At 37.4% G+C, this 72,089-nt stretch overlaps 2 protein-coding genes across 5 annotated transcripts; one reads left to right on the plus strand and one right to left on the minus strand.

Moving 5' to 3' along the window:
- The first annotated feature begins 8,072 nt into the window (after positions 1–8,072).
- Positions 8,073–18,675, plus strand: SELENOP (selenoprotein P). Of its 2 annotated transcripts, none has more exons than XM_049648707.1 (5): positions 8,073–8,160; positions 11,425–11,640; positions 11,894–12,106; positions 13,396–13,513; positions 17,374–18,675. In XM_049648707.1, the coding sequence occupies exons 2-5, from the start codon at positions 11,438–11,440 to the stop codon at positions 18,022–18,024; spliced, it is 1,185 nt and encodes a 394-aa protein (XP_049504664.1). In that variant the 5' UTR covers positions 8,073–8,160; positions 11,425–11,437; the 3' UTR covers positions 18,025–18,675. The 2 variants fall into 2 exon arrangements, with proteins under 2 accessions (XP_049504664.1, XP_049504663.1); XM_049648706.1 differs by having other exon boundaries at positions 8,098–8,160; positions 17,374–18,006.
- On the minus strand, positions 18,652–50,015 carry CCDC152 (coiled-coil domain containing 152). 3 transcript variants are annotated; one of them, XM_049648716.1, is made up of 8 exons: positions 49,954–50,015; positions 47,815–47,908; positions 45,535–45,640; positions 38,879–38,947; positions 26,182–26,246; positions 24,212–24,314; positions 22,083–22,210; positions 18,652–19,959 (listed from the first exon to the last, which is right to left on the minus strand). In XM_049648716.1, exons 2-8 carry the CDS (start codon positions 47,899–47,901, stop codon positions 19,834–19,836), a joined length of 684 nt encoding a protein of 227 aa, XP_049504673.1. In that variant the 5' UTR covers positions 47,902–47,908; positions 49,954–50,015; the 3' UTR covers positions 18,652–19,833. The 3 variants fall into 3 exon arrangements, with proteins under 3 accessions (XP_049504673.1, XP_049504672.1, XP_049504671.1); XM_049648715.1 differs by lacking the exon at positions 49,954–50,015 and adding an exon at positions 49,841–49,936 and having other exon boundaries at positions 47,815–47,903; XM_049648714.1 differs by lacking the exon at positions 49,954–50,015 and adding an exon at positions 49,841–49,936.
- Positions 50,016–72,089: the final 22,074 nt, after the last annotated feature.

Here is a 72,089-nt window from a genome sequence, read left to right on the forward strand (position 1 = left end):
TTAGTTACATAACCACAGAGTATCTTAGGACTGAAATGGATGTCTACTTACACGACCTGTTTCAAAAGGGAAATAGAGTATATTAGGTGCTTTAGTTGTAAATTACTGATAAATTGCCAATAGTGTTTCAAATAGCTAACAGGTCCCTTTATCCATCTGATCTGCTCCTGCCTTCCTCCCCTTCCTTCCCAATGTAGAGAAGTCATTTTATTTAACATGGGTCTCTGCTCACTTATTTGTTGGTTAAGCGCCTGACTTCAGGTCATGATCTCGTGGTTCATGAGTTCAAACCCCACATCAGGCTCTGTGCTGACAGCTGGGAGCCCGGAGCCTGCTTCAGATTCTGTGTCTCCCTCTCTCTCTGCCCCTTCCCCACTCATGCTCTGTCTCTCTCTCTCTCTCTCTCAGAAATAAACATAAATTTTTTTTAAAAAGCATACTGTTTACAAGTTAGAAAACTGAAGCACAGGGTGATAAATTTCCAGTTTCCAGGAAGAACTGGAGTGGTGTATCCTTATTTATTTCCTGTTTTCCAGAAGGAATATTCTCTACCTAATTTCTTCCCTTCTTCACATGAGGATTTCTGCAGGCTCAGGGACCATGTGTCTCATTGGTGAACAATATCACCCAGTAAGTACATGAGAAACAATGGGTGATGATGACAATGTGACTATTTATGTTCTCTACAGTTCTAAGCTCTAAGTTGCATTATCAGACCCTCCTGGCCTCATTTCCTTAAGCCCGTGGCCTTGTTGCAGCACTGAGTTACTGTGCTAACGGTAGCCTTCTTTCTCAACTAACCATTTGCTATATCCCAGCGCTTTCTGGAGTCAAGGACAATGCTCCTAGGAGGACTTAAGGTACAGAGGAAGTAGTTTTGTGCCTCTCAACTAAACCATATAGATGATTATTTACCTGCCTAAAAAGATAGCTGCTTCCACAGGCTGCTGTTTTATTTCTTTTTAGAAGGACGATTTTCATGACTGCTTGCACCAACTACTGGAAGGGTTAATAAGAAGAAAATAGCAGAGGAGAGCCTAGAGCTAAATTTGGGTGCTGGCTCTACATATTTTGTTGCTAAGATGTCTCCATGCTACCAGCATTACACTGAAACTGTGTTATAGCAAACCCTAGTCTTAAAACTCCAAGAAAAACTGGGGTGCCGGGCTTCTATTTGGTATTTTCAGGGCATAAGAAGAGTAAAATCCCTTCTGCACCTAGACTTATACTGTTAATAAGCCAGAATTTAAAAGATACACTTACATAAGTTGATACATAAACCAGCAAAGAAAAGCACGAAGTGGAAGTATAATTTCCTCAATATACAAATAATCTTGGTAATAAATTTAAAAAGGTGACCCGATGAATAGTAAAATAGCCAGCTGGCATGTACTGGCATTTCACAGACGAGGACCTACAGATGGTTAATACTATGGTCTGAATTGTATTCTCCCAAATTCATATGTTGGAATCCTCATTCCTAGCACCTCAGAATGGGACTATATATGGACACAGGGCCTTTGAAGAAGTAGTTAAGGTAAAATGATGTCATTCAGATGGGCACTAATTCATCATGACCGGTGTCCTCTCAAGAAGAGATTAGGACGTAGGTGCACAAGGAGGAAGACTGTACGAAGACAGAGAGAAAATAGCCATACAAACCAAGGAGAGAGGCCTCCGAATGAAATCAACTCTGCTGACGCCCTGATTTCGGACTCCTGGTTTCCAGAATTGTGAGGAAATAAATTTCTATCGTCTGAGCCACCCAACGTATGGTACTTTGTTACGGCAGCTCTGGCAAACTAATCGTTGGTAAACTTACAAATGATGAAATAAGCTCAAATTACACAACAATTTGATGGTGGAAACAAGTACTACCGTGTACTTTTAGGTGGGAGTATAATTTGAGACACTTTGCGGTGCAATTTGGTAATAACGATCAAATTTGAAAGATGCACTCCTTTGATCAACAATTTTACTTCAGGCAGAAATTATACGTCATGCACAAGTGCATATATTGTGTAAATATGGTCATTCGTTCGTAGAATGAAATTTTGTGCATTTTTCTTTTAAAAGAATGAGGTAACGCTATACACATTGACATAGAAAGATGTCTATGGTTTGAAAAGATGTCCATGATAAATTATTAAATTAAAAATAGTTGTGGGGGTGCTTGGGTGGCTCAGTCTGCGAGATATCCAACTCTCGATTTTGCCTCAGGTCATGATATCACAGTCGTGGGATCAAGGCCTGTGTGGGGCTCTGTGCTAAGCATGGAGCCTGCTCGGGATTCTCTCTCTCCCTCTCAGTTTCTGCCTTTCTTTCTCTCAAAATAAATTAATAGACTTTGAAAAAAAATAGCTGTGAAACAGTAAGTAGAAAATGCCTATGTTTATTTATACCCAGTATATACTTTTTCACCTTTTTAGGATATAAATTAAGACCGCATTTCCTTTTTTGAAAAGTTGAAGTATTTTTAATGAACACTATATAAACCCACCTGGTCTGATATTATTATACTCAGTCAGTTATTCTGTCAGAAAATTCATGAGATCTGCCTTAAAATTTTATCAGAAACTCTTTAGATTTGAGAAATCATCAAACACAAGTCCTAGAAGACTTTTTGGTAGTACATACATATGTAAAATGGAAAGTGGCAAATTAAGACCACCATAAATTAATGTATGTTGTCTTGAAATATCCATTTAACTGAGATGAGAGGTGTGGTTTTCCTATATGAACCTGGCTTCTTTGCAAACTGGATAGCATGTTAGACATGCAATAGACAGCTCTCCAAGTTTTTTTTTTTAAGTTGATTTTTATTTATTTTGAGAGAGAGATAAAGAGCAAATGGGGTAAGGGAAGAATCCCAAGAAGGCTCTGTGCTGTCAGTGCAGAGCCTGATGTGGGGCTCAAACCCATGAACTGTGAGATGATGACCTGAGCCAAAACGAAGAGTTGGACGCTTAACTGACTGACCCACCCAGGTGCCCCAAAAGCTCTCCAGGTTTTAAGGAAAGTGGGCATAAATGGTTTTTGATAGTCAGTCTAAGGCATTGTTAGTTTTGGAAAGGAATTCATCAGATACAACTATGTTTTGGGTTTTTCTTTTTAATCTGGGATATGAAAAATGAATATTCACTTCAGTTTTACTGGGAATACTGCAGCTCTGATCATGGCAAATATTCTGGATAAGAATGAAGGAAATGATTTACTTCATTATGTTTGAATGTTCTTTGGGCTACAAAGGATTTCACAGGGATTTCAATGGAATCTCATAGTTCCAGAATTCAGACTTAGTTCATACGTCTCAGGGAAAAATTCACCATTAATTTACACATCCCTTCAGCAAATATTTATTGTGGATCAGTAATTTATCAAGCTGCCCAGTGAATCTCTACTCTTGTGATTCAGAAGCCCCAAGGGCCATGAGAAAATGTGGCATGTTCCTAGTGCTTGTCTGGGACACCCGTCTCTGGTCCTTGTCATATTGCCTTATCAAGTATGTAAGAGCCAAGTACTGTCAACATTGCCTGTACAGGTGTCTGTCCAGCCATGGCTTCCAGATTACTCTTTTGATTCCAAACTCCCTGATTTTTTTTCTCTCTGCTCCTTTTTCCTAGTTCCATACCTGATTTTTTGAGCACTGACACTAGCTCCCCTTAGTCTGTTGACCTATTAGAGCCCTTACAAACCTCAGCTTCTGACTCAAGATTTTATCTTTATACGCTCCTTCGACTTTAGTGTTTCCTGAAGCTTTGAGTTGAAGATAGTCCAGTCAGCCCTACGTTCAAGAACTCTCATCTTCTGGGCTAGTGGGAAAATTATAAAGGTTAAGCGTCAATTATGAGAAAATATAAGAATAAGACCCAGAGTTGCATTTAATTTCAGATTTTGGGAAAACTAGATTGCACACTTAGGAAGAAATTCCATAAAATTTACTCCAGACACCAATCTAGACAATGGTATAAGGGCTGATCAATATTATTTTTTTTAAGATTTTTTATTTTTAAGTAATCTCTACATGCAACGTAGGGCTCGAACTCACAACCCTAAGATCAAGCGTCACATGTTCCACTGAATGAGCCAGCTGGGTGCCCTGGTCAATATTATTATAATGAAAAGTAATTGCCAGATTTGCAAGAATATTCTTGGCAAGAATATTCTTTTTATAAAAACAGTTTTCTAAAAGTTAATAGACTCACAGAAGGAGTCCTTGATCAAAGCCACACATTTAGTTGGAGTGCTGGTTAACTACGATATCAGTGTGCTTTTTCTTCCCTGAGGACTGGGGGCATACCTACCTATAGTACAGGGCAGATGGTGTGAATCAGAACACCACTTTCCCACATGATCTCTGTCTAGTGTGGCTGCAGTTGACTCAAGAATCTCCTTAGTGCTTCTCTAAGCTCAACAGCTGTGTGTGTTAGAGCCCCAGTGCAGCTATAGTTAGGTGGACACCTCTCTAAAAACACAAAAATACTTCTTCAAGGCTTAAAAAAAACCTAATGAGAAACACTACTGATATTTTTAAAGATAAGCTAAAGTAAGTGAATAGAACATTGATTTTTCAGAGTATGTGATTCTTAATAGGTCACAATAATGTTAAAATTCCATGTTAAATACTTTAAAAAATTAGCTAATATGTTATTCCCTATTTTTCAAACAATGAATGTTTTAAAAATCATGAATACTAACCTCATTGTTCCCCCCAACCCCCCCAACAACTATGCTTTTAAAAAAACTAAAAATTCTTCTACCAATTAGCAAATGCGTTAATAATACTTAAATACATAGCTGGTTTTTCATTGGTCAAAACACAAACGTCATACTCTATGAATGTGGTGTTTCCTTAATTCAGGGGATTATGTCACTTGGGGGCCATCTGATGCCCCTACATGCTTCTTGCATGTTTGTGCCAATACCGTGTCCCGTGAGGAGCTGTGGGCACCAGCTCTGGCTTTGACAAGTTTGTTTATTTTAATTAATAGCATCCTATTTCAAGCAAAATTTGTCTCTTGTTTGTTACCTTTGGATGTGCTCAGTCCCACGTGAAATTTGTCACCATATAGTTACCTCCTTACCTGCATTTATGTTTGATACAGCAAACAGTTCTCAGATCTGTAAACTTGTGAGCTTGAAGAAAAGCTCCCTTCAAAGCAGATCTCAGTCTCATATGAATCGTGAAGGATCAAATTAGTCCTTATCTAATCAAAGCTGCTGTTCCCATTCCTTCCTCTGACTACTGTTCTTATTTATCTTCTTTACTTTGAAAACATCTTGCGTTTTCCTAGGCATCCCTTCCATATCAGTGGCTTATCTTTCAACATGGATGCTCAAACAATATTAGACTTGGAACAATGCGTAGGGTGAAGTCTAAAGCACCTTCTAGTACATGCAAGGGAAAGGACCTTTTAGTAAATACAAGGGAAAGGAAGAATCATACAGGTCAATTGGTGCTATTTCCCAAGATATTTCCCTTTGCATGTAAAACCCCCACCTAACACTCAAGCTAAGGGGGTTAATACTTTACATAGGCTCTTCATGTAGCAATAATACTTTCACTTTCTCATATATTGAGACATCAGTGTTTTACAAATGCTAATGGATCAATGCTGTATTATCACCTGCTGTAGCTAATAAACTCATTTATAGAGTCACAGCTCATAGCTCTTCTCTCTTTTAAGTGTATATTGGACTCAGATTTGTAGGGTTCTATTCTCCATGGAAATTACCTACTACCTATAAAAGGGTGAGCATGCTTATTCAAACTTGGACCTAAATAAGTGCATCAACATTCTGGGGCCAAATAATAAGGATGGGGAAGAATGAGATAGTATGCAGAGAGATCATTAGGATAAAGTTGAACTTGACAGAATGCAGTCGATGAACTTAATGTTCGATTGTGTGCTGGTGGCTGGAGCAAATGGTCAGATTTTAATCATTCATACAAATTGGAACAAAAAAACTTTCTAGATGGTGCTGTGGCCAGGTCTGCTGGGTGCTCTGAAGTAGAGGGTAAAATAAAAAGGGCCTGTTGAACTTGCTTGAAGTGCACTAATCTAGCATGCTGGCCTATCTGTAGGCTGGGTTTAATGCTGCTTTTTTCATTTCCAGCTTTCCAACAGAACCTTGCGCATGCAGCCATTAGGACATTGTCACACTTTACGGTTTTGTTTTGTTTTTGTTTTTTTCTGTTTGCTTGTATGTCTACCCTATTAGATTTTGAGATCCTTGAGAATAAGAGAATTTAGGAGCATTGTAAGGGAACTTAGCATTGTGCCTGGCGTAAGCACCTAATTAAATGTTTAATTTCATTTGATTTAATGTAATTTAACATCACAGAAAGGTGTGTTTGAAAATTCTGTTTTCTTTTTCTTTATAAAGTTTGTTTATTTTGAGAGAGAGTTTGAGAGAGAGGATCCCAAGCAGGCTCTGCACTGTCAGTGCAGAGCCCACGCAGGGCTTGATGAGATCATGACCTGAGTTGATACGAAGAGTTGGACACTTAACTGACAGCCACCCATGCGTCCCCAAAATTCTGTTCTCTTAACAATGCTGACTGGTCCCAGTTTGCTTGGCACAGAAGAGGCTGAGGCTATTAAGGATGGATTGGTTCCCTGCAAACATCCCCGCCCCCCACCCCCAGTCTTCTCCTTTTGCCATCTGGGGTTTTAGACACACGCTGACCTGCACTCACAATCCTGGGTACTTCGCTGTGTAGCTAGAGGCACATCTGGAGGGAATCCTTTTGGGGCAGGAGGCAGCTGCTAAGCCACTTGTAAAGGAGGGAGGGGCTGGTAAAATTTCCTGCTGCAGACAGACCCAAGATGACTACTCAAATAATCTGTCAGGGAAATGAGGTACAGGGGGGACAATCGGCTTTAAACAAAGATTTTTGACAAAAGTCTTTCAAAAAAATGAGTCTGTATATTTGCTTTTTTATTCCCTGGAAAAACCAGGCATTTCTCAAAGGGATCTGGGACCCAAAATAGTACTACTGCTTAGTTTGAGTAAACAGTTTGGCTTTCAAAATCAAGCTTCTAATTTGATAAATTTCTTTGTGGGAAGGCTGACATCTGAGCCTCTTTGTATTCACCCCTGTGTGGTACAATAGTACTCAGTACACAACAATCAATAGGGGTTTGTTTGGGAAAAATACATTAATAGTATAAGCAAGGCTTACTTGAAAACCAGGGCTACCCAGGGATGACATTTGACGTTGCTCCTTACCTTATACCCCATGGTGTGCTCACATGTAGCAGTTATTGGGAAGCGTTTACCCCCTTCTGAAAGAGTAAGAACTTTCCATTTAATTTGTGAAAAATGTGAAATTTCTATATCCTTTTCCATGCTCAACTTCTACCACTAAAATTTTTTATCTGTATGGTACTTATATTTGTAAATATTTCCCATTCAATTCTTAAATGCTTCTGTGGGATCCACAGGTCTTACAGGGAGTACAACATCTGTTATAATAAACTGAGGCTTGGTTTGCCTCTGCTAGGAGGTTTAGTTTCTTGTTCCTTTCCTTAAATGAAAAAGAAGAGAGCAGAGATCCTGTGAGATCCCACACAGATCCAAGTTTTAAACATAGTAAAATAATCCAAGCAACTCTGTAACAGCAGGAGAAGGAAAGATTTGAAACAGCAGGTGACTTTTGTAACAAAGCTCACACAGTCTAGGTTAGGCTAACCTGGCCACAACAGAGCAGAAGGAAAAATCAGATTTTTTTTTTTTTTTTTTTTTTAAAGCAGCAGCTTAACTTGCTGGCTCAGCAAATGTTTTTCCCTATTATAGTTTGAAAAAGAACATGACTTGGAGGCCCTTTTACCCTTAGTCCTTCCTCCCGCCCCCGACTGTACCATTAAATCCTAGATACTGGGGTGACTAAAAAGGATAAGGAATAAATCAATAATCACAAAAAAGTTTCCCCCCATTTTATGCCTGGCAGCACTTGCTGCTTTCTTTAAGTTGATTGTAACAACCAGTTCAGGGGTTTGCTCTGCTTGCAAGGTCACAGCCAGAGGGGGGCAGTGAACTTTGGACTACAGCCGGGGAGAGAGGTAAACAACAGGACTATAAATATCAGGGCTTCTGGCTGTGGCGCTGCGGAGCTGAGCAAAGAGAAAGGAAGCAGGCTGATCTCGAAGGGGTTGTGTAAGTAGGAACTTTGTGTTCTCCAGTATTTCTTTTAGAGTCTGGTAAATAATTTGATTTTGAGTCTGATAAAATGTTTCTGTCCTTACAATAGATTTTTTAAAAACAGAGATAGGTAAAGTGATAAAAATAATACAAAAGAAAGAACAAAAGGGTCTGGACTTGGGTGTGGTGGGTGGAGGTCAGCAGCCCTTTACTGATTTCTGCCCTGTCTTGTGCTTCCCGAGGATAGAAGATGGGAGCAGAGGAGGCTGGAAAAATCAGTTACTCTGCAAAGAGTTGTGATGTTATAGAGACAGTTTTGCTTGTTTAAGCTTAAATGTCTCCCACTGCAATGCAGAGTGAGAACTCTAAGGAGAAATCAGCCTGTGGGTTTGAAGAGCAGAGACTGAAATAAGGCCATTCTACAGTGCTGTAGAAACGTCCAGGGATACTGTGAGGAGTTTCAGGAAACAAAAAAAAAAAAAAAAAAAAGAAAATCCCTGGCGGCAGGGAAAGCAGGTTGGGTCCACTGGGCAGAAATTGTTGCCTTTAAAAGAGTTCAAACCCATGTCAAATCAGGTGGCCTGTGATTAAGTGCAAAGTTTTGCAGTTTACAAGGTGAGTGGGTACTTTCAGGTGAATGAGGAAGGACCTTCAGATGCCAGTTTGAAGTTAAGGGAGAAAGTTTCTGCATATTCTGCCTTTTAATGGGGGAGTTTTAAACAAATGTCAGTCTGTATGTGGCCAGAAATCTAGTTCTGTGATTGAAAAGTGGTGAGATTAGTGAAATTTACAAATACTTTCAACAGCTTCTAATAAATCCTATTTAGTTATTTATACATAGATATAACTATAACCAAATGTTTATTATGCAAAAAAATGATCTTAAGACAAAGTTGAACGGCCTATTGAATATAACAGAAGAGGAAAATTTGCGAGTGTGAACACTGTAACCCACTACCCTTTGTCTTTTTTCATCAAAAAAACTAAATGAAGGGAATAAGGGAAAAAGCCTTTTCATTTATATTTGCTACTTAGCCACTAGAAAGGGTATGCCAAAGTGAAAGGGTATGGCAGAGTGAGGAAACCAAGTGCTGAATTTATGCTGAACCTTCTATAGTTACTGAAATTCTATTCTAGAAAGTAGGGGAAATCTCTCCATCCTAGTAAAAAACCAAACAGATTGAATTGAATTATTTTGATGTTCTCCTTGCCATCCCAGGGCATAAACAAACAAAACCCTGGCTACTATAGTTATTAAAGGTGATCTACCTCATAGCTAAGAGGTCATGTTTTGGATTTAGCAGAACTGGTTTGAATCTAGTTTCTTTGGTGACTTAATATCTGTGTGGACTTGGGCAAGATGCCTAAACTCTCTTGGCCATGTTTCTTCAGCTGCAAAAGGGGGGTAATGGTCATATAGTTGTAAGGATTAACTGACATGATAAAAAAAAAAAAAAAAAAACTGCTTAGCACCACCTGCATAGAGTTCTGTAAATGCTCAATGAGCAGTAGCCATAATAAGGATAATTGTGTCACCAGTATAAATACGATCCTAAAGAAATTTGCTAGATTTAGTCCAGATATATCCTCTCTTTTTTTAAATATTAGAATTTTAAAAAACATTAGAATAGTTGGGATGGCCTTAATCATTTGATTTATCTGTCTCTCTTTAAGTTAGGCTCTTGGATTTTGTGATATTAAATGATATGAAAGATAGTCAAGTTTTAAAAATTCTATACTTATCAGTGCACCAGATCTCAAATCAATCTGATTCTAACCTTTCTACTCCCATCTTAATTCTGGGCTCACTTTAACTTATCATTAGCTGCCTACTAGCAGCTATCATTAGCTCCCTCCTCCCATCGCTCCCCCCCCCCCCAAAGTACTTTTACTTTCTTATCCCAGATCAGTGCCTGAAAATGTGTCAACTTCCTAGTTCTGGAAAGTTGCCCTGATCTCTCTCCACAGATTCTTCCATCAGAATAAGCCTGTTCCTGGGTTTTTCTTTTTCTGCTCTTCTCTGCTGAATGTGTTCCTTGTTTTCACTACCTGTCTATAGTTCACCTGTTTCATGTGTACCTCTCTGCTGAGAGTTAGCCCTAGTCTGGGGAATATTTCTAGTCAGATATTTAACTTTTCTACTCAGAGGTACTTACCCAAGAACGTGCCATCTAGTCACAGAAATTTCTTGAAAGTAATGGTAGCCAATAAATAGACTGAGTGTGAATTGTAGTGGGTCTTAAATGGTTGAAGGGGTCGTGATTTGTGACATTTCTCCTTGGTCAGTCAGGCTTTTTCTTTTGGTTCCTATCTATCTTGGATGTGGTAGTAACATTTTGGCAGGCAGTTTTATACCTGAAAAGATTCAAATCCTTTAATATTCACATACAGCTAGACTGTAAAGAATAAGAAGAACAAAAGGGAACCGGACCCAAGAGACTTATAAATACAGAAGGCTTGAACATGAAGAACTAAGGGCCCCATATGGGCACCTTCATGTTGGTAAACTGCCCTTACAGCCTCCTCTTTCTTCCGGGGTTCTCTTTCCATGCTGGCTCTTTTCATTTCTGTGCAGAATCCTCTACTTACCCTTTCCTTTCTTAGATTGGTGGAGGACAGAAAGCAGCAATCAGAACTTGGTGCATTTTAAATATTTTTTTTTTTTTTAACGTTTATTTATTTTTGAGACAGAGAGAGGCAGAGCATGAACGGGGGAGGGTCAGAGAGAGAGGGAGACACAGAATCGGAAGCAGGCTCCAGGCTCTGGGCCATCATCAGCCCAGAGCCCGACGCGGGGCTCGAACTCACGGACCGTGAGATCGTGACCTGAGCTGAAGTCGGACGCTTAACTGACTGAGCCACCCAGGCGCCCCAGAACTTGGTGCATTTTAAATAAAAACAAAATCACGTCTGCAGAATGTTATTGGGTTATAGAGGGCATAGTCTCAAAATTTTTCTAAACATGTATATTCTCCTAGAGAAATACTGGGCTGCCTGTTCAGGCAGATTTCCATAGCATGCTTACTAAAGTATCTTGTCAGGTCAGATAGTTAAGAGGTGCTTTGACAACTCCCTTGCCTCTGGCTGATTTTTTACTCCTTTTGGGAAGATTTGATGCAGGAAGGCCCAACATGATGAATGAGCCCAGCAACACTGGGATAGAATCCATGGGCTAGATAGTGATAGAAAGGGGGACTGTACTGGCTGTATTTCTAGAAATTCCTGGCTATGACTGTGAAGTCACCTGTGAAGATGACAGCAAGGTTTCCTCTTTTACAGGACAACCCCAGCAATGTGGAAAAGCCTGGGGCTTGCCCTGGCTCTCTGTCTTCTCCCATGGGGAAGAACAGAGAGCCAGGGACAAAGCTCTTTTTGTAAGCAGCCTCCAGCCTGGAGCATAAGGGATCAAAATCCAATGCTAAACTCAAGTGGTTCCGTGACCGTGGTTGCTCTTCTTCAAGCCAGCTGATACCTGTGCATCCTGCAGGCATCCAGGTGAGCTGGTTTCAGTGGTCTAGGATTTCTCAAGGGGAAAGCTATTAAATACATGATACATACGTACATAAAATAAAATAGAAATGGAAAAGATGTATTTATTAAATCACATTTTATAAAGAAGAGATATGAGTAAGTAAAAAAAAAGTCGTAAGAGAGTTTCATGTAAAAAAAGAGTGAGGAGAGAGAAGTCACTAATGAATTCAATGAGATTTTTTCTTTTTTTTTTTTGTATTTTTCCCAAATATTCTAGATTGGAAGACCTGAGAGTAAAACTGGAGCAAGCAGGATATTTGAACATCTCTTATGTTGTTGTTAATCATCAAGGACTCTCTTCTCGATTAAAATATATGCATCTTAAAAATAAGGTTTCAGAACATATTCCTGTTTATCAACAAGAAGAAAACGAAACAGATGTCTGGACTCTCTTAAATGGGAAAAAAGATGACTTCTTCGTATATGACAGGTGTGTATACACACACACACATGCACACACACACCCCAAATTAAAAGATGCCTTCTTAGCATTTAATTTAATAGTGATTTAAAATAAGACATCTTCTTTTGTTTTATTACCAAGTACTCAGAGTGAGCTATTAAAATGGTTTTAATGTTTTATCTCACAAACTGACTTTCTTTTGTGCAAAAGAATTCACCATTCTAGTAGGGAAATACAGAAAATTGACTATAATCCCCCCCCCCCCCACAATAAATTAGCATTCTGCCTGAATAAAAGGATCAATTTGTGTATCAAGTACAATTCAAACCTGAGAATTTGCAGAATAACTACACTTTGCAGACCACTTTTTTATCTTTAATCTGATTAATAATTTAAAGGTTACACACCTGAATTTCTGAACTATAAAGTGTTAATCATTTAGATCTAATCTGCATGAATCTGCTTTTGATTTCATGAATAAATAAAACATTTGTATCTTAAGGGAACCTCCATGTTTACATTATTTGATATTACCAACATTTTTAGTTGGTGCTGTTTTCTTTTGACTCTTCAGAAATGGTGAGGCATACTCTGGTTAGACCTAAGCCCTACTTCATCTTACTCTAAATATTTTTAATATTACATACTCTTTTAGGACTGCAAACTTCTAATTTAGACAGTTGCAAAGTGTAGCTCTTTGATAGTCACATAATATTATATATCCTGGGAAAAATGTGGGAAAGAAGGACATTTCAACTCCACTATTTCTGAGAATGCGGAGTATTATAATTCCATTTCTTTCATTATGCTGAAATTTTTGTTGCATCAGACATATTTTTAAATAAATGGGCTATTGGCCAAGACTTGAGGATACTGTAATTTTTTGTTGTGTGGAATTTGTGCTGCCATAGCAGTTATGAAAACCTCATGTGATTTGCAGAGCCTGATTTATGGTAAGGTAGTGGTTTGTGCATTCACAGAATTTATAAGTCTATACCAAATTGTATTTGACCAAGTCACAATGACTTATGTATTTTGATGTAATTTATAGTGGCATATCTAGAAGATTTCAAAACGCTGGTATGAGACTCCCGGTAGTCTTGCTGTGACCTAACCTGATATGTGGTGCCAGGGAGCTCACTTGAGACCCCATTCAAGGAAGTTTATTGGAGGTGTGAATGGGTCTTAGTTATAAGACCATTAAACCAATAGCACCTATCCCAAACTGCTTGAGTATGATCATGATACAGAAAATACTGTAATGATATGTAATGATATGTAATGATAAATGTAATGTTTGCCCTTTTTTTTTTTAGATGTGGCCGTCTTGTATACCATCTTGGTTTGCCTTACTCCTTCCTAACTTTCCCATATGTAGAAGAAGCCATTAAGATCGCTTACTGTGAAAAGAAATGTGGAAACTGCTCTCTCATGGTATTTTATTTTTCTCAATTATTTCTCCTGGGAGAAAAGAGAAAGTCTTTTAAGAGTTATCTAAATAAGTTAATATTTCATGATCAATTAGCTAAGCAATGTTTCTGTTGGTATACTAAAAATAAATAACAGTCATTTTTATAATTACTTCCTATTATGTAACATACACCGTAAGACATTTTTTTCAAGATCCGTATTGCTGCTTTTATCTAGAAGGAGTTTATAAAACAAAAACCAACATAGATGGCATATTTCAAATACCACCAAATGATGTTGGGTGTGTTCAAAATGCCTAAAGAATTCAGCCAACATAAAATATTATTGTAGTACCCTGAATGTGTTCACACGAGAGCATAGTGATGGCAAAGCTTATTCATGGCATTACCTGAAATGGAATTGAGGCCCAGATAGTTACTTACTATATCAAAGATCTAAGACTGCAGCTTTCCCATGAAGCCCTTACACTGTCTGCCCACTCTGCAGTCAGAATTACTGCATTTATTTCACAGTGGAATAAGTTTTCTACTTGTTATTGATATTTTTCTCCCAACAACCATGAGAATATTTACTCCTTTTTATGAGAAGCTCTACATTTAAGTATTGCTTATAAAAAGATACTCAAGGAATTGATTTTAATTTATATTAACTAGACTCCCCCCTTCCCATATTGAAAAGGAAAACAATTCCAAACAATGTTTCCTTAATAGGGAAAATTGGCAAAATTTGAACTCAGGTTTAAAAATAGTTCTGAATTTTATTTGAGAGCTATACATCCTTTAGATTTTTCCAGTTGTAAAGAAGCCATCTCGATTTGTAATGAATTATTTAATTAATTAATTTAGTTGTTGTGGAGCACAACAGGTTAATTACTCTAGTTATATAATTTTTCACATTTTAATCTTCATTATAGTCCTATGAAGCTTAGTCTACTCTTTCTAAAGATGGGGAGACTGAAGTAATGCAAATAAAGTATTAACTCAATGTCTGACTTCTACTAAGTATGTAATAAATGCTAGTTATATTGATTCCTCATATTCTGGGACTATTTTGCATTTTTGCAAATGCCTAATAGTTATAAATATACCCCGTTATATTGAAACAAAGGCAGAAACAGTCCCATAACATGCTTAAAATTTATGAACCTCTTGTAAATAGGATATACCATATATATCTGATGTGCCAAATCAAATTGGAGTTTTCCTTTTTCATTGTATCCTAGATGCCATCAATTGTAGGACACATTATTTTATGTACTATTTTAAAAATGCTGTCAGCTAAGGTAGGACACTGTTACAACACCATCAATAATAGGATGCATTCTGATTTTAAAGCTATTAAAATGTGAAAAAAATACATTGCAGGATCAATAAAACCTAGTAATCCGTTTCAGAAACTAATTAGACCGCTACTGTCAACTTTTGAACATTTAGAACATTACATAGTATATTTTAAAAATTTATCAAGTTGTTTATAAGCTTTTAATCAAATAACATTAAATACTCAAAAGGAAACAAGCGACAAAACTAAAAGGCATCCTGTGGAATGGGAGAAAATAGTTGCAAACGACATATCCGATAAAGGGTTAGTATTCAAAATATATAAAGGACGTCTAAAACTCATCACCAAAAAAAAAAAAAGAATAATTCAATTAAAAAATTGGCAGAAGACATGAATAGACACTTTTCCAAAGAAGACATACAGATAGTCAACGGACACATGAAAAGATGCTCAACATCACTCATCATCAGGGACACACAAACCAAAACTACAATGAGATGTCACCTCACACCTGTCAGAAGGGCTAAAATCAACAACACAAGAAATAACAGGTCTTGGTGAAGATGTGAACAAAGGGGAACCGTCTTACACTGTTGGCGGGAAGGCAAACTGGTGCGGCCACTCTGGAAAACAGTATGGAGGTTCCTCAGAAAGTTAAAGATAGAACTACCCTATGACCCAGCAATTGTGCTACTAGGTAGTACTAGTATTAGTACTAATTCAAGAGGATACGTGCACCCTGATGTTTATAGCAGCATTGTCCGCAATAGCCAAATTATGGGAACGGCCCTAGTGTCCACTGATTGGTGAATGGATGAAGATGTGGTGCATACACAATGGAATATTACTCAGCCATAAAAAAAAAATGAGATCTTGCCATTTGCTAAGGATGTGGATAGAGCTAAAGAGTATGAGGCTAAGTGAAATAAGTCCGAGAAAGACAAATGCCATATGATTTCACTCCTATGTGAAATTTAAGAAAAAAACAAATGAACTCACAGGGATAAAAAAGAGAGGCAAACCAAAAAACAGATTCTTAATTACAGACAACAAACTGAGGGTTGCGGGAGGGGAGGCGGGCAAGGGGAATAAGGTAAATAGGTGATGGGGATTGAGGAGTGCACTTGTCATGAGCATCAGATGATGTGCAGAAGTGTTGAATCACTATAATGTACACCTGAAACTAATATTACACTGTATGTTAATTAATAGGAATTTGAAGAAAAGCTTAAAAAATAGCATGAAATTCTCAAAAGTAATTCAGAAATAACCAAAAACTGTACCACTTAATAGTTGTACGCAAAAATCCGTGGAATTTTTAACCTTTCAAAACACGGAACCATACCACTTAGAAAATCAGTTTGAGAGATGAAAAAGACTCACTAAATTTATTTATAAATCACTTTAGGGTAAAGGTTTCATATGATATTGCGATATCTATAAGCTTTGAGCTTATATTCGTAGGCACACAAGACAATAAAGACTTGGCAGCAAATTAACTAGATTGAGGCAGAATGGGATTGTATGCCCAGTGGAAGATGGGCAGTAATTTGCTACTTGCAGCTGCCAGCTCAACAGTAGGGACACAGTAACAAGACTGGTGAATGGTGAAGTTCAAAACGTTTCCTGGCATAAGCTGAGGCGTGAAAAACTGATTTTCAGCAGAGTTTATTGGCATTTTTGAATTAGCAGAAATTAGTTTGCTTCAGAATAGAACATTAAGTATGAATATAATATTAGAAGTATCCATGTAGTTCAGCTGCTTTTAGGATTTGATATTTGTTTGACTTTACTGCAATCGATGTAAGTTCTTTTAACCAGTTTATTTAGTTTTGCTTCTGCAGATATAAATATAGTGGTTTGGCTTTCTTTTTAAGCCTTCTGTATTTCTTAAATTCTTCTTCAGGGTTCTTAAAAATCGGGGAAACGCTCTTGATAAGAAAAGGAAGATTTGAATTCTGCTATTGATTTAACCAGTATAGAAGCTTAGGCGAACTGCTGAATTTTATTTATTTATTTATTTATTTATAAAAATTTTTTTTAACATTCTTATTTATTTTTGAGACAGGGAGAGACAGAGCATGAACAGGGGAGGGTCAGAGAGAGGAAGATACAGAATCTGAAACAGGCTTCAGGCTCTGAGCTGTCAGCACAGAGCCCGACGCGGGGCTCGAACTCACAGACTGTGAGATCATGACCTGAGTCGGAGTCGGCCGCTTAACCGACTGAGCCACCCAGGCGCCCCTGAACTGCTGAATTTTAATTGTCTTGTGCTTTGTTTTATCTATTTGCAAAACATTAATGTTAATTCCTTTGGAAGATGCTTGAGGATTCTCTGATTAAATGCAAACTTTGCACAAGAAGAACTTTATAATTATGTATGACTGGAACCAAATTTTAATAAAAAGTCTGGGTGTTGAAACACATCAAAATTTTATCTCATTAACATGATGTTAGAAAAACAAAGCCAGTTTAATCCTAATTACTTTGAATTTTATATATGTTAGCTTTACAAAGAATTTTTTGTGCACAGCTCCTAAATCTACAAATTTGTTGAAAAATGATTCATAAATTTGTTCTAGACACCGGAAGGTGAGGACTTCTGTAAAATTGTATCTTCAGCTACCGTGGGAAATACAACTGAGGCTCCACAGCCACATCACCACCACGACCATCACCACCATCACCACCATCATCACCATCATAATCATGAGCATGGGCATCAGCATCATGGGAATGGTGAACTTGCAGAGAACCAGCAACCAGAAACACCAGATGCCCCTGGGCACCCCCCTTCTCAAGTCCCTCATAACCACCACAAGCACAAGGACCACCAAAGACAGGGCCATCCAGAGGACTGAGATATGCCAGCAGGCAGTGAAAGTTTACAACTTTCTGTCCCACCAAAGAAGCTCTGACGAAAGGGATGTATAAATCAATTACACTGCAAATTGCCCAAAGATTCAGAGTTGGCTCCTAGCAGCTGATGCTGACACTGACGACATCTGGTATTTGAAAAAACAGGGTCTGCAATCACCTGACAATGTAAAGAAAACCTCCCCTCTTTATGTAGCTGACAGGGACTCTGGGCAGAGGAGAACGTCATTGAATCTTGACAGTGACGTTTGCCTCCAGCTGCCTGACACGCAATTCAGCAGCCCAAGCCCACAGATGCCAGCACCAACTGAAGCTGAGAAAATAAGGCCAAAATGTGAAAATGACCTTCATACTAAATATTTTAAATAGGATTTTACTCCCCAAGTCAGTCTAGACAATTTCGTTTCCAGCATTTTTATATGCTACCTAATTAACAATGATCTAAAACTAAGAATTGGATTTGTACAAAACACGGGGAAATCTATTATATTGGCTCCCAAATTTTAAAATTTAAGTCAAAGAAATTTTGACCTAAACCAAATTTTTATTATTTTATTATAAAGGTGATTGCAGCACTTGGTTAATATGTTTTTCTTTTTCTTTTTCCAGCATTCTACTTGTATTAATGAGAACAGAGACATAAACTATGACCTAGGGGTTTCTGTTGGATAGTTAGCAATTTAGAATGGAGAAAGAACAACAAAGACATGTTTTCCATTTTTTTCTTTACTTATTTCTCAAAAAATACTTGTCTTTTTAATCTTACATTTTTAACTGATTAAATCTTATAAAGAACTGCCTTTATAATTCTTTCAGGTTCCAGAAATACTGACACATGAATATTTTGCTGTGACTACATTTTAAATATCCATTTATACTTTGTATGTCTAAGAGTCATAGTCTTGATTTTTACTATCACATATGAATGAAACTCTTATGTCTTATTTTCTTTATCTAGCATTATTATATCATACTGTTTAAAATTTGAGATAGTCTGTCTTGAAAGATGTAATGGAGAAGGTAAATGAATGTTGTCTGTCTCTTGATTGCTTAGAAAGTATTTCCATAGTCAATGATGGTTCAATAGGTAAACTACGTGCTATAAACCTGAACTCCTCTATGGTTAATACTATTAAGCAAGAATGTGGTACACACAGTTGGCCAAATGTGGATTTGTTTAATAAACTCAATTTAAAATGTTTAAAGCAATCTTTTTTTCATTGTTATTATTTAGGTAGTATGTTATATTAATGACAGAAGTGGCATTTTCAGCTGCTTTTAAAGAAATTAAGTAGCAACTAATGAATTTACTGTCATACTCAAAACCGTCTACGCTTAGGGCAAGATCCTTTGTCAAAAGGTTTAAGTTGAGAATCTTTGTCAACAGAGAGACGTTGCTCTAAATTGCGAATGGTATTACGAAGAACTGCAATCTCCTTGTTTTTTTCTTCTTGAAGATGTTGAAGCTTCTAAATAAAGAAGCAAAAAATTTGTTACTGCAATTCAGAAATAGTAAGATTAAATACAAGAAGCAATAAAACAACAAAAACTACATTTCTGGTTTAAGTAGATTAAAAAAGCTTGTTTTGAAAGGTTTATGATTTTATTTTTATGAGGCTTATGGGGTACAACTGGAATAAGGATATTAAAACACATTTTAGCACCATTTGTTTTAGTTTATTCTCTTTTTTTGTATATAGCTTGAAGTTATGAATCATAAAGTAGGAGTTGAACAATAAAAAAAATATATTACCTAAGTGCCTAAATAACTTCAGAATAGTAGGTCAGCCTTAGTTCAGAACAGATCATGGAATTCCTTACATGACCAAAGATCAGAGGACTTCTCTAACGTTTTAATTTACTGCTAAGCTTTACTATGTCTTTAAATTTTTTAAAGTTTTATTTATTTTTGAGAGAGAGAGGGAGAGAGGGGGAGAGAGAGGCTCAAACTCGTGAACCACGAGATCATGACCTGAGCTGAAGTTGGACACTTAACTGACTGAGCCACCCGGGCACCCCTAAGATTTACTATTTTAAATTGAAAGTGACTTTTAAATATTACTCAAAACCTAGTATCTTTCTGGTTGTGTGATATATTTTAAGAAAGACTGTTAAGTATATTGTTAGTAAATACTAGATAGCTTTTATAGAAGCACACAGAACATTTATTTTCTTATACAATGGCTATGGAAAAAAATCTCACATACCCTTCTGTAGATACTCTGTGGCAAAATAGTAGAATCTGCATAGGATTTTGATTTAGTTTGAACTCTTGCTAGTTTGGCATCAAACTGAATCAAGTTTAAAAAGAAAGTCATTGAGAACATTCTAGTTAAACAACTGCTTCTATAAATATAAGTATAATCCATTATATCTTTTAACATGTAATCTCTAATTTAAGTATATTCTCTGTACAATACAATATAGAGAAGTTTTTCTTTAAGAAACAGTTTTTAAGAAAGAGCAAGGAACACCCAAACAAGATTAACCTTGCTCCATGTTAAAATTTCCTGGGGAGCTTTTTAAAAGTACCAAATACCTGGGCACTACCTTAGAGATTCTGGGATGGAGTCAGCATTATCTTTTTAAGACATTAAAAAGATAGATGATAGATGATTCTATCATGCAAGGCAAAGAATCTAGATAACTAGGGTTGAGAATCTAGTTAAAGATGGATAAAAATATTTTCACGTTACTGTGAGTATCCTTTTGTAAAGAAATGTAGTATAGTCAACAGTCGTGGGATAAAAACTCATATACTCTACTGTAAAAACTTTGAGACTAAGTGGTAGAATCTGGATATAATTTTGTTGATTCAGTCTGAACTCTTACTATTTTGACATTAAACTGAATCAGGTTTAAAAAATTCTCATAAGTCATTCTTACAGGTCATGTATACATATATTTTTTGCAAAATCTTTCATTATAATTCTTCCCTTTGGGTTGAGTTCAGTGTAGCCTCTCTGTGGTCTAAAAACAAACTCTGTGAGATTGTGTTCTGGTTTGAGGAGGAAAATGGATAGCTACACTGAAGACGAGGAACAAAAACAGTTGTGTGCATCAGTGTAAACCACAGATTTGGGCTCCACCAGAGACAGGGCACAGATGGCAAACAAAATGCACATTTGCAATCAATGGATTAGAAGTTGATGGTAGAACCTGAAACATGGCTTATTGCTTCTCAGTTGGCTATCCAGACCTCTCTGTGGGTTGTGGGCACACTTGACCAGAGACAGTAGCAGCAGCAAAATGCCTCTCAAGTCAACATCAGTTCCCTTTTGCTCAAAGATTATACAGATTTCAACACTGAACCTCACCAAACACCCCAGAGATACCAAACTTCCATGAACGTGAATAGTAAGTTATCTTTAATAACTAAACTGGGGAATTCTGACAACATAAAGTCAGGTGGGAGTCAGACTGGGGAAAAGCAATGGAAGAATGATGGAAATGGAGATGGGTAGAATCTAGAAAAAAAATTTTAAAGAACAAATATATTGTCAAAACATCAATGTCTCTGAGATTCTGACATCTGGTTAAACAACCTACTGAAAAGGCTTTAGAGCCTAGAACTAGAACTGCAGCCTTTGAGATGCCCTATGTAAGGTCCCTTTAACATTTATTTATTTTTTAAATTTATTTTTATTATTATTATTTTTTAAATACAATTTATTGTCAAATTGGTTTCCATACAACACCTTTAACATTTTTTTAAACATCTAGTTTGTCTGCCCTTCTGATATGTATTGTCCACACATTTATTAGGGAGCAACCTGCCTCTTTTTTTTTTTTTTTTTTTTAATTTTTTTTTTTAACGTTTTTTATTTATTTTTGGGACAGAGAGAGACAGAGCATGAACGGGGGAGGGGCAGAGAGAGAGGGAGACACAGAATCGGAAACAGGCTCCAGGCTCCGAGCCATCAGCCCAGAGCCTGACGCGGGGCTCGAACTCACGGACCGCGAGATCGTGACCTGAACCTGCCTCTTTTTAATAAAAGTTGAAGGAATTTCTATTGGTTTACCAGGGTTCCACAATTTCTGCTGAGGAGAGAAAAATGTTAACGATTAGATACACTCTCCCCACTGCTGGAATGGTAGTCCTATGAAGCTTGCATAGACTCAGCTACAAAGTGTGGGTAATCCTTGAATTATCGATCTCCAGTCTCAGAGTAAACAATACCCTCTCTGGAAACCAGGACCTTTTGAACGACTGAAGAATCCCACCTTCCAGCCAAATGCTGCAAGGTAGCGTAGCTAGCATGGTCTGGTGTTTGAGAACTGCACGTGACGGAGAATGAGTGTGTCGGGGTTGTTTCTATACCTGAAATTTATCTCACTGTGATGAAAAATAACCAAAATTCAATCTAGACTTAAGGGATGCATCTTCAAATTTAGCAGACCCTTAAACACTTACCTCGAGCTGTAATTTGATTATTTCACTTTGTTTTTCCTTTTCTTGAGTTTTTAACTTTGCATTTAACTCTGAAATTTCCACCTCCTTTTTCTCTATCAGTTCTTTATGCTTTTCTTCATTTGACTCAACTGAAGAAAACGAAAATAAATAAATAACTAATCAGTTAATTCATCTTAACATTTCAAACATTTTATAAGCTTATATTTCATTAGCATTTTAAACAATCCATAAGCAAGTACATTTTGGTAATAAGTACACATATTTTAGAAACTGTTTATATGCAGGGTAGGTTTTATATATTTTGAATAAGCCCCTACAAAATGCTTGAAACACAAAGATCACCCATTAACTGCTTCTGAACAAATAAGCTGATTTGTATTCTTAAACATGAATTATATATAGAGGTGTCTGGGTGGCTCAGTCAGTTAAGTGTCCGACTTTGACTTGGGTCATGATCTCGCAGTTTGTGAGTTCGAGCTCTGCATCAGGCTCTGTGCTGACAGCTCAGAGCTTGGAGCCTGCTTCGGATTCTGTGTCTCCCTCTCTCTGCTTCTCCCCTGCTCGTGCTCTCTCTCTCTCTCAAAAATAAACAAACATTTTAAAAATTTAAAAAAACGTGAATTATATATAATTATATAATATATAAATAATATAATATGTAATATAGTAATAATAAAATTAATAATTAATTATTAATAATATAACATATTAATAATATATAATACATATAAATTTATATATATATATATATATATATATATATATATATATATGAGAGACAATAAATAGGAGACTTAGTGGTTAAACAGGGACACAAGGCTTGGGTTCCTAGGTACAGGGGGTCCCAAATTACTGGATGATTCTAGAGCTACATCAAACCCCCGCTATACTCTGTTCCACGTGATTGGGCCTCTGTCATGTTCACACCATGTCTCTATGCTTCATCAAATTTCCTCTGCTCTTATCTTTCCTATTCCTACTAGTGATACCATATTATCCAGTATGGGAGTCTCAAGGACATTTCTGACTTTAGGGGGAAAAGAAGGAGTCAACTCATCCACAAGCCTCACAAATAAGGGGTCTCCATCCATGATTAATCCACTACTTACTTAGTTTCAAGCCTCATTTTTGCCTCAGTTGGACTCTATGTCCAGGCTCTTAATCACAAGTCTCTACACCCTATACACTGTTGCCAGATTAGTCTTCCTAAAGCATACCTCTAAGTATGGCCATCACTTTCTCAGAAACCTTTAATCCCTCCCTTTTTTTTTTTATCCTAAAATTCAAGGGGTCAAAGAATCCAGCCCTAGCCATGGCTGCTGGCTTTTTTCTTGCTAACCTTTCTGTGTGGTGCAAAGAAGAGGTAAGAAATAGACTATTATTCCCTAGAATGTCCTATGTCTTCCCCTCTCTACGTCTTGGCTTCTATTTTCTCTCTACTGAGAGACTCTTTTTTTCCATCCTCTCCAGTGAACTTTAGCCATATTCAGTCTTCAGGATCAGGGCCTTGTACTTAGTGCTGAAGGACAAAAGTTAGTAACTTTGATAAAGTTCAAGTTAAAATGTTTTCCTTCATTGTTTGTGCTTTTTAATTCTTTCCAAGGAGTTGTAGCTAATTCAAGTTCACAAAGATTATCTTCTATGCTTTCTTCTAGCAGTTTTGTAGATGTAGGTTTATATTCTGACATTCATTTCCAGCAAATTTTTACATATGTTGTACATAAGTATGGGCTCATTTGGAAAAGTTTTTATTACTTTTATGAAACCATATAACTCTCAGCATAAGATCATGAGACCTGCTTTAATAAAGGAAGAAATTTTATTATTGAAATTATATCCTATATGCCAAGTATATAAATATTAAAGGTATTATACATTTCACATTAATTTTTATATAAGGACATTAGCTGCTTCATATTAAATAATGTTAAATACAAAAACCATAAATCCAGCTTAGAAATGTTGTAATTTATATCACATAAATAAATTGAAAGGTACAAAACCCAAATTAAAATGCATCAAGGCAATGTTCATTCAAGAATACGGGCAATTACTGAAAAAAGTTTATACATGCATTTAAATTATTTTATGATGTCTTAGAATTCAGTAGGTCAAAAATAAAAACTTACTTTTTTCCTGCATATCCTGATAAAGTTTCCTTATTTCTATTTTATGTCCCTCCTCTTTGATTTTCATTTCACTCATAAGTTTGGCAATATTATTCTTATATTCCTAAAGATTAAAATACATATTAATTCTTCAGTTTAAATATATGTACACAACTTTCCACTAATTAGAAAGGTGAAATTCTCATACTTTATATTAATTGTTAATATGTAACCATATCTAGAGAGGAAAGATATTGTTTATCGCTTGAATAATCAGCTTTGAGAAGGAACAATTTCTGGTCCAAGTAGATACAGCCCATCCAGAGACAATGTATTCTTATCTTTGCTTCCTGAATACTCATCACCAGTGTTTAACATATCATATAATCTCAAAGTATTTTGGTAACTGTATAAATCAATGCCATGATAGCATTAAAATATGTCAATTAAAGCCAAAGTTATACTTTAGAGCTAATAGTACATTCTGTTCAATAGCTGGCAAGCTTAACCTAACATAGGATGACTCCTTTGAATGTGACCTGAAGTTCTGTTTCTGAAAATTATATAAACATCCCTAATTCCCAGAAGGAAGTTAAGCACTACCCATGGTAAAGTTTAGTTTTATGAGGAGGAGGCTAGAGAAGAATGAATTTGGGAGTTGAGAAGTGCTTGACAAGTGCCTGAGATTAGTTTCTTAGGTTGCTGCAGCATAGGAATGATTATTGTGTTAATGTGGACAGTCGCATTCAGAGAGGTGTTGGAAGAGAAAGCCCCCAAAGATAAAATTTACAATTTTTCCAGAGGGATGTTCCTACATAAACCACTTACAGTCCTAAGATGTAGGCAGGAGAAAAGGAAAGCAGCAAGAATAAAAATAAAATAGGATACTAAGAAAGGTACATTAACGAAGGCAAGAGGTTCAAGAAAAGCTTCTAAACGTCATAAAAGCAGGGACTTTATTTTTACTCATCATGATGTCTCCAATTCCTATAGTATCTTAGGCTAAGCAATATTCTATGGCTTGACATTTTAGAAGAGAAAGAAGGTAAAAATTTCTCCCCCTTTTCTCTGCCCCAATGATACCCTAACTGTACCATCTATCATTGAGCTTTATAGAAAAGGTATGGAAAGAATGGGAAAGAAGAAAGGAAAGGGATAAAGGAAAGGAAAAATAAAGGGTGGGATATATTCCAGACATATTTAAATTAACTCAAGTGAGGAACCAGATTGAATATGGAAATGATCCTTCAACTTGAAGTTCTAAGCTTGATACAGATCCAATTTGAGTTTTGGAAATCTTAGGTCTGCCAAGGTTTGACATGTTGGCTCTTGGGAAAGGAGAAAAAAATTATGATAATAAGCCTCCCAAAGGGTGGTGGGAACTGACATTTACTGAGAACTTTTTATGTTCTAGGCACTGTGTTATTTGTTCTATAATTGCTGCCATATGCTGTTCCTATAGGAGGAAAGAAAAAGTAGCAGAGGGTATGGTAGCCCTGGGGAGAGAAAGAATTGGTTATCCACATAACCAATGTGGATAAAGTCCACATAAAGTCTTCCCTTCGTTTGGATGATGCAGTAAAATTGCAAAAGGTTACTTAAATCAGAAAGATCAAAGACTCATTTATTTTATGGTAAAAAGTTTAAAAGTGCTAATTAATATAATAGAGTATACTCTAGAGTAAAAGTTTTATTAACATAATTTAAAAATATGTAGCAAAATAGTTATATCTCTTTTTGGTGGGAAGACAAAGTAATGTAAGTGATAACTTAGTGCGTTATAGTCTGCAAAGAGACTAGAGTCCTTAAAACTGTTATTTCTTTAAGAAGTTTTATTCATTAAAAATTCTGGCACACACATACACATATATATATTTCCTTTCCAAATTTTGGCTGTCCTTATTAATGAAAACCACCCTCCTTTTTTTTCTAATTTGAGAAGACAAATGTTCTACAGGAATTTGATTGAATATAAAAATACATAAACTCACTTGTTCATGAGACTTCAGCTTTTCTCTCATAAAATCAGCATTTCTTTTTAGTTGTTCATTTTCACCTGTGTAAAAATAACCAGAGGGCATCCTAATACACAAAAAATTTTAATTAACATGGGAATACATTTAACATTTTGAGTTTCCATTCATGTATGCATTCAACACATACACACAGCATCTACTACACACGAGGTTGCATGCATGGCGCTGGAAATATTGAAACAAACAAAATTATTGCTTTTCTTTTTTTTTATTTTTTTTTTATTTTTTTTTTTTTCAACGTTTATTGATTTTTGGGACAGAGAGAGACAGAGCATGAACGGGGGAGGGACAGAGAGAGAGGGAGACACAGAATCGGAAACAGGCTCCAGGCTCTGAGCCATCAGCCCAGAGCCTGACGCGGGGCTCGAACTCACGGACCATGAGATCGTGACCTGGCTGAAGTCGGACGCTTAACCGACTGCGCCACCCAGGCGCCCCAAAATTATTGCTTTTCAAAGAACTTACGGCCAAACGGTAAAACAGATGTGTAAGTGGTTATGATATGCTATGATAATTGCTCTGGAATGGCAGTGTGTCTGAATTACCATGGGGACTTGTGGAAAAAAAGTCTTATTCAGCCTGAAGTCAGGAAAGGATTTACAGAAGAGAAACCATTTGCACTAAGACTTACATGATAAGGGTTACCCCATGTGGCAGGAACGTATTTCACATACATAAAACTGCACAGAAGACTTTGGGCTTGAGTGACTATAGCACATTTGGGCAAGTTACAATTCAAATACAGTATTGTTGGAATGTAAACTCTGAGGAGGATGTGTTACATAGGTTGAAGCCATATCCTAATAGGAGATGGACATATTGCATATGAATGGCTTTAAATTTTATCTTATAGGTTACAGTCAAAGAACTTTGAACAGTGAAGGGAAATGATTAGTTACATGTTGAAAAAATGATCTGGCAGTGTAGATGACGAATGGGCAGGTTTTGACCCTAGATGAATGGGTATCAGTAAAAATAGATCAAGTAAGAAATAACAGGAGCCTCAATTAGGTCAGTGGCAGTAGGACATAAAAGAAAATGAAGATAATTATTTAGATGGTAAGATTACCAGGAGACTTATGACTGACTGGATAGCAGAGGCAAAAAAGAAAGGGGAACTTTTGCTTTCTAGGTTTCTGGTTTGGGTAATTGAAAAATGTTTGGGCGCCTGGGTGGGCTCAGTTGTTAAACATCTGACTTTGGTTCAGATCACGACCTCAAGGTTCATGAGTTTGAGTCCCATATCCAGTGAGTTCAAGCTCTGGTAAAACCTGAGACCCGCTTCAGGTGAGCCCTGCTTCTCTCTCTCTCTCTGTCTCTCTCTCTGCCTCTCACTCACTTGCGCCCCATCCCTCTCTCTCAAAAAACAAAGCAAAATTAAAAAAAAAAAAAAAGAAAAAAATGTTCATCAGTTTGGGAAAGATTAGAAGAGGAAGACTTTTAGGAGTGAAATGAAGACTATAGATTTTTACCTGCTAAATTTGATTGCTTGAGATATCCAGAAAACATTTCTGGTAGGCTGAGAAATATTTAGAGGTGGCCAAAGGAGAGTATTCTGTAAAGGAGACTGAGAAGTGTCCAGAGATGCAGGAGAGAGTGGTACTGAGAAAAGAGAGGTTAAAGGGATCATAATAAGTAGCAATAAAAGCAGTAAGAAGATCAAGTAAAAGAACTTTGAATCTGAAAACTTTGGGAAATGCTCAATTGTTGTAAGTTGAAGACTAGGCAAAGGTAAGGCAATGGATAGAGTGAGTACACCAGACCATTCCCTTGAGGTTTGATTGTAAAAGGAAAGAGTGAGGGCATTTGGAGGGAATCAACCTAAAGTTAAGGAAACTTTATTTTCTTGTTTATTTAAAATATGGGAAAGATGTGAGTTGTTTAAATGCTGAGAGGAATGGACAGTAGAAATAAATTAAAGACAGAAAAGAAGGGACAATTGAAGATGCAATACCCCAGAAGAGAGACAAGAGTTAAACCCAAGTGGAGGAATTAACTTTGGATAGGAAGAAGGATTTTCTCTCTCTCTCTCTTTTTTTTTTAAGCTAAAGAGGAAGGTAGTAAGGATATGTCCAGGTATGTATATATTTGGAAGAGGTATAGTGGGAAGAAGAGGTACTAGGTGGTAAGAAATGAGATAATTTATGTCTGACAGCTTTCACTTTTTCTGTGAAATAGAAAGTAAAATAAGTTGAAAGAGAAAAGAACAGGTTTAAAGTTGGGGGCTAGAAGATTGCAAAGTTTGAAAAGTCAGGATAAATGAAAGGTATAATTGAAACTGAGATTCATAAATTAACATAGGTCTGCAATGTATGTTTTTTTTTTTTTTTTTTTTTTTACCATTAGTCTTCAGTAATTGCAGCCTTATCAGTAAAGCAGGTGTATGGTTGGATTGATCCATATTTGAAAATTACTATAGTTGGTATTACAGGATGGGTAATGGAAATAAAACCACTGCTAAAAGAGAAGATAAGTGATATTCTAAGCTAGATATATAAGCTATAAAGGGAGGAAGGTTTTATCTTACAGCAACATTATTGAGAGCATTGTTATATTTACTTAATGTCTTTTCATGTAAAATGTAAATAAGAAAAAAAGAGAAACATATTAAAATATGGTTTTGCATCTTTAATTTGCCATATTGTTTCAGACCTACCATAATTGACATCTTTTGTATATAACCAAAGCCATCTCCTGACTTGGGATGATTAAGAAGGAGCAGTGCTTGACAGTTTTCTATACTCACCTTGGTAATCTCTAGATTAGATCAGGAAAGAGTCCATCCTGATATAGTGTGTGATGAGAGTTTGAAACAGAGACAGATTCTGTACCTAAGCCAGACATAAAAGGCTCAAAGCTAAAATATAGGCCAGGAGTAGACTTGGCATCAAGACTTGTAATTCAAAACCAGAGTGAAATAGAGGCCGGGGCTTGAGTTCAGGGACTACTGGGGACCAGTGACAAGGATGAATGAGACACTAGACTTGGGTAACAGTAATTATAGCTTTGTATTGTTTAGAATCAGTTTGTCTGTCAATATAGACAAAAAAACATGCTAGAATTTTGATTGGGATCACACTGAATTTATAGATCAAGTTGGGAAGAACTGACATCTTGACAATATTGGGTCTTCCTATCCATAAACATGGACTATTTCTTCATCTATTTAGTTCTTTTTGATTTACTTCATCAGAGTTTTGTAGTTTTCCTTATATAGATCTAGAACATATTTTGTTATACATATACTTAAATATTGAATTTTGGAGGTTATTGTGTTTTTACTCTCAAATTTCACTTGTTCATTGCTGTTATATAGGAAAACAGTTGACTTTTATGTATTAACTTTGTATAATGCATGCAACCTCGCTATAATTGCTTATTAATTACAAGTTATTTTCCTCCCAAATCTTCTGAATTTTCTACCTAGACAGTCATGTCATCTATGAACAAGGACAGTTTTATTTCTTACTTCTGAATCTGCATACCTTTTATTTCTTTTTCTTGTCTTATTGTCTTGTCTTACTGTCTTATTGTACTAGAACTTCTAGTACAATGCTGAAAAGGAGTGGTGAGAGGAATATCCTTGCCTTATTCCTGATCTTAGTGGGAAGCCTCTAATTTCTCACCATGAAATATGGTGTTAGTTGTAGGCTTTTATAGATTTTCTTTTTAAATCAAGTTGAGTACATTCCCTCTACTCCTAGTTTACTGAGATGTTTTATTTTCAATCATGAATGGGTGCTGGATTTTGTCAAATACTTTTTGTGCATCTACTAATATGATCATCTTTTCAATCTGTTGGTGTTCTGGATTAAATTAATGAAGCTTTGAATGTTGACCCAGTCTTGTATACTTAAGATAAATTCTACTTTGTTGTAGTGTATAGGCCTCCCAAAGCCCTCTTCATTTCTGTTACGGAGTTTTTGATCTCTAGCATTCCTTTTTGCTTCTTTCTTAGGATCTCATCTCTCTGCTTACATTGCCAATTTGTTCTTACATGTTATCTACTTGATCCCTTACAGTCCTTAACATAGTAATCATAGCAGTTTTGAAATTCCCAGTCTGATAATTCCAACATCTCTGCCATGCTTGATTCTGCTCTGTCTCTGCAAATTGTGTGATTTTTTTTTTGCCTTTTAGTTGGGCTAATATAATAGAGAGTCTAGGTTAACCCTAACTTTTGGTAACATGTTAGCAGCTCTCTTTAGAATACAGAAATATTTAGCTTAGAAATATATATTTTTAAATCTTGTGCCCTAGTTAGTAATTTCAGGTTAATAGCACAAGTCCCACCCAACATCCTATTACACTTTTCCTCCTACAATCTTAACATAACATAATCAATAACTAGTCACAGCAATAATGAATCATTAAAGATTTAAAAAAAAATTTTTTTAACGTTTATTTTTGAGACAGAGAGAGACAGAGCACGAACGGGGGAGGGTCAGAGAGAGAGGGAGACACAGAATCTGAAACAGGCTCCAGGCTCTGAGCTGTCAGCACAGAGCACGACACGGGGCTCGAACCCACAGACCGCGAGATCATGACCTGAGCCAAAGTTGGACGCTTACCTGACTGAGTCACACAGGCGCCCCATTAAAGATTTTTTTAATGTTTATTTTAATTTTTTGACAGAGAGAGAGAGAAAAAAAAAAAGAGAGTGAGCAGGAGAGGGGCAGAGAGAGAGGGGGACAGAGGATCCAAAGCAGGCTCCATGTTGACAGCAGCGAGCCCAGTGTGGAGCTCCAACTCACAAACTGTGAGATCATGACCTGAGCCGAAGTCAGACGCTTAACTGACTGAGCCACCCAGGCACCCCTAAAGATTTTGGATGTTATATGAACAATGCTTTAGGAAGGCTTGTCTTGCAATATAGTACTGTTAAGAGGAACTTTGGAAATGGAGTCTACATGTGAAACTGTCGCAGAAGCATGGGTAAGAGGTTATGAATATGTAAAATTGATATTGTTGGAGAGGAAGAGTACATAGTAACTGCAAACTTTTGGAGTCCTGGTTATTAGGAGAATAGAAGTATTTGGAGCAGAAAGAGAAAATCCAGAACTATGTTTACAGGGGAAGATGATGAGCAGCATAAATATCCATTAAATCACAACATTACAGTGAGAGTAGAAATCTAAAATCAGTTTGCTTTCAAAGGCTGTAATCAGACTGATAAGAAAGTGTTATATTTTAAAGTGTCATATTTTAAAATGAAGAGATTAATCTGAATGGTGGCTTTAGTTTATAAAAATTTTGCTGGAAAATTGATATTTCCTTGAATGGAAAGCACCAATAATTTGACAATATTTCCAACTAAAATACTTACTTATAAAATATACTACTGCCTTTAGAACAAATACTTCAGATATGTTTCTCCCACTCACTCCCATTCTAATGGGATTTTCTTTTTTTTTTTTTTTTTTAATTTTTTTTTTTCAACGTTTTTTATTTATTTTTGGGACAGAGAGAGACATAGCATGAACGGGGGAGGGGCAGAGAGAGAGGGAGACACAGAATCGGAAACAGGCTCCAGGCTCCGAGCCATCAGCCCAGAGCCTGACGCGGGGCTCGAACTCATGGACCGTGAGATCGTGACCTGGCTGAAGTCGGACGCTTAACCGACTGCGCCACCCAGGCGCCCCTCTAATGGGATTTTCAAACCATAGGGACACAGTACATTAATAACCATGTAACCTGAAAGTTTCCAAGATGAAATGTGACTTGTTAATAGAATATATGTATTCTAGAATTAGGAAACTGGAGATTTTGGAGGATTCTGAACTCTATAATAAAGGAGTTATACTTTCCAGTATCATTCAGTTTTGTATGATTTTCAAGTTTAAGATTTTCTGTTTTTTTTTTTTTTTCTTTTGTTTTGTTTTGTTTTGTTTTTGTCACAATAATTAAGGGCTGGGAACTGTGTAAAAAAAAAACAAAACATTGTGCTAACTAGGCAACTAATACCTCTTGTACCTATTGGAAATGCTGAAGCATCCATCACTGAAAGATGAAAGAAAAGGTATTTGATGCTTTCTTTTTTCAAAAGTTTTTTAATGTTTATTTTTGAGAGAGAGAGAGACAGAGGGAGAGAGAGAGACAGCACAAGTCGGGGAGGGCAGAGAGAGTGAGACACAGAATTCAAAGCAGGCTCCAGGCTCTGAGCTGTCAGCACAGGGCCTGACGTGGAGCTCAAACTCACGAACCACAAGAATGTGACCTAAGCCAAAGTCAGACACTTAACTGACTGGGCCACTCAGGTGACCCCGATGTTTTCTAATTTATAAAAGTATACATGCTTGTCTTAGCAAGTGAAGCATCTGTAAGGGGAAGCTAATCATCTCTACACACCTTCCCTTCCACTTACCTCACCAAAGTTATCAATGTTAGCAGCATGGTCTGTATTTCTTTCCTACTTTTCTTCCAGCTTATATAATCATATATAAACATGTCACACATTTGTACTGGTTTTATTTATTTTTACCAATATAAAATTGTACTACATACATTACTTTGCAAAAAACTTGTTTCCTAAAAATGGATGTTCCTTCAAATCTGTAATTTTTTTATGCATATATGTAAATACATTTTTATAATTTTATATACATAGGGTCATATCATAGATGCTGAGCTACCCTTAGGACACTCTTCCCTTCTCTCTCTTTCATTTTCTTTCTGCTTTCTTTCTCTCCCTCTTTTTTTTCTCCTTTTTCCTCACTCCTCACCCCACACCCCTGGTGTAATTGTGTTTCCTTCTCAGTTTTTCCCTTGAACTTATTAAACTCTGGATCACATGTATGTATACACATACACATTTCCATAATTTTATTCGTATCTTTTGTTCATTTAAAAAATTCTATTTATCCCTGCTGGTCAATTTGTAGATCTCTTTGTATATGGAGAGCTCTTTGTAGATTGTAGATATAAACTACATTTGTATTTGAAAACACTTTTTGAAATAAATTACTTGTTTTTTTTCACTTTTGCATGACAAAATAACATGCAAAGTTTTGTTGCTGTTGTTGCTGTTGTGTGGTACTTTTGTTGTGTTGTTGTTAAAAAAGTCTGTTAGGTCTTTTTTTCTTTATATAGTATCTGAAGTTTCCAGATTGGTCAAGAAGACACCCTGCAGCTAGCTCTAGGTTGTATCCTGGATACAGCTGATGATATATCCTGACTTTTCTTTTAAGTTTTTATTGTTCTTTTTCATACTGAAGTCTTTTCTCCATGTGGAATTTATTTTTAATGTGGTAGAAAAGAGTCCAACTTTCTTTTCTTCCAGATGGAAAGTTAGTTGTGCCAGTACCATATGTTAAAATGCCATTCTTTTCCCAATAAATTGACATATTTCTTGTGTCATCTATTACATTAAAAAATACTGAGGCCTGTTTCTAGAATCTAGTTCTCTATTTTTTCTGTGGATGTATTTTTCCATTTTTATGCCAATACCATAATGATTTCATTACAACAGCTTCAGGGCATGTTGTTATCTGGTAATAAAACTCCCTTTTCTCTTCATTCTTCTTATTTTTTTTACAGTTCTCTTGTTTATTTGTTTTTTCCATCAAATAGCTTCAAGATTATTTTATACAATCTCTTCCAACCCCAACTTAGAATTTTACTTAAAATGGCATTAAATGTCTATATTAACTTCAGGAAACTGACATTTTAATGATGATAAGTCTTCCCTCTGCCAGAATAACTGATCAACCCATCCAAATGTTATACTGCTTGCATATTATCTGGTTTTGGCACATCTATAATTATGCTAAATGCTAAACAGAACCATATAACTTATCTGTGAACTAAAGCCACCTACTGAAGAAATAACAAACATTCCTTAATACTTTATATTACACTTCAGTTGGCTCTATGTTGCCTTTCATTTGTAATACAAACAACATATGATTATTGTTGGCGCTGTTACTTTTTCGTCATCCTACCAGATTTTACATTAGATTTTCAAACAAAGGTTTCTACTCTGGCTACTTCTTCAGGTGGTAAGGCTCTTGATGGTCTGGCTAGAGTATCTGTAAATTCAAATAGTATTTTGTATCAGTGTAGAGTCCACCTGGTCCTTATATTTGGCAAGTAATCCTTCTCTGGCCCAGCCAAAATTCAACTTATTCTCTTGGACTCTAATAATTTTGCAGTATGTTTTTCTAAAATTAGCTATTCTCCTTTAGTACTGAACTGGGAGGAAGTCCTTAAGTGTACATTGTCTTTGTATTCATTGTTCACTTACAGCGAGTTTTTAAAATATCATTTATGATTAGATTGCTTAGCTTTGTAATAATTTCATTCCATAATAAACTAGATATTTTTACATTCAAAGTTTTTACTTGATTGGTTGCCTGAATAAAGGCTATGTTGATCTAGGGGCGCCTGGGTGGGTCAGTTGGTTAGGTGTCTGACTTCGGCTCAGGCCATGATCTCGGGGTTCGAGCCCCGCGTTGGGCTCTGTGCTGACAGCTCAGAGCCTGGAGCCTGTGTCAGATTCTGTGTATCCCTCTTTCTTTCTGCACCTCCTCTGCTCATACTATGCCTTTCTCAAAAATAAAAGAAACATTACAAAAAATTTAAAAGAAAAATTTAAAAATTTAAATTTAAAAATTTAAAATTTAAAAGAAATGCTATGTTGACCTAAATTAAGATTGTCCTCCAGTGGCATTTACTCAGATCCTGGAAAAGTTTTTGCCTTTTAACTAACTGAATGTTTTTATTTTATTTTATTTTAAATTGGAAATTTATAGTTATATAACCATTTTTTTTCTTATTTTGTTTTGCCTTTGTTTCCAGAAAATTTAGAGCTAACTTTTGTGCAATACTGAAGCACCTACTCCTTAAGTGAGGTTTCTGATCCAAGTATTTTCCTAACTCTCTTCCTATTCATTACAGGCAGGGCCAGCATTATGAATGTGCAATCTGTGTGTCCGTGTTGGGCCCTGCACTCAGAAGGGTGCAACGCTTGCTTTAACATTCTGCCATTAATGTCTTGAAGTTCTTTTTGTTTTCGAACTTATATTTTTAAGTAAATTCCAGTGGGACAATGGAGCATGCATGTGAGCAGAGAAGATAAGAGCAACATCTATGTCTTGCCACTACATTCATACACGGCACTTGCAATGCCCCATGAACACAGAATTCTGGTGGACTCATGATACTTGGGAGTTCAGCAAGACTCAAAAATACAAGTACAAGGTAAACATGTTCCATCTGCAACTAAGTAAGCAAGGGGCCTCATTTTCTTTTTCACTAGAACTCGCTTCAAATGCAGAAAGAAAGCAGTAGCATTCTAAGAAATATGAATGACCAAGCAACTCTACCATGTCCTTTCTTAATTCTGTTATTTCCCTCTATTAACCCAATAATTATGCTAAAAATGAAGACATAAAAGGAAAGAGAAGGATAGGAAAATTCACAGTTCCTTTTCCTTTTAGTCCATCTTTAGTAAGTGTAGGTAGAGAGTATTGGTAGCAAGGGCAGGTATCAAGAAGTAAAATGAGGGGCTTTTGGGTGGTTCAGTTGGTTGAAAGTTTGAGTTCAGGTCAGGTCATGATTTCACAGGTTTGTGAGTTTGAGCTCTGCGTCCTGGCTTGCTGCTATCAGCGTGGAGCCCGCCTGGATCCTCTGTTTCCCTCTCTCTCTCTGCCCCTCTCTTGCTCTCTCTCTCTCTCTCTCTCAAAAATAAATAAAATTTTAAAAAAGAAGTAAAATGAATAATAAATGGTTTAGGTAGTTTTGCGCAGCATTTACACTATTCTGGTAAGAATGAAACAAATATGCATGTGCAAGCTAGGAAGTATTAATTATGTACTTTTGTGATTCTGCATAGGAGTTAAATGCTCATGTCTTTGGATTTAAAATTCATTTGCACAATATAAAGATGAATGGTAACATTTATGTTCCTAATTAAAATTTTTCATTCTTTTTTACTTACAGCAACATTAACAGCAAATACAAAAACCTGTCAAGTTGAGAGAGACCACAGAAGAAAGAAAAAAAGCTCTATATTTTAGAACTTTTAATATTACTTTTTTCCTGCCTTTTGCACATTAGGCCCCACATTTTCATTTGGAATGGGGCCCTGCAAATTATGTAGTTGGCCTTGTTTATATGTCTTGTTCTTTAGCTTCCTTTTAACGTGCCATTAGCAAATCTCTTTTGGAAGGAGGCAATTTTTAAATAATGAAGATTCTGAAGTATATTCTCATAGCAGATCATTTCTCTATACAGAATATACTTATATAAATGTAGCATTTTCCCAAGGATGTACTAGAAGCTAACATGTCAAATTACTGCATGTTGAAAGAAGTTTTTCTACCTTTTTCAAACTACTTTTAATTTGAGCAATACTTTTTTCTTTAGGAGTAACTTGTCATTGATTAGTTTACTTTCTCAGATAATTCTTTTACAAAATAGCACTCAACTATGTGCTATTGTCCTTTTTAAAACATTCTTGTCAGTGATCATTTCTGATTAAATCACTCTGCTTACTACAATTTTGTAAAGTTGTACTATACATAATGATGTCTTCCTGGAAACCTACCCTGATAGAGTCTAAGGGCCGAAATAAATTCAAATTATTCAAGTTCAGTTCAAACAGGGAAAAAAAAGCAATACGAAATTGCAAGAAATAATTTAGAGATAATTGGAAAAAATGAGTTTGAATTCTACTGATTTTGAAGGTGCTCTGTGTTTACAGTTGATTTCATGTGTCTCCCTCTTTTCTTCATATGACACCCTGCCAATGTGTTTGAATTTCTAAACTAAATTCCTGAATTCTCCTCTAATGGACAAAAATCTCTGAATCTTGTTTTCTTTGCCCTGGTAGTAACTAACCATAAGTTAGATGGCATAATGTAACTATCTTTAATACACTGTATTATAGGGGTTCTCCTAAACCAGTATATAATATATAGTAATATGATATAGGAAAAATCCCTATCATTTGATATATTGTGATGAATTACTCTACTAAGGACCCATGTCCATACTCTAAACTCCAAACACACATTACTTCAAAGACAGGATATTATGACTATGAAAATATTGTATTCCTGAGCATTGGTCAATATTTAATATCTTTTGTACAAAAAATTAATTATAATTCAGTAATGAATATGTTAAACATTAACTTTCTGAGACTTCAAAGTAAATTTAATTTCTGGTAGATGTTTTATTTGAACAAAATCCTAGGAAGAATTCAATTAAAGTACCATTTGAATCCTAGAATAAGAGGACTGTAAGGATTATGAACATTCACAATTTTTTAAATGCAGCTGGGTATTGTATTTAGTCACAGAGAAGGGAAAAGTTGTTCTGAACCATTAGCATTGATATGGGAAAATGAAAGCCCAGACCAGGTGTGGGATGGGGATCAAACCCTGAAAAAAAGTGAGCAGACTGCTAGAGTCAAGAAAAATGAAAATCTATTGGACACAAGGGAATAAGAAGTCTGCAGGACTAAGCCAAAAGAAAAGGCATTGGAGAGGCACCTGGGTGGGTCAGTCAGTTAGGTATCCGACTTGATTTCGGCTCAGGTCATGATATCATCATTTGTGGGATGGAGCCCTGTATTGGACCCTGCTTGGGATTCTCTCTCTCCCTCTTTCTGTCCCCACCCTGCTCGCACTCTCTCTCAAAATAAACAAACAGTAAAAACACAGAAAAGAAAAGGCACTGGAGATGGTGTAGTTCTCTATATTACTCTTTTGCTCTCCAGAGGAGCTGAATCCTTTCTGTACTGCAGATGCTGCTTGACAATGTAAGTGTAAAGTCTTTTAATACAATTTCTATATTTGTTTCATCAACCCTTGAGGAGATATTTTAAGGTAAAACAATGGGGAAAAAGGAAGAATAGTAATTCTTAAAGATAAATACCAGAACATTATAAAGACAATAAGGAATAACATACCAAAGCAAATAAATGGTGTGTAAGATCATTATCATACTTCACCTACATATAAAAAGTACTTTATGATAACAATAGAAGACTAAGGTAAAAACATTCTTGTTTGATGAGAGTTTTATGTTGGAAGGGACTCTGAACTAGGGACTTTCATCTAGTCTCCTATATGAAAGGAAAATCCCAGTAACACTGCACTGTAGCTAACTCAGGACGAACACTTGGTTGCTTCATCTGTTTTGTCAATGAATAGGCTTATTGGGTTATCATGACTAGTAAAAATAAAATAAGCTGAATATGCTGGCTTCATTTACACAAACATAGCTTTAGTCTCTGATAAAACACTAAATCATGAACTATCACTGCTGTTTGAATAGTATATTCATCATGTAACTACTACGAAATACCTACTCTTCAAAACTGAACACAGGATCATTAAAAACCAAGAGTACTTCTGAGAACAAATATATTTCTAAACTTTTGAAAATAATAAAGAGAATTATGATAACTGATTATAAAACATCCTCTGATGTTCCTGTCAGAATATGACTGAATTATTCTGTTCAGCATGGTATTTCTTATTTCATAACAATTTAGGAACGTATTATTTTGTAATGAGAAGTCTTGGCATTAGCCGATGAGTTTAACAAGTCCAGATTAAAAGAAACTTACTGTCAGTGATGTAAAAACTCTATTTTTAAAGGCACTCAAATATATCATATTTTCAAAGATTTTTTTCTAACTTACCTTTCAAATTATGTTGATGTTCAATGGTCTGCTGTAGCCCTTTTATCATATTATGAAGAGCAGAACATTCTAAAATATGAAAGACACATTTATTTGAAAATTATTCTCTTTCATTTTGGAACTATTCTCTCAAAGTTGAAAGACTTAAAATAATTGACAATATGAGATTTCTAAAAATGTTTATTTTTGAGAGGAGAGAGAGAGAGAGAGCGAGAGAGAGAGAGCGCGCATGAGCAGGGGAGGGGCAAAGAGAGAGAGGGAGACACAGAATCTGAAGCAGGCTCTAGGCTCTAAGTTGTCAGTATAGAGCCTGACGCTGGGCTCAAACTCACCAACCGTAAGATCATGACCTGAGCCGAAGTCCGACACCCAACCAACCGAGCCACCCAGGCGCCCTGACAATTATGAGATCTTTATGGAGCAGCCAGGTATCTCAAAGTAAATAATATAATAAGTAGTTTTTAATTACCCTTTAAACCAAATGCATTCTGGAATTTAGTAATGAGTTTTCCACAGCACAATAATTTTAGTATAGTAGGGATTCCCTACCCCATGTGCTTTAGCAATATCTACCCTAAAGTTAAGGCATACTTGGACATGCCTGGGGAACTATGTGCGGTGTATCCATGTGAGTTTCCCGTGAAAGAACATCTCAAGGAAAGAGAGTCAAGGTACCCTAAATTTTGTTAAGATCGAGAGCCAGAGTTGGTGAGGTGTCATTTGGGAGAAGATAATGTTTTTCTTCCTCACTGTCCTCCAACCTGTCCTCTTAGTACTCATGCCTAAGTCCCAGGCAAAGAGGTAAAAACTCAATGTGCTGAGTTACAAGGAATTAGCAACTTTGGTACTAATGACTTCGCCACAATGGAAATGGAGCCTTCATTGCAAGCATTCATACCCTGACATGTGAATATAAGCTGGTTATAACTAGAAAAAGCTAAACCTTTGATGGGTAGCAACAGAGATGGACACTTCTGTAATTTCAAGCAGTCCACTTGGCTGTAAGCTGTAGGAGATCAGGGACTATTTTGTTTTGTTCACCATTTCTCTAGAGCAGTTGTGATCCATAGCAGGCACTCCATAAATATTTGCTGATTGATTGATTGATTGATTGATAGACAAGCAATGTAATAGTAAACTGAAGCAAGAAAGGGGTAAGTGGAAAAACTGTCTGAAAATAATATATATTATATTGCTATTCTAAATGCTTTGCAAATATTGAATAACTTAGCCCTCTTAACCCTATGAGGTAGGTCCTAGTATTTGTCTCATTTAAATATGAGGAAGCTGACACATAGAAGTTTAGTGAATTGCCCAAGGTCACACTTCTACTTAGTAAGCGGTAGAGCTACAGCTTGAACCCCAGCAGTCCAACAACACGTCTGTGATTTAGCTACTTTACTACAACAAAGACCAGTCCAGGAGCGTTCCTTTAGAGTAATATGAGTAGGTTGGACGCCCTGGAAAGAGGACAAGAACAGAATCAGAGACTCTTTCTGATTGTTATTGCTATCACATTTTTACTCTAAGGTTAGGGAGAACAGGTTGCACTAGTTCAAGTTTACAATTATACTAGCTAAATATACAGTGATGAAGGCTTCATAAAAGAATAACAATATTTTTCAAATTTTAAAACTCCTAAAGTTTAAGGAAAATTTCACTTTTTTTTTAATAGGACAATTTCACCTTTATGTAGTTGACTTAACAACTAATAAATATTGAGCCTTATTCTCTTTCATTAGGTTTTAGAGGCCCAAGACCAATATTCAGCCAGTATGCACTGGTATGACATACTAACTTCCATTCTAGTTGGGCATCTGTTTTGATGGTTAAATATTAAATACCATATTTGCATCTAATAAAAAGTTACCTGTGTATAATAATACCATTGATTGTTTGCCAGCTATTACACTAAGTGAATTATGAACATTACCCCAATTAGTTTTCAAAATGATACTGAGAAGTTGGTATTATCCTGATTTTACAAAGAGAGATGGTCATCCATAGAGGTTTGGTTACTTGCCCAGGATTTTAGAGTTAATAAGTAGAAGGTATGGACTTGAGCATATGTTTTTCTCATTTCAAATCCTGCTCTTAATCTGCTATTCAATACCTCCTGGGGAATTATAGGATATAGTGATGAAACCATGAAACTTGGAGTCCAAGGAAATAGAATAGAGTTTCCTCTCCACTCTCTAGCTATGACACCCTGGACAAGCTTTTTGAGCTTTAGATTCTCCATCTGCAAAATAAAAGTATGGGTAATACCTATCCTCCTTCATATATAAGACTATTCTCATATATAAGACTAATCTGACAACCAAATGAGAAAATAGTACTCTCTAAATTTACTCACAAATGTTCAATATTGTTATTGTTGTTATTTCTCTCCTCTGTCTCTCAACAATTTGTATATATCTCTTTTCTCCTTTTATCACATTTCATTTATTTGTGGTTCCTCCCACTAGATGGTGAACTCTTTCAGGTAAAGATCATATCTTATCAGTTTTGATATTTATTGCTTCTAATATGGTGGCTATTTCATAGGTATTCAATAGTATTTCTATTTATTGACTAAAGGAAAGAACCCATACTGTGAAGGGAAAATGCAAAATTTTGCCTTTCGGTTAGAGGTCCTACACTCAGTCTCCAGTACTTTCTTCAACTATGCTAATAGAAATGAAAGTACTTTGCAGAAGTTAAAAGCTTTATGCAGATATAAGGTTCTTCTGTTGTGGTTTTTCACTCTTCCTTGTACCCCCTGTACCACCCCCCACCACCCACTCAAAGTTCCCACCATCCTCCATTTTTTCTCTTTTACTATTTCCTAGTAATAGATTGATGGTTAAATCACACTTGACATTGCCTACTTCATATATGTTACTGTGTTAGCTGCTATAATTAAAAAATTAAGGGGGCACGTAGCTGGTTTAGTCGGTGGAGTGTGCGACTCTTGATCTTAAGGTTGTGAATTTGAGCCCCACATTGGGTGTAGAGATTACTTAAAAATAAAATCTTAAAAAAATTAAGGAGGCATAGACTCTGCCATCACTTCTCTTTGTGCCTTTTAGAGGAATAAATAGATAGCTGAAGCTATTTCAGTACAGTTGACTCTTGAACAACATTGGGTGTTTAGAGGTGCTGATTCCTGTGCAGTTGAAAATCTGAGTGTGGATGTGCTTGGATGGCTCAGTCGGTTAAATGTCCAACTTCGGCTCGGGTCATAATCTCGCGGTTTGTGAGTTTGAGCCCCGCGTGGGGCTCTGTGCTGACAGCTCAGAGCTTGGAGACTGCTTCAGATTCTATGTCTCCCTCTCTCTCTGCCCCTCCCCTGCTTGCATTCTGTCTCTCTCTGTTTCTCAAAAGTGAATAAACATTAAAAAATTAAAAAAAAAAATCTGAGTGTGACCTTTGACTTCAAAAAGTGAACTACTGGGGCATCTGGCTGACTCAGTTGGTAGAGCATGTGACTCTTGATCTTGGGATTGTGAGTTCGAGCCTCACATTGAATGTAGAGTTTACTTTAAAAAAAAAAGTTTCCAAAACTTAACTACTAATAGCCTACTATTGGCCAGAACCTTACTGATAACATAATGTCATTAACACATATTTTGTGTTATATGTATTATAGCCTATATTCCTATAATAAAGTAAGCTAGAGAAAAGAAAATGTTATTAGGAAAATCAGAAGGAAGAGCAAACACATTTATAGTATTGTACTGTCTTTATCAAAAAAACATGCACATGTAAGTGAATTCATGCAGTTCAAACTCATGTTGTTCAAGGGTCAACTGTAATCAGCAAATTGAAAACAGAGCCCTGAAACTGAAAGTATACTGAATTTTTTAAAAAATGTGTATTTTCAAAATATGAACACAAGGTGGCTCTCTCAACACTTTTTTTTCCCCAAAGGAAAATGGCTCAATAAAAATTGTTCATAAGGTAGAATACCATTCCTTATTTTAGAATAATGGCTTTTAATTCTTTGCAAACCTTTATCCACATTATAATTTCTGTTGGATTTTAGAATGAATACTATCCTATCCAATGCTTCTTAAAAGCTAGAGCTCAGAATATTAAGCTACTTGTTTAAAAAAATTTTTTTTTAACATTATTTATTTTAGAGAGACAGAGCATGAGCAGGGGAGGGGCAGAGAGAGGGAGACACAGAATTCCAAGCAGACTCCAGGCTCCAAGCTGTCAGCACAGAGCCTGACGTGGGGCTTGAACTCACAAACCACGAGATCATGACCTGAGCCAAAGCTGACGGCTCAACCGACTGAGCCACCCAGGTGCCCCTAGGCTACTTCCTAATACTGTATAATTTAGTAAATAAATGGTGGTTTTGAGCTCACTTTAGGCTCTGCCATTAACTAGCAATTTGAACATTAATATCTATTTCACAAAGCACTTGGAAATGTTGAATGCAATTATGTATGAAAAGTACTTGGCCATTAATACTAACATTATTATCATCTTCAACTGGCACAGAAATTCTTTATCTGGTATCCAATGTAGAAAATATAATGTCATGACCTCATTCTTTATTGTTGAACAAATCGAATCATATATCTAGTTTGTTATTCCTCTCTAGGTCAGTTGGTACACACTTGACTCTACAAACTTATTCCTACTAGTTCTTTTACTTCTGCTGCGTATTATCCAGTAAAAAGGCCATTAGATTTAGAATAAGTAGAGCTGGATTTTAAAAAAGTATTTAATTATTTTTTCAAATGATAAATACACACGAAATACTAGTATAGTAAAAAATGATTATCTCTCCAGTTTCGGCCTCTAGACTAACCAGTTTCCCTTCCCCCAAAGCAAGCACTGTTACCAGGATACTGAGGCTGTTTATCTTTCCAGAGATACACAAATGTATCAGGGAGAGGGTTTTCTGTGTGTACAAAGATATTTTTATAAAAATGATAGAAGATGGTTGTGAACACTGTTGTTTTCATTTATGGTACCTTGGAGATTATTCTGTATCATATAGAACTACTTTTTCTTTTATCAGCTGCCATAATTTAACCAGAATCCTACTGATGGATCACACTCGGAAAGGCCTTCTCCGTACTAAAAAACACACAAAAAACCCCACAAAAACCCATATTCTATTCTATTTTTTTGGGTGGTTTCATTTTTTTCACCTTTGATTAACTTTATTTGTTGGCATAGTTTTAGATGTACAGAAAAATCAGGAAGGTATTAGAGTTGCCAAATATCCTACACCCAGTTTCCCCTGTTATTAATACCTAACATTAGTATGAGATGTTTGTTACAATTAATGAACCAATGTTGATACATTATTATTAACTAAAATCTATACTTTATTCAGATTTTCTTAGTTTTTACCTTATGTTCTTTTTCTGTTCTAGGATCCCATCCACAATACCATATTGCATTTACTCATCATGTCTTCTCAGTGTCCTCTTGGCTGTGCTAGTTTCTCAGTTTTCTTGTGTTTGATGACCTTGACAGTTTTGCAGAGTGCTGGTCAGGTATTTTGTAGAAAAGCCCTTTTTGGGGATTTGTCTGACGCTTATCTCATGGTTAGATGGGGTTATGGGTCTTTAGGAGGAAGATCATAGAGGTGAAGTGCCATTTTCATCACACCATGTCAAGGGCACATACATACAGCTTTCTCTCCTTTCCCTCCTGACACAGGGCACTTTATTAGTGAGGAGTGTTGGTCTGGGAAAAGGGTGTTGGTATGAACAGGATCAGCAACTATCCTGGGGAACATTCCTAAACATCAAGCATTCCTCCACGAAAATTTAGAGAAAACTCCATCATGGATGAAACCTCCCCAGAGGACAGCACTGTGACCACCCGGCCCCGCCAGCAGTGGTACAAAGGGCACCTAAGGCACAGAAGGGCTCCAGTACAGCAGGGCTTCAATGTCAGGCACAGACGGTTGGGGGCATACCAGGAACTTCTCATAGTTCCATGTGAACATGAGGGAATTCTGGCTCTCTTGAGTTCTCCAGATACCCTGAACTGGTTGCACAGTGAAGCCAAGCACTACTGGGCCTTGAGGGCTGCAGGTGCAGCTGAAGCTCATTTATCTGGGTGTAATCCCAGACCATTGTGCCTCAAAGCAAGTTGGCATTCTCAAAGAGCAGCGCCTTGCCCTGCAAAGAGCCTGGGTTTTCAGGTTCCCTGCAGGCTAGTGGGCGTGCAGAGGATGGACCAAGACCAGGGACACAGCCGGGAGGACAATTGGTTGCTGAGAGCTGAGAGGTACACATGGCCTGGTTGTCCCAGAAGTAAGGGGAGAGCTTTGGACTAGAACAGCCCATTTTTGGCACTAAAATTTTTGACCCATCTGAAATTTCTTTTGGTGTAATTGTGAGACAGGAATTCAACTGTTATTTTTTCCCCATGGTTTTGAAGGCTTGGACTTGCCATTTCTTGGTTTAGTGGTCTCCAACAGATTATTTAATTTCTCTCATCCTATGTTTCTTCATTATTGAGGTGGCTTAGTAATACCAATCCTATGTATCAGGGCTATAAAAGATAAAATGAAATGATAGCTCGGAAAGTTCTATGTGAATTTAAAATATTTTACAAATGTATGGTATAATATTAATTGTTGTGGTACCAAAAAATACTCTTATGAGATTTTGTATTTCTTCAGGCAGTAAAGAACTAACCTTTTTTAATTGAAACCTCCTTTGTTTGCGTTACTTTTAACAAATAGTTAGTTTTTTCCAACTGCATATCCAGTATATTATTCTTTCCACTGGTTTCTATCATTTTCTGTAGAAGAAACAATATATATTACCAAAGCAAGGAATGTCGCTATTTTTATTTTATTTTTTTTTACCTAATGATATGAAGACTAATGAAAATACAGACCACTTAATACCTGCAAGTCTAATAATTAAGTCTGGCATATGTTTTATGTAAGCCAACTTCCTCATTTATCTAATTTTAAAAGTAACATGGCAAAAAATTAAAACAGACTAACAGTTATAAAGAGTTATGAAAAGTAAGAATATGAGCTAACTTGGAATCCCCTTCTTTCCAACTATTCAACCCTCAGTCCTATGGTTAACAATTCCTTATACATATTTCCAAAATATTTTATGATTAACTATACAACTATAGGAAAGGATCATATTATACTCTGTTCTGCACCTTGGATGTTCCACTTAGAACTATTATCTTGGAGATGATGTCCATACAAGCACATCTAGGTCTACTTTGTTCTTTTTAAGACCTGCATTGAGTTTCACTTATGAATATACTGTAATTTATTTAACTAGTCCCCTTACTGAGGATAATTTGTGTTGTTTTCACTTTTTTTTTTTTTTGCTATTACAAATAATGAATAAACCTTCAACATACCTTTTTGGTATCTTTGTGTACAGTGTAATAGCTGACATATACCCTTCAGACAGCTTCAAAAATCCTCAATTCATTGTATCATCTATATCTCCACCCACTTCCCCATTCTCTCTGCCTCTGAATTTATCTTAAAGCAACTCCCTGACATTATATTATTTCATCCACAAATATCACCATCTATATGTATCTCTAACAGGTAAGATTCTTAAAAATACAACCACAATACTTTATCACATCAAAAAATCAATATTTCTTTTTTTTTTTTTTTTAATTTTTTTTTCAACGTTTTTTATTTATTTTTGGGACAGAGAGAGACATAGCATGAATGGGGGAGGGGCAGAGAGAGAGGGAGACACAGAATCGGAAACAGGTTCCGGGATCCGAGCCGTCAGCCCAGAGCCCGACGCGGGGCTCGAACTCACGGACCGCGAGATCGTGACCTGGCTGAAGCCCGACGCTTAACCGACTGCGCCACCCAGGCGCCCCAAAAAATCAATATTTCTTATTTAAAATATTTAAGGATATGACAGATATTTCTAAATAATCTCCAAAAATTTTGCACCAATTCCTCTCCCACGAACAGTGCTTCTTATTTCTTTCTCTATTCTCTCTTATTTTAGTAAGAATCACTTGGCTAAGAAAACTCAAGTTCATTGTTTAAAAAAGTTCATAATGTGGGGCACCTGGGTGGCTCAGTCAGTTAAATGTCTGACTCTTGACCCCAGCTCTGGTCTTGATCTCCGGATCATGAGTTCAAGTCCTGCATTGGGCTCTGCAGGGGTGTGAAGCCTACTTAAAAAAAAGCTCATAATGTTATCTCAAAATACCCATTGTCATAAAATTCCTTTATTATGGACATACCAGACTGTGCAGAGGAAAAGAAGGAATAGAGAAGAATGATAAAGAGAGAAAATAGAGGTAGTATTATTCTCTTTCCCACTCTTGCTTCAAAAACCCACTCCCCAAATCTTTCATTTATTCACCTATATCTTCTCAACAACTATTCTTATTCCTCTCCAAGGCAGACAAGGGGGAAAAAACCTAATATATACTTGTGGGTTTGGTCTATCATGTAATTTGTCTAGATTTGGGGAGAGGAACTTCAAATACATCTGTCTTTGGGCAACAGAGAAGGAAAAAGGAACAGCAGAGGAAAGAGTAAAAAAAAAAAAAATTAGAGTTAGTCATAATGGTAAGAGACTGAGGATTGAGTTTATTTTATTTCAATTCTTATTAAACCATTCCTGAGTTTATGGACATTTTGAACATTTAAGTATGTATTTTCCTTTTAACTTTAGCCAAAGTGTATCAACTATTTCCTTGTTCCAGAAACATTTTGATGTATTAGTACAAATGATCCAAAATGAAATATATTTTAAATATGGATTTTAAAAATGAGAAAGGACTTAGCAAAAATATATTTCCATTGTCTTTACTTTGCTTATTTTTTGGTACATTTTTCTTTACTTCCCAAATTCTTCCACTGGCAAAATCTATTTCCCTTTTATACTATAACTTTTATACTATATACTTTTATACTATATATAGTTTTTCTACTATAACTGTTTTATATCTTTACATACCTTTTCTATCTGTGAGAAATCACTTATAAGCTTGTCAAGATTCACACCGCTAATCTTTTTCATACATCCTTCGCTGCTTTGACTCATGTCTAAACTAGTGAAGAGTAAATAGGGTTAAAAAATAGATGAAGAAGTAAACAAAAGCTGTACAATAGTGACAATAAGTCAAATACTAATGTTTCTGTACTCCACGCATAGAGCACCTACTTGAGCTCCACTGCACGTGGAAAATTTTTGCTATACACATTATTAATAGCCAAATGCATTGTCTTCTCCATTCTTATGCATGCCACCCAAGTTTTCTCTAAACAAATCTAAAATTAGTGCAATGTTATGTGCATATGTAGAAATTATTTGCCCCTGTTACACAAAAAACTATTCCATTGTTCAACTCATCTTCTTGCCATCAGTATGACAGGACTCAAAATCTGGTGTACTGCTAAATCTGATGTGTGACTTTTAAATATAGGTATTCTCAATGTACGGTGTTTAAAATTTTCATAACTATCATGCCACGAGTATTTTTTGCTGTATTTCCTGGTAGTGTGCTTATTGCCATGGACTGAATTGTGTCCCCCTGCCCCTCAAATTCCTCTGGGTATAACCAGCTAACTACAAAGAATGAGTTTTAGTTTTAGTCCTATGGAACCAATCATAAGAAATTCTACATTATTCCGGAGGTAAACTCATCCAGTTAGGATGAAGAAATTGACTTTCACAAAACTGCTAGCATTTACACTTGGGGATGGGAGAGTGTTTAGAAAAATTAGGATTAATACAATCTAAAAGTATAAGACACTTTAGACTTTTCACAAGTGAAGTGCAAGGAGAAAATACAAATTTGAAATTTAGGCATTCTTAATTAAGGAAAGAACATATGCCAATGCCTGGTGTGTGAAAGTGGTAATAGAAACTAGTCCAAAGCAAAAGGTAAATAAAATTCCTAAAGTAATTTTACGGGTCATATTATTGTTTCAAATGAAGTACAACACAACAGACATTGCTTTGACAATTTGTTACTTCACAAATCTCGTTTCCTTCCTCTTTTTGATTGGACGTTAAATCAAATGTATGACATCTGACAACTATTAGTGGTTTTTAAATGAAAGAATTTTAGCTGTGCATTTTCAGCTTACTGAATTATTATTCAAGTAACACTATATAAAAATCCCTTTAAAAATTACAACTTGATCTTTAAGGCAGGAAAATAATTGTAATTAGCGTCCCATGATAAATACAGCAAAATTCTTTTTTGGGGTAAAGCTTAACAATCATCAGTATTTGATAACTGTTACTCTTTAATAGAACTATAGGATAATCTGAGGTAGTTAATGCAAAACTTTCCCCCGTCCCCCCCCCAACATTTTTCTTTTTAGTTCCTAACATTTTACATAAAAAGGTTTTACTACAGTTCTCAGATCCCAGCTCTTGAATTAAATTCATTTTAATTTCAGCTTGATTTTCCTCCCAAAAGCCTCTGTTCTAATGAGACTCTGGGAGTGTTTTTCTTTTTAAAACCATCGCTAATATTCCACTGGCTGTTATTGCATGCCGTTCCGCCCGGTGTAGGAGTTTGTCACACAAGCTGAAAAGCCACCCAATCCATTTCTAGGTGTCTTCACGGTACCCCCCAATTTCCTCCATCAACATCTCTTCAGTGGCTGTGGCCTTCGTGCCCGTGAAACTAGGAAACAAGCTGGTGATTCAGTGCCGGTCAAATTCTTCGGTGAGAAGCAGGGACTGACTTGTGACCTTCTGGCCCAGCAGCAACCACCCCCTCAAGTGGGTGACAGCGCCCTTTTCTCCCTGGCTCTTATGCCAACCAGCATCTGGGCCTCAACTCCGTCTCTCCCCCTCCCCGGCTCGGCGGGGCCCGAGGACAGACTGGGGGTGGGGGTGGGGCTCCTCCTCTCCCCTCCCTGCTGCGCTCCGTGAACGCACGCTCGGTCCCGAGGCTCGGGGCTCCCGCTCCCTCCACCCGCGTGCCGGGGACCAGAGGGACCCAACTCTACTGCAGGACTCGCACCAGCGGGCCTGACGGGAGTGGATGGCTTAGGAGACGTGAGGAGGTATGAAGAAAAGAATTTCCAAGGCCAAAGTGGGAATTTCGAACCCGGGGACAAAAAGCCTGGAGCGTACCTGACGCCGCTCACAGTTCCCCACAGTCTCCCGCGTCACCACTTCCGGGTGCTGGTCCGCCCCGCACTGCTGTCCCCTCCCCGGAAGCAAGTTCCCCCAACAATAGGCCCGCCCTTCTCCCGGCCCGGACCTGGGCCGCCAGTTTTCCACCTCCGGTGGTCCCTGCCTCCTTGGCCCTTGCTCGCCTCAGCATCTGGTGCTTCTTAGATATTTTTTTCTGGTTTCTGGGACATGACCCAACATCTAGTGCCTGCCAGATTCCTAATTATTTCCCTGACCAAAGAATAAATCACATTGGTTTTAAGTTTGGAGCAGTGAGTCAGCATCATTGAATTAATAATCCATATTTATTTGAGTAACTTATGAAATAGGCTTATAATGTACGAAGAGACTGTGCTAGGTGATGGAGATGAAAGCATGAATATAATCAGTCTGTGCAGTCCAGAGTCAGCTGATGGAGATGATCTCCCATCTACAAAACTGTCTTGGTAACTAATGGTAAAGGCTTAGGCTCCCTCCGCATGAATTCAAGCCCCCAACTCTTTTATATCCCAACTGGGTGATCCCGGGCAAGTTTTTAAGTATACCTGCCTCGGCTTCTTTATTTGTAAAATTGACATTAATAATGATGCCTACTTCATAGGCCTGTTGTGATGACTAAAGGATTAGAATTTTGGTCAATAACAGTTTGAAACTGTATCCACTGCCAACTCTGGCCTACTTTTTTTTTTTTTTTTTTTGAGTGGGAGAAGAGAGAGATTTTTATGGATTTTGTTTTCTATGAAATCCAAGATGTGGCCAGCAAATACATGTATACTGTAATAGGATAATTCATACTTGATTATTGGGAAGGTAGGAGAGCATGATGGCAAGATAATCTGGTCAAAGTGGGAAATGTAGGGTGAAGCCGTCTCTATGCCATTAGTCATCTGGGAAGGTTGATTCATCTTCCCAAGACTTCCCCCCCACCCCCAATTTTAAAATAAGAGAAGTGGACTAAATAAAAAAGCTAAAATTTTAGAATTTTAAACTGTTCTTATCAAATATTTTGAAAAATGTTTTTTTCATGTTCTTGAGCTCATTAGTTTCACAAAATTTGTGTATATTATTTATGCATATATGTCTTATATATATGCCTTATATATGTCTTATATATATGTCTTATATTTATGCATATATGTCATATATGCATTTTTGTTTAATTTTTATTTATTTATTTATTAAAGTTTATCTGTTTTTTGAGAGTGAGAGAGAATACGCAAGCTGGGGAGGGACAGAGAGAGGGGATGCAGAGGATCTGAAGCAGGCTCCACGCTGACAGCAGAGAGCCTGACATGGGGCTCGAATCCACAAATCATGAGATCATGTCCTGAGCCAAAGTTGGATGCTTAACCGACTGAGCTGCCTAGGCACCCCTTATGTTTAATTTTTAAACTTATGGCTACCCAATAAGCTTTCCTTGATGTAACAACACATAGGGATATTAAAAATGGCCTTTTGAATTGCTGGTTCTATCCAATTAGCACATGTAAAATGTTCCATGTAACCCATATCATAATGGTTATTGAAATAAGCCCATTTTAAGACCCACCTAAGATGCTACCTTCTCCATAAGGCATTCACTGATCATATCGATCAGCTGTGACATGCCTTTCCTTGCTCTATGCTCCTATTACACTTCGGACCAGGCTGGCCTTCCTGTGGCCTTTGTTTGGGCTGTTGGAATTTTTTTCCCGCTGTTTGATCAGCTCCTTGGGGGAAGAATCTCTATTTTATATATATATTTCTCCATAGTGCCTAGCTAATGAGAATAAATAGAAATGAACCAATACACCAGAAATAAATCAGAAAAAATTAGCTTCATTTTTCTAGTTTGAAATGAGTCATAAGCTTCTCTTCCAGTTCATAGATACTAGTTTTTTTTCCCCAAAGAGTCTAGTGAGTTCAAAATATCTCTGTCAGTGAGAAACTATATAAACTTCCCATGATTTCATTTTTAAAAAGGGAATGCCTTTCACAGTTGTATTCACAGTTTTATTCATCAAGTATCATCTAATTGAGAAACAGAAAGGATTCATTGAGTATTTGCTCAGAAACTGCCTGAAAAACCTAAGAGGAATAAATTATATTATTGTGCCATATTAACAAAGGGAGTATAAAGAAAGTAATGTGCAAGTCCATTAAAAAATACCATGATATGGAAAATAAACATACGAGCCTACCCAATTGCAAAAAAAAAATCAGAGGCTACTGATTTATTCATATAAGGATCTTAAGATGAGTGATATGTCGATTTTTTTTTGTAGGTTACAAACAGCTTCAGTTATTAATTCATTCAAAAATATTTGTTAAGTCCTTGCAAGGTATCAGCTACTGAGTGTCTAGGCACTATGGAGAGAAAGACAAATAAGGTGCTATCTTAATTTGGACCTCACATCTCATAAGATTGCCTTTTCAAGACCATGAGCAATTACCCATCTGTTCAATCAAGAAATACTTGCTGGGCACCAAACCTGTTCTGGGCTCTATAAGAATAGGAATGAATAAATCAGACATGGTCCTGGACCTCAGAAGGCTTACAGTTTTGAGAGAGAAATACATAATAAATAAGTAAACGACTGATAAATAAAAACTGAAATAAGAGCAAAGAAAGAAACACAAATCCAGGATATTGACTCAAAAAGTGAATGGGAGCAGCTTTAGATATAGTGATCAAGGAAAGTCTGAGGAGACTTCCTCCTCTTCTTCTTCTTCTTCTTCTTCTTCTTCTTCTCCTTCTTCTCCTCCTTTTTAAGTTTATTTATTTCTTTTGAGAGAGAAAAAGAAAGCACCATTGAGGGTGGGGCAGAGAGAGAGGGAGAGAGAATCAAGCAGGCTCTTCACTGTCAGTACAGAGCCTGATACAGGGATCAAACTCACGAACCATGAGATCGTGCCCTGAGCTGAAGTCTGATGCTTAACCGACTAAGCCACCCAGGTACCCCTCAGTTTCTTCTTAATGCTCACTTTCCCTGATCGATTTTCTTATTCTTATTTTTCACTAATCTGTTTTAGTGGCCTCTAGATCTCCTATGGGAATTCTTCATGGCACTACTTACAAGGGAATTGGTTCTTGTCCTCCTGAGTTTTAGGGCACTGTTGGTTGGTAACCTTCCAGGAAGCTTCACTGGTCTAATCTGAAACCAGTCCCCCCTTACTGTGAGGGCAGGAAGAGACCAAAGCAAGAGACTTGCCACTCCAGATAGATAGGTGGCAGTTTTAATAAACGAAGGGAACTTATGAGGTTTGTCTTGGGTGGCAGCAAGGTGAATGGATCCCCAAACCCACCTGTCAAACCATAAGTTTACATAGAGGCTGTAACTAGGTTCAATCATGTATACTGTGCAGGTGGTTCTTAACACCACATCACTATCTCAAGGCCCTGCAGCCTCTAGAAGTGGGAAAGGCAAGTGGAATGCACATTTCAAGGACAGCAGAAGGGATGAAGAGCCTCTGAGTGCCCAGGTCCAGCTCATAGGTCAACTGGCAGTCACATCTTTTTGATGACCTTCCTCAACAGGCACTTTTCACTCTTTGAATCTCATGACCAGGTAAGAGAGAGGCTTTCAGCTTGATGGAGACTGAAGGGATGCAATTTCTAGTAATATCCATTATACAATCAAATATAAATCTCCTATTTTATGTTAAGTTCATTCATTAATCTATCTTGTCTCTGACTTATAGTTGAAGACTGGGAATTGAGTTCTAACCACTTTCCAGTATCTTGATTGTGGAACAACTTTGATAAAGCTGTTTGCAGCCTTTGTTGAAAAATGGGCTTAGCAGTCTCCTCTGAGGCTGTGTTCAATCTTCACTAATGGAATTTACCTTGTAATAAGAGCTTATTCTACTCCATGGGATAATATCTTCATGTCACCGATTGTTTCTCAGGCTGCTCATGGAGGTCTGAAGCCTGTGTTCCAGCCGAGACTCAGCCCAAGTTTTTCCCTCCGTCCATTTCACCTGGGAGATTTTCTACTTCTCCACTCCACCCTTCCCCATCATAAGGAAGTATTTGTTTAGTCTACTTCTCTCCATAGTTAGGAGGCATAAATGGAAGTCTCGGGACTTTTCTGACTCAACAGTAATGTTTGTAAGGGGTGACGGTGGGTAGAGGAGCCCTCACTAACCTGCCTGTGTTACTCTCTTTGCTGTCATCTTTTTAAAAAATGTGTATTTATATATTTTGAGAGAGAGTGTGAGCAGGGGAGGGGCAGAGAGAGAGAGGGAGAGAGAGAGTCCCAAGCAGGCTCTGTGCTGTGAGTGCACAGCCGGACGTGGGGCTCAATCTCACCGTGAGGTTCAATCTCACTGGGAGATCATGACCTGAGCCAAAATCAAGAGTCAGTCGCTTAACTGGCACCTAAGGCTGTCATCTTTTTAAATGTATGATATGGGGTTGTCTGGTTCTTGTTGTTGTTGAACTTTTTTATGGTTTCATCTATTTTTTGTTTATCTTGCTAGGTTATAGGGTGATGGGATTCTGTGATTTGTTTATTATCTCCCATCTTTACCAAGAAGCATCAATAACAATTGTACACCAATTGTGTGCATAGTTTGAAGAGATTTAAGGAGATAAATCATACTTGAAATATCATTTACAACTCCTACGAAACAATTTATCCATGGGCTTCATATGCTAGCATGATTCTCAAATTGCTTAGTGTCATGTCTCCTCAGCTCCATGGCATGCATTATGAAGACTTCATGTCCATTTCTTAATTGATGTTGCTGTTAAAAGGCAATTTCCAGTTCCATTTAAGTTGATCTAGTAATCCCTAAAGGATTTATGTTAGGATTTTAAAGAGAGAATCTGGGTAAAACAGAAAGAAATGATAACCTGTCTCTTCAACACCTTCATCAGCTACTCTGGGGCCCCCTGGGTGATTTCCCCTTGCAGTCGGGTCTCCATCAGGAGCAATGTTGTTTATTTGCCAAAGTACTTTGAACTCTCTCAAAGCCTTGGACGGGAACAAACAAAACAACAATGGGAAATAAAATACCGCTGAGAACCAACAAGACTAATTTCGGCTCCAGGAACTTGAATTACAACAGAAATCTAAGTTACAGTCACCTCACGGGCTCAGCTGAAGGATTAGGCACCTCTAAGTGGTTGGGCTGAAAGTGCCAACCTCTCCCCCTGGATCTTTAGGCCAAACACTCAAAACCAGCTCCCAACAGTGAAGCTGATTCCATCACAGCTGTTGTAAATACTGGAAAATAATATTGCCAAAAAACAGGAAGAAGAAAGTGAAAATAGGCACACAGGAAACGAAGATAATTAGATTCCACCTGGATCCTCTTGCTTACTGAAAGAATCAGAGAAAATCAGCTGCCCAGGGTTAGCACGTGGTAAAATGAAACGAACACTGGCAGAATGTCTTCTAACCAATGTTAAATCGAAAGACTTTATGGCTGGACTTGGATTAAAAAAAAATTTAAAAAAACCTTAATGAAGAAAATCCAACACATCAAATATTTCCCTAGGAAAGGCTTAGTGTGGCTGAAAGTGCCAGGCTTCAAATCTTTTGACCAGAACTGGCTACAAAATTTGTGGGGCCTTGTGCGAAATGAAAGTGTGGGGCTCCTGTTAAAATAATATTAAGAATTTTGGGACAGAATAGCAGAACATGAAACCAGGAATAGGCCCTTCTATACGTGAAGCTGGGCTCTGTGCTACTACACTGGTCACACATCCGTGCGGCTGGCCCTTCCTTTGACTCCTGCACTCTCATCCCACAGCTTTTTACTTTTTTCTTTAAAAAATTTTTTTTTAAATTCATTTATTTTTGAGAGACAGAGCACAAGTGGGGGAGGGGCAGAGAGAGAATGAGACACAGAATCTGAAGCAGGCTCCAGGCTCCGAGCTGGCAGCACAGATCCCTATGCGGGGCTCGAACTCACAAACTTCGAGATCATGACCCGAGCTGAAGTCGGATGCCCCAGCGACTGAGCCACCCAGGCGCCCCTTTTTACTTTTTTCGAGTTCCTCTGTTATTTATATATTTTTGCTTAGACGTTTAGGACTTGTCCGTATGCGGCGGGTGGGTAGAGAATGTTTGGGATGCAGAGGAGGAGGGATACAGCTCCCTCTGTTGACGCCTCAAAGCATTGCATAACCCCCTGCCAGGAAGGCAGGCTCCTCCTAGGTTCCCTCTTGTGCTTTATCGCTAATAGTCACTGTTTTATAGCCATGAACCAGTGCGAAGAATTCTTTAAAGTGAGCTCAGCAACTATTGTGTCAGTGATCTATTCAAAAGTTAACAGGTATATTTGTTTATTCCCAAAGTTTCTTTGTTATGATCAGGGGGAGGAAACACTGCTCTTTCAGTAGGTCAGATTTGGTGGAGTCAGGGGGATACAGGACACAAGGCAAGGTTAAGGTCACTAAGTCATTTCGTTAAAAAGAGAATCCACACAGGCCATCAACATCTTCAGGCCAAAGCGAAAGCTCAGAGTTTTAAGGATTGGCTCTAGATTGAGATAGGAGTTAGAAGTGCCTACAGAAGGCTGGTGCCGCAGGCCAAGTTTGTGATGAGTCTTAAAGATGAGGCTAAGGAGCATAAACTTAACCTTGATGGCCGTGGTGTTGCAGGATTTTTTTTTTTTTACCTCGATACCTGGGATTCATGGTCTCACCATTTCGAAGAATGAAGGGGTGGACACGAAATGAGCAGCAGACGAAAGTTTATTAGAGAATAAGAAAGTAAGTAGTATGAAAGCTCTCTTTATAGAGAGAGGGTATTCAAAGGTGAATACCCACGACTATAGGAGAGGGTCCTTATTTCGTAAGGTTCTGGTCACCCCCCACCCCCACCCCCCTTTCCCCTCATTCCTTCTCAGGTCCTACCCTTACTGGCTGGACAACTCTAGGTGCTAGGTTGTCCATTTCTGATTGTCTCGACTCCATTGTGTGAGGAGTCTGACTGGTCATACTACTGTTCCTCCCTCGTAGAACATAGGTTTCATGGTTTACTTTCTGTAATTAGGTATTTTGATTGTCAAATTCCTGAGGGGAACCCCAGGGAGAGTAGTGGGTGTCTGTTACATTCTTAAGAGGAAACTTAAGCCCAAGGGGCTTTGCTGTGGTCAGATGCTCCCAGCAGTGTTCCAAAAATATGTGTTTTTCCCCACCCAGGGACCTCAGGCCCTAACCTTTCCCTCTCTGTCTATTTTATCCTATCTTTCCCTATCATAGTGGGAGCTCATCAACATGTTTTAACCAAAGGATTGTTGTGATCCCATCTATATTTTAGAAAGACAGTTCTGGTGAGACTAGAGCTTATGGAAGAGAAATTTGGGAAATCAGACAATAAAAGTCTGAACTTTTAAAAGAGAAAATTCAAGGGATATGTAGAGGTTAAATCCTGGTGATGGAATGGGTGTTTGGAGGTCAGAGAGTGGATAGTTAGGGCTTAGATATTTTGTAACTTAGATCATCCTAAATGCTGATGCATTATTGGATATAGGGAGTACCAGAGGAAGAACAAGTCAGTAAAATTCCTGTCTGGGGGCAAGTGTAGGGGGGGCCTCCATCCTGTGGAGTAAGATAATAACAAGCCAAGAGATTTATCTTTTGACTTCTACCATTTGCAACCTCATCTTTAGAGATTTAGTGCATTATAGCTTTTGAAATTATTGAGCAAAAGTAAACAGCTATTGTCCAATAAACTCCTTTTAAATAAGGCCAAATAATTAGAATATAGCTGAGACAGATGTCTGCTTAAAAAGTTCTGATAAAAGTTTTAATAAAGTAAGGCATTATGCTATGCATAGTGCTCTTTGGCATGAGGATCATATTGAGGTGATTACTTTGGGAAACAGCAGACACAGGAGAAGCTCTGACAACAGAGTAGAAGTTGCCCTTTTCTAAGGGTAATTTTACATTAGAAAGGGGACCTGTACCAGGAAGAGAGCTATTACCAGAGATAATTTCATCTGAGAGACTTATCTACCCAGTAGGGCAATCCTTGTTGAACATTTTCCTCTTTTCACTTTCCCATAAGTTGCCTTCCCCCCACTTTGAAGCTCCGGACCCCTAGCCCTTTCTTTAGTTCCAGAAGGTATATAATCCTCAATTGTCTGGCTGCCTTTTGCAGGGCTCCTGTATGTTTGAACATAATTTAAATAAATTTTCTTCTCCTGTTAATCTGTCTCATGTCAGTTTAACTCTTAGACCAGACCACATAACCTTGAAGAGTAGAAGGGAGAATTTTTCCACCTCGACAATATTAACAGTCCAAAAATGGATTTTCTGACTCTAGCTAAGTTACCTTATTTATTATGTAAAAGGAGATTTCAAAATGGAATAAGCAAGCCTAGCTAAGAGAGTCTCTTTTAAAATGAGGTCAGGTCGGAAGCTGTAAGGTTGGGGGAATTTATGCATGTCCTCATTGGAGGAACCATGAACTTTTTGCCTGCTGCAAACCTTCAGCCTGGGTTTAACTCTCTCTTCACCAGGACACGTGTATCATTTGCAGTCTTCAGTTTGAAAGGCGTCAAAGTGATTGACGAGTCTCAATCCCTCATCTGCGTATTAACTCAAGCAATCCTTGACTCGCTTATTTTCTATGCCTGTTTTGCATCAGGAACCTGATTAAGAACCACACTTGTAATCTTTTGCCTTTATAATCCTGCACCCTCGTTGTCTAACTTGTATATGGATTCAGGTTTCGACATGAATCTGTGTCTTCTTAATTGCCCAAATAAATGCCTGTTTGCTTAATTTTTTTTAGCTAATTCTTGTTCAACAATTACAACAAATTCATTGTAATAGTCATCTACAAATCAGTGAATTATATTTCTGAAACTGATCTAAACGGAAATAGCCCATTCTTTTAGACTCATTAGGAATGCTAGTCAGAGAATGGCAGAGAAATAGAACAGAAGACTATTAAATGTCGTCTTTCAGTTGAGCCCATTTGAGAAACCCTCAGAAGTACATTTCATTGGGATATGTCTTTGTCCTGTGTGCATGACCTTAGGCGATCAATGAAAGTGAGGTTACTTTGGTCGTGTTACAAAATTAACCGAGGCATATTAAAAATTTCAAGAGTTTATCTGAGCAAAAATTGATTCCACTGGGCAGCTCCAAACCAAAAGTGGTCAGGAGGCCTCTGAAAACGGGAGCTGGGGAGAGATTTGTTTATAGAGAAAAGGTGGAAGCCAAGCAAGGAAATTATTGATGGAGTATAGCTTAAAGCCTAATTGGCTGTTTGTGATTGGTTGTCCTTAGGTTTTGATTTCATAACCTTGAGGCACTTACAGGCTTAGATTCTGGTTTGCTGACGTAAACCTCATGGCATTTGAGCCTCCTCTGTCCAATGGCCTCCTTGTTTAATTAATTTAACAGTGTCATAGGACTTGTCTTCTGTCAGTGTTATGAAAACTATGAGTCTGAGTCAGTACTATACTTCTAGGCCTTTAGAGGTAGACTCCCCAAGAAATTCCAGGGAATTTCAATCTGAGCCCATTTTACCTAGCAGAAATATTTCTATAACCTTCCCCACCCTTCCTGGTGCTCTGTCCACTGTATTACTATAAAATGTAACTAGTCCAGAAATTGAGATAACCAGAAGACCATAGTGGTGAAACACACTGATTTTGCCTATGGATGCTGGGAAGCTTTTACAGTGAAGGCAATTCTTGTAGTTTTTAGCCTCTTCTAGAAGGAGGGGTAAGAATTGTTCTGGATGAATAAAGCAAAGTGTAATATCAACAGGTGATTCTGGTTTGATCTCTTTGCAAAAGAGACTCTCCTCTCCCCTTTGAGAATTGGAAATCCTTAAGCAGGCCAGTGCCCTCTGGAGATGCTCTAGTGTGATCTGCCTAATAGATATGCTCTATATGGATTGAGACTACCCAACAAAATCAGAACTTCATTCTTAGACTGTGTCAGGGAGTAAAAAGGGGGATATAGAAAAAGAGCATCAGGGCCACAGGAACAGGGTGGGATGATTAGAGGAGAGAGACTTCCAGATGAATGCCTCTGAGGAAATGTAAGAGTTAATAAGAGTTACCGTTGGGTCACTGTTGGAGTCTGATTTCGTAGCTAAGAATGTGACTTTCTTAATTTAATTTCTTAAGTTGATTTGTATATTGAGATCCACAAAATGGAGACTGCCCTAGTGGCCCAGCCCATGTCACAAATCTAAACCTAAGTCAGCCTGCTCTTACAAGAAGTATCTGTCAAGGAAATCTAACCACAGGTCTCCAACTCAGCTTTAGCTAGCTTACCTTACTCTAGAAAATGGGACCTGCTGGTCTTAAAAAGGAAACCCCTGACCTAGTCAATCCTGCTTTGCTTCCCTGTTGCTTTTTCTAAGCTCTATAAAACTTGAGCTTGCCTAAAATCCCTTGGGAAAAGTGCTTCACTGCTTAGGAGACATTGTACTCCCCCAATCCATGGCTTTTTTTTTTTTTTTAAATGAAGGACATCAAGGTCATTAATAAATTGGTTTTGTTTTGTCATTTGACACTTCTTTACTTTTTACTGTGTGTATGAAGGCTCATCACATAGCATGGTAGATTAAAAATGGCCAAAGATTCACTATAGCTCCTGCCCTCAGAGGGGGTTCTGTTTCTTCATCCCTTTTAATTTAGATTGGCCTTGTGACATTCCCGAAGAAGGGATGTTGTGAGATTTTGAGCCTCGTCCTCAGGAGGCTTTGCACATGAATCACCCTGTTTTAGAGGCCATATGGAAGAGCCTCTCTAGTGGATAGCTCACCCAATGCCCAACAGGTGTGTCCATCCTAGACCACCCAGCCTCAGCCAAGCCATCAGCCGACAATTGAGTGAATGAGCTTGGCTGAGATAAGCAGAAAAATTGCCCAGCTGGGCCCAGCCCCAGTGGCCAACACACCAACTTGCAAGCTAATAAATTATTGTTGTTTTAAGCCGCTAAGTTTTGGAGTGGTATTTAAGGCATCAAAGGCTGAGGATATTGCTCTTACTTGAAACGTGAGAGAGTGTAACATATCTGCTGTGGAAAGAAATCTGGCAATTGTTTTTCATTTACTGCCATTTTCCAGAAATGCCCGTTTTCAAATTAGATGAAAGGTAGCTTTCCTAATCTGATGCAAACTGGGGGACAATTTAGGAGATTAAGGCATGAGATAATCAGAGGCTGGACCAAGGTAGTGGAAGTGAGGATACTAATAAGAGGATGCATTAATGGGTATTTCAGAGACTTTCAAGTCACATTCCTGAGCAGGGCTATGGATGACATTTTCATTTTACAAATATTTCCTCTGTCATGAATAATTATAGATTTGTGTGCCAATGATTGTCCTGAGCAATCCCAATGATTGAAATTGCTGGAAAAATCCTAAGTTCTGCAATAATTTGGGTTTTCCCCTTCAAAGCACTGGTCATATGAGTGAAGACAATATTTCAAATAGGTTTGTGCATATAAAATTTCAAAGAAAGTTAAAATAATAGGAACAACAAAATATGAAAACCTCATTTGAGAAAAAAACCACAGACTAGAACTCTTAAGTTCATTTCTCTGCATTTTGACTTTTGAGAGAAAGAGGTATATGGTAGGAATTTCAGTAGAAAATTGAAAACATGTTATATATTATTTTATGACCCTAAAATAATAAATATTAATTATAGACAATGCAGGAAATTATATTGAAGTAAAAACAAGAAAAATTTAAACACCCATCTTCCTACTTGCCAGAGATAACCATTATTAACATTTTGATGTATATACCATAAATCTTCCATCTAACATATACATACATACAAGTACTTGTGTACATGTATATGTGCATATTATATCAAATTTAGACCATACTGATTATATTGCTTTATATCCTCCATTATTCTCTTATTATGAACATTTCTTATCCCTTAAGAATATGAATTTTAGTAGTTGGGTATATTAAAATATATCTAAGTAATGTTGGGTAATAATGTTCTAACTTTTACAAAATACATGTGATAGACTTTTAGGTTCATCATTCTTTGTAGACTCTTTAAGACTAATTTTTCTGATTAGTCTTATAATTAAATTCGTAGAAGTGCAAATACTGGGTAAAGTTTATGAATGTTGTCAAGGTTCGAGATACATATTGCCAAACACCTGTCTAGAAAAGTTGCACCAATTTGGACTTGCACCATTAGCCACTAAGTATTGTCATAAATGACAATAATTTATAAGACTTCCAGGATACATATGATCAGTAGATCACTTACATCTATATACATAGGGCAACATAATTTGAATTGAAATCCAGGGTAATGACCTTGATACTTAAAAAAAAATTTTTTAATGTTTGTTTATTTTTGAGAGACAGAGAATGAGCAGGGGAAGAACAGAGTGAGGGAGACACAGAATCCGAAGCAGGCTCCAGGATCGGAGCTGTCAGCACCGAGTCCGATGCGGGGCTCAAACCCACGAACCGTGAGATCATGACCTGAGCCTGAGCTGAAGTCAGTTGCTTAACCAAGTGAGCCACCCAGGCGCCCCTAATGACCTTGATACTTTATGAGAGACTAGGGAAGTGGACTCAGATACTTAGTAACATTTGACAGAAAGTATAATGAAGCATTCTTCAAATTGGGAATTCTAGTTAACCAAGGGTTTACCCTTCTGCCATCTCTTATTTTTATAGTAAAACTGAAATCATCTAGAGACTGGTGTTCCGGTAACTATAAGCGTCTTTCACCACTCTGAATATAGGCAGAAAGAAGACAAGGAAAATAAAGTGTCTCTCTTGGTGAAAAAGAAACTGAGAGCAGAGAACAATCATGAAAACACCCAAGAGCCAGAGGTAGCTTTCCTGACCATTACATACCATATGCTCTGATCAGTTATCTCCTGAATAGAAGGAACCCTACTGGTCTGACTCTGTCTTTAAAGTTCAGATTTTTTGAATGAGATTCAAGGCTGCTGTAGAATAAGCAGAGAAAGAGAAAAAATAGGAGTAGATGTAAAGTAGAGGGAAGACAAGTTTAAAACTGCTTGGGTGATCCTGGCTTCAAGGATATAGAGGAGAAAAGAAGTAGGAATATAAATGTCATATCAACAGTGTGGTAGCAGTCAAACCACAGAGGGAGGAGGAGGGGAGAGAGATAATGTTAATAGGCTTGCTCTTTTTATAGAGAGAAGGAAAAGTGGAAGGGATGGGGTCACAAAGACCCTGGATAGAAGTTTGGGTTGAATAAAGCGATAGGAATTGTTTGTAATTTTGAAGTCACAGTCACGTTTTCAGCACTTTCGGTTCTTTTCATTGATTCATTTCTATCTTTTCTCAAAAATAGCTGATAATGCATTCCCGGGGAACACATATCTGACCAGGATTCCTGAAAATAACTTATTTTATTTTTTTAACAGTTTTACTGAAATATAACTGACATATAAAAATTATATATATTTAAGACATAGCACTTGATGTTTTAATATAGTATACCTTGTGGAATGATCACCACAATCAAGCTACTTAACATATCTATTAGCTCTGAATAGTTACCATTTTGTATGTGGGAGTGGGAGGGTAGAGATTTAATTCAGGATATATCCTCTTAGCAAATGACAAGTATACAATACAGTATTATTAACTATTATCACTATGTGGTACATTAGACCTCCAGAAATTATTCCTCTTACAAAACTGAACCTTTGTACCCTTTGACCTATATCACCCTGTTTCTCCCTCTCCCTAACCTCTTAGCCTCTGTGCTTTTGTGAGTTTGACTATTTTAGATTGCATATATAAGTGAGATCATGCAGTAGTTCTCTTTCTGTGTCTTATTTTGCTTAGTGTAATTTCTTCTAGCTCTATCCATGTTGATACAAATAGCAGGTTTTCTTTGTTTTTAAGGCTGAACAATATTCCTCTGTGTGTGTGTGCACGCGTGTGTGTGTGTGTCTGACATTTTCTTTAGCCATTCATCCATCAGCGGACACTTTGGTTGTTTTCCTATCTTGGTTACTGTGAATAATGCTGTGATGAACATGGGAGTGCTGGTCTCTCCCTGTGATCCTGTTTTCATCTTTTCAATTCTAGAAGTGGAACTGCTGGATCATATGGCAGTTCTATTTTTTTTTAAGTTTATTTATTTTGAGAGACATCATGAGTGGGGGAGGGGCAGAGAAAGAGGGAGAGAGAGAATCCCAGGCAGACTCCGTGCTGTCAGCTGGAACTCATGAACCGTGAGATCATGACCTGAGCCGAAACCAAGAGTCAGAGGTTAACCAACCGAGCCACCCAGGTGCCCCGGCAGTTCTATTTTTAATATTGTTTTCCATAGTGGCTGCATCAATTTACATTCCCACCAACAAAGAACAAAGGTTTCTTTTCTCCACAACACTTGTCCTTTGTCTAATCGCCATCCTAGCAGGTATGAGGTGGTATCTCATTGTGGTTTTGATTTTCATTTCCCTGATTATGGGATGATGAGAGTTTTTGTAAATACCTGTTAGCTATTTGAATTTCTTCTTTTGAGAAGTATCTATTTAGGATTTTTGCTCATGTTTTTCTCCCACCAAATTTAATAAGTGTTTGTATGGGGAATCCACATAGTGGATGAAATTCCCCCTTTACCAATGTTTTAATTGGGTTATTAGTATTTTTGTTATTGAGTTGTATGAGTTCCTTATATATTTAGAGTATTAACTCCTTATTGGCTATATGGGTTGCAAATATTTATTCCCATTCTAGAGGTTGCCCTTTCATTTTGTTGATCTTTTTCTTTTCTGTGCAGAAGCTTTTAATTTTGATACAATCCCATTTGTCTATTTCTGCTTTTGTTGCATGTGCTTTTGGTGTCCTATTCAAAAACTTATTGCCAAGACCAATGCCAGGAAGGTTTTTCTTATGTTTTCTTCCAGGAGTCTTAATAATTAGAGTTTTAATAATTAAAATTGTTATAAAACCCAGAATGAATATTTGAAATGGGCAGTAAAATAGATAAACATCTGATGAGTTCAATGATGAAAAAGGAGAAAGAAAACACAAATATCAAATAAATAAGAAAGTATATATAACTGTAGCTGAATAAATTTGATAAAATTCATGACCAATTTCAAGATTTAGATAAAGTGCTGGAAAAGCATAGACAATAGACATTGACTAAGAGTTCAACAAAGTACAAGAAATTGAAAAATTTGTTAGCAATCTGTTTCCATAAGTGCAATAGATCAAGGTCTATCAAAACTTTAAAGAAGTCTTTTGTTATTTAAATTATTCCAGAGAATAAAATAAAATTTCCCAATTTATTTTATCGATCAGCGTTTAGGAACAGCATTACTAAGATATAGAATATTCTGCTTAGAAAGAAAAGCAATGAAGACCTATACATTTTATTCCTCCAGCTGAAACCAGAACAGAGATCAAACATTCCAGACAACGTTATCATGCTTATATTTAGACTGATGCTTTTTAATATACATAACTGTAGTTCAATTAATATAGGTTGGTATCTCTTTTTGAAATTAATAATTCATTTAGAAATTTCATATTTTTGTGTACACATTCACATTTGATTATTGTTATTGATAGGATAGTTGTAATTTTTCCAGTCTCAGTCTGAACAAATCCATACAATTTATTTAATTTTAAAAAATTTTTAGGTTTTATTTATTTTGAGAGAGATAAATTTATTTATTTATTTTGAGAGAGAGAGAGAGAGAGCGAGCATGAGCAGGGGAGGGGCAGAGAGAGAGAATCCCAAGCAGGCTCCTTGCTACCACTGTGGAGCCCGATGCAGGGCTTGAACTCACGAACCATGAGATCATGGCCTGAGATGAAATCAAGAGTTGGATGCTTAACTGACGGAGCCACCCAGGCGCCCGAAGTCCACACAGTTTAAATGAGGAAAGAACACAGAACATTTAGTGCAAAGACATGGATACAGTATCAGACACTCTGGTTATGTGGCTCTAGGCAAGTTCATTAATTCTCTGTCTCAACTCCGATAGGAGTGTAATTCCTCTTGTATCTACCTCATAAGCAAGTAGAGAATTAACTTTATGTGAAGACACTTGGCTAAAGTGAGTGCAATTAATGTCTATGTGTAAGGTGCTGTCATCTTAGCTTTGCCTTAATATTTGGTTGTTTTAAAAATTTACACTTTTAGACTATAAAATCCTGTATACATTTAGGACTATAACATTCAGTCATCTTGAAATCACTTGAAATATTCAAGTTAGTAATTACAAGACATGTATTGATCTATGCTGTCATTTGATTGCAATAAGAACTTACAAGTATAAAAATACAGGCAAAATATCATAAAAATATTCCCATTTACTGTAGTCCAGGAGTTCTTGCCTGAATTACCTGGGATCAGCCATTGCTTTGGGTACTCACAGATACAAACTGTCCAGATTTGGCAGTGTGGCCAAGGTATGATGGTCATTCCATGGGCCAGATTAAGCTTTTCATCCTCCTCATCTGTGATTACATCTTACCTCTCAAATATATGTTCTTCAACGATGAAATGACAGAAAGCATTTGAAATTCAAAAGCATCAAAAGCATTTGAAAAGAATCAAAAGCATTTGATTCAAAAGCATCCAAAGTCCCTCACATACACCCAAACTATCAAAATATTTATTTTCTTCACAATATTTAGCCGGGTCACCAACTTTTCTTTGATTTTGTCACAAGCTGATTTCGTAAGAGTTATAATTCCTTCTGAAACTCTTTCTTCTTGCTAAGTAGTGATGTGGGACACTTGGTAGGTGAAGAATTTACTGTGGTAAATTCAACCACATAAATTAAGATTATTCTTAAGTAAAGAATTTAACTTCTGGAAAGTTAATCAGAAAAAACATTTTATCATGTGCTTCAGTCAACTAAAATTGAACAGATGTAAACAACAAAAATATGCTTTGATCAATGCCCTTTGGCTGCCACCACCAGAGAAAACTGGCTGGATTCTGTTTTCTTCTAGACTGGTGGTCCGGGACCAGTAGCCCAAACTTGGCAAGTGGCGAATTCCTCTTTCCATATGTTGACCCTAGTAATCATTTGCTCTTCCAAAAATGAATTCCTTCTGTAAATTTCAAAAGGTCAATTCAGAATGTAGTAAACTTAAAAGAAGTTGGGCATAGATGTTTGTTTAATACCAAAAGGCAATGAGGAAAATAAAGAAAAAACTGAAAATCTAGAATGAAAGATTCCCTTTTTCACTGAGGGAAAAGAATTCTAGTAGATAGTTTTGTCAAATGTCAACCCAACCTATTTTCTCTGAAAATTTCAGCATCCCTGATTATGAAAAAAAAAAACGAACCCTACACATTAACACAGGGATGAATATGGAGATCTAACCCAGACTGGGCCAAGTTCATTTTTCTCCTGATACTTAAAATGGAAATTCAAACGTCATCAGTTATTCTTTTGAGTGGTGGGAAATGTGCTATTAGCTGCGGAGCTTTGTGGAGGCTGCCTTCTTCTAATTGCACTGGGGAACAGAAAATCAAGTTTTCAGGGGAGTGGGGAGAGAAAGAGAGAGAGAGAGAGCGAGCGCTGAGACTGAAACCAAAGGGTGGAGCGAAGTTTCTTTCAGGACGTTGACACCTTTCCAATTTCTCATTTCGATTCATCATGAGGCTCTTCATTCCTGTGCTTGGCTTTTAGGAGACACCACTATGACTTCAGAGAGAAATCTTTTTAGCCAGCCTTTTGTTTCTGTTACCTTTTTTTTTTTTAAGTTTATTTATTTATTTTTGAGAGAGAGAGAGAGAGAGAGAGAAAGCATATGTTTGCATGCACAGGGTGGGGGAGAGGCAGAGAGCAAGGGAGAGAGAGAGAACATCCCAGGCAAACTCCATGCTGTCAGCCAAGAGCCCAACGTGAGGCTCAAACTCATGAAACATGAGATCATGACCCAAGCCAAAACTAACAGTTGGAAGCTTAATGGACGGAGCCACCCAGGCATTCCTGATTTCTGTTACTTGTAGCCAAGAGTTTTAACTACAACAAAGGACCAATGAGGTAAGACAAGCGGCAAGGAAGTAAAAGATAATATGGAGACATCAAATATTAATTCGTGGCATCAAGAAGGCAGAGAACAGTCTCAGGACTAAAATGTGTGTTAGAGAAAGGCCCTTTGCTTCTTCCCTGCTCCACATCACTCTGTGTTGTTCTTTAGCCTGGATGGTCTAAGAATATAAGAGATGGTTGATTTTGAGGGTTCAGTGGTCTGGGATATGTCCAACTATCCCTTTCAAAATTTAAAACTAGCTATTGCACCCTGAACCGTGACCACTAAAAATGCTTGATGGGATTCTTTGGATTTTGGAGACAACATACATTACGTTTGAGTGTGCTGCTCTGAAACATTTATTTAGTAGCCCAGAAGGCTGCTGGGTTTCAGTGGGCCCAGAGTAAGAAAAGGCACTTCAGCAATTCCAGGATGTAGTACAAACAGCCCTCCCACTGGGAGTTATGAGACAGCAAATGCAACAACACTCAAAGTTTCTGTGGCAAATGGAGATGCTGAATGAAGTTTCTGAATAGTGCCAATAGGAGAATCACAGTTTAGATCTCTAGGGTTTGGGGGTAAACCGTGTCCTCCGTTGTCCTCTATTTTTTGAGAAATAGTTCCTGGTTTGATACTGGGTCTCGGCAGAGTCTGAATCCTGACTATGGGACAACAAATGGCTGTGGAACTAGACTGCCAGTCACAAACCAGGTGTTAACTAGCTCATCATGTTTTAAGGTTGGGAGTGTGGGGGGGCGGGTACCTGGATGCCTCAGTTGGTTAGGCATCCGACTCGATTTCAGCTCAGGTCACAATCTCACAGTGGTGAGATCGAGCCCTGCATCAGGCTCTGTGTTGAGTGTGGAGCCTGCTTAAGATTGTCCCTCTCCCTCTGTTATCTGCCCCTCCTCCACTCATACCCTCTCTCTCAAAAATAAAAATGGTTTGGGGGTGTGCAGCAGCGATCCATCATCAAGTGGAAGTGGTCTAAAAGAGACTGGGTTCAGGCAGGCAGGGCACGCGCAAGTAACTTGGTTCAAACTTGTACAACTTCTCTTCCTGCATGCTTCCTGTCTCTCAGGCTCTCAGACTTCACACACACTCTACTCTCATGGCAATTTCTTATAGCCAGTTGGCAAAGGAGGGGAGAATTCAGGTTTGGTGCAAATGGTTTTGCATGATATGCTAGTGCTAACCACATTTATAGTCATAATCCGGAACGTCCTAGAAAGACAATACTGGAGGAAAAATCCTTCCAATAGGCAGAAATGTGAGCAGTACATATGGCTGCCCCGTGTTTTCTTCAGCCTACACCAAAACCTTCTTCAAATGCCCCAGGCAGATTATTTCCTTCCTTGTGCTTTCGTTATGTTCTCTGTATAGCACTGATTTATCACTGTGTCACAGCCATCTATCTGTTTGACCCCCGTCTCAAGTGTGATCTTGAGGGCAGAACCTGTTTTGCACTTATATCCTCTTCATCTAGAAAATCCTTGGTGCACAGTAGGTGCTCAGTAACTTTCCTCAAAACCTCTTTATGGTGTTGGCTCCTCGATGATTATCTGTGGCTATGCTTGTTCCTGGGGTCAGGGAGGCCTGACAGAAGCATTGTGGTTTAGTGAGAAGGCTGGCTCCGGAGACAGAGGGGCCATCCTTCTTCTGCCTCTCACTGGCACTGTGACCTTTCGCACACCGAGGAAGCTCCTGAAGCTCAATGTCTTTACCTTTCAACTGTGAAGGAAGATAACACTGACCCTGCACCGCCTCATGAATTATTAGGGGTGGAGGTGGGGGTATGAGACAAACCAACCTTTGTGGTAGTAGGGCAGGGTTTTTCTAAAACAGTGAGATAATCACCCTTCGACGGTTTGAAGAAGGTTGGTTTGGAGGTTCCTTAGGAAGGAAGAGGTTGGGGATGTTCACGAGAGGTACCCTGTTAAGTAACATGAGAGTAACCCTGTTTACTGTTTTCACATGCGTTCACACGCGCCATAAAATAAAATTTTCTTGGTAATGTTATAATTCTGTCTAGTTAATCACAACCTTTAACATTTTTTAATACTATATTTTATTTACCCCAGTATATCTAAAATATTGTCATCTCAACATGTAATCAAAATATAAATTTATTAATGAGATATTTTAAGTTCTTCCTTATGTGGCTGTTTGTACTAAGTCTTAGAAATGCAGTGTGTATTTTATACTTATAAGACACACGTGGCTACTATACTAAACAGCACACCTCCGGATTATCTTCCCAGAACATTCGTTTAACAAACGGGAAAAGCAAGGTTCAGAGGGGGCAATGACTGGCTCCAGGGAATGCAGGCTGTCGTCTTTATCCCACATTACTCTGCTGTCTAAAGTGTCCGCGGTCCTGTGCTACCTGCGGTGACTCCCAGAATGGCGCCAAACCCTGGCCTCCTAAGGAGAGGTGTTGCCCACACGTGGATCGGGCTTGAGGTGCACAGCCTCTTATTTAACCCACCAGCCTGTGATCACCTTCTGAGGGACTGTCAGCTGGAAGCACTGAGCTCACGGGCAGGGAGGGAATGCTTGGGGTCCGCTTCTTCTCTCACTCCCCCGCATTCGGTGACTGAAAGGGAACCATGAATCACACCTTTCTGCACAGCCTAGTTTGGGAGTGCTTTTGATAAATAAAGGAAGCAGAGAGTTTCAAGAAATTTGACCTTCCCCAATTCACTGCATCACTAGTACAAGGAAGGTCTATGGTCTGGTTCTGTTCAGTGGCCAGCAGCAAACTTGGAGCAAAGGGGAACGGCACAAGATGAAGTCACCATGGTCATACGGAAGACTCAGAAGCAGCATTTGCCAATCTCTGTTTTTCCCAGATATGAATCTAGATGATTATCCCTGAGGGCCCGGGAGGATGATGCTGTGTTATGTAAAGATTAGCAATACTGAATGTGAACTATTTGCTTGGATTCTCAAGTGCTCAGTAGTTGGCTGACTTTTGTTTTGTTACGTACATCCAATCTGGACACAATTAGCATCTGGAAATTGGCGGGCACTGAATTTAGAGCATAGGCTCTGGAGCTAGAGTGCATGTGTTTGCATCCTGGTTCTAATATTTCTTAATTTTGTGACTTTGGTCAAATTCATTAAACTATGTCTGCCTCAGTTTCTACATCAGTACACTGGGAATAACAGAATTTACCTCGTTGGATTGTTGTAAGGATTAAACTAAATTCATGGATGTAAAGTGCTTAGAACGGTGCCTGGCACATGGTAAGTGCTTAATGATTGTTAGCTAGAAATGTGGTCTACTCATTATTAAAACTGTCCTCCATTAGATGGAATTAATTATAAAATTGTGTAGACTCAGTGGCCTACTGGAGCCAGTTCACGCAGTCTCACGAGAGCCTATTGTACAATCTCTTCCCAATTTTGTGTTCAGTGATGAAACTGATAGCTTAAAATCAGCCACATTGGGAGTATTTACACAATGGAAACTGGCAAATGTTACACCTCTGACCTCCCCTCTCTCCCCCAGAGGGATTGTTAAACATTTATTAACATGCTGCTGGTTATGGTTATCAGAAAAAGAACATTTTATCTTTAGCAGGTGGTTCTTTGGATCCATGGAGATTATAAAACTATTTTCCATTTTCTCCAGACTATGAATAGGATCAGAAACTCCCTCATCTCTCATCAAGAAATGTTATCACCTCCCCTTTTTTAGAATACTGCACTAGTCAGAAGTTCTGTATTTTTGTCCTGGCTCTATCTCTTACTAGTTAGTTAACTCTGGGAAAATCTATTAGGTTTTCTGAGCCTTGGTCTTCTCTCCTGTAAAATGTTAAAAGTAACGTTTTGGGTTCTCTGCAACACATATTTGTTATGTTTAAATGAAATATTACATATGGAAGTGCTTTATGAAATAAAAATCCTATGCAAATAATTTTTATCATTTGGTACCATTTTAAAAAAAGCTAACAATACAAATCTTTCTACTTTGGCTTTCCCAATGGTACTATAATAAAAAATCCAAAGTGCATGCAAGTTCCTGACAAATTATTTCATGCTTACAGAAAATATTGGTAAAATCTCTTAATGCCCACAGAACAATCATGTATAGATTCTTTTAAAAAAAATCAATAGAAAATTGCTTTTCTATATACCCTGCAAAGACTGTTT

This window comes from Panthera uncia (genome assembly GCF_023721935.1).
Source record: "Panthera uncia isolate 11264 chromosome A1 unlocalized genomic scaffold, Puncia_PCG_1.0 HiC_scaffold_17, whole genome shotgun sequence".
NCBI classification, from domain to species: domain Eukaryota; kingdom Metazoa; phylum Chordata; class Mammalia; order Carnivora; family Felidae; genus Panthera; species Panthera uncia.

What these genes read in the sequence shown, in the direction of transcription:
- CCDC152 (XM_049648716.1), bottom strand. Translation starts at nt 47,901, where the DNA reads ATGAGTCAAAGCAGCGAAGGATGTATGAAAAAGATTAGCGGTGTGAAT. An exon ending in GGAGGTTTCAATTAAAAAAG is followed by an intron (nt 38,948 to 45,534) that starts GTTAGTTCTTTA and finishes TTCATATTTTAG; the next exon opens with AATGTTCTGCTCTTCATAAT. An exon ending in AGCTGAAGTCTCATGAACAA is followed by an intron (nt 24,315 to 26,181) that starts GTGAGTTTATGT and finishes TTTAATCTTTAG; the next exon opens with GAATATAAGAATAATATTGC.